Here is a 72,089-nt window from a genome sequence, read left to right on the forward strand (position 1 = left end):
AAGTAAAGTCAGTGTCACGCTATCTGGGAACATGTTGATAAGGGTCAATACAAGTTCCTGAGCCTAATCTAACTTGTTTGCATTTAGTAACAGCAGTGCACGATTACAGTAAATTGCTTCCTTTTGTCTAGCAGAAAGCTTATACTCAAGGCTATCAGCAAGTTGTAATCCTTGAACTCCACCACTCTTGTCAATTAATTTGTCAAACTTCTTTAATCCATCAAACACATCCTTGGCACCCTTCAGTGCGATGAGATTATTTGTTGCAACTGCAATTGATGGAGCATCAGCTAGCTTCTATTTTAGAATATTGTTATAGGTTGTCATTGCATCCCCGTCATTCCCTAAAGCTTGTTGCACATATGAAAGATGAACAGAAATGGGAGCTAGTTCATTCTCTATTTCCACCTCAGTATATTCATCTTATATTAGCATATCTTTCCCTATCCTGCGTGCAAGAAGTAAGAGCTCTTGAGCTTGTACAAAATTGCTTTTCTCAATAAGAGCACATGCTACATTATATGCCATCTCAAAGCTACTATTCCAAAAGTAGTTAGAAGTTTCATGAAGGCCTAGATCAACAATGACTGTCCCATTTATATGATTATTGAGAGAAGATTGTTTTCTTTGAAGAAAGTGACAAGTTCAGAGAATATTTGTTCGTATCCTAGTCAAAAGATTTATATATATGAGTATTCAAGTCCTGTCCATGACACGGTGTGATAGTTGTTGAAGTTTTGATAGCCATCATTTCTACTTTGAAAGTGAATATGACGGAAGATTTTTGGGAATGACAAAGTTCAATTTTCATAAGCATTGGGGGATTTTTATGTTCTTTAAAGTTGCGGCTATTTGGCATTGGGTGAGATATCCATGCAACATTAGCATGAAATGGAGCAAATTGATGATGCATTATAGTTATTGAATAGTATATTCTATTCCACTTTTGATGGGATGGTAAAAGTCAATGAGGAAACTATTTTTAACATTCAAACTTGCTTGAAAAATGTACAAGACAAAATTGATTTTTTGCAGCTTGAATCATAGCTACAACAAAAAGAGCTACATCAAAATAGACATCATTTTGAACCTATTTTTATTCAGAACATTGAGACAACCACTAATCAGCAACAAGTTAATATTGTTGAAGTTCATTCAAATTTAGTACCCAATGAAGCAACAGTTGTACATGCAGATGCAGTAGTTCAGTTTGCACTTCCCAAGCCCATCATCAAACCTTAGGAAGACCCTATCCACAATAAGAAAAAAACAAGTCTTGGATATGATAAGGAGGTTTCCTTTCGTATTCTAGATTACTCAATGCCCATTAAGTTTCAGAGTGTTGGATTCCTTCATGACAGTTCACCTTTAGCTATTTTAGATTTTTCCCCTCTTCCACAACAACAACAACAGATTGTGAAATGCCAACATTGTGACTGAGTTGGCCACATTGAAGATCACTATTTTGATCTTAATCCATGTAAGCACTGTCATAAAACCAGTCATTCTACAAATAGATGCTCCAGAAACAAACCTCCTGCAAGAACAAAGATTCATCTTGGATGGATCACTTCTCGGCAATGGGCATCAACAGCCAAGAAGATATTTTAGTCATATGTCTAAACTTGTTCTAGAGTATTGAACAGTCTTGCAGCTGAGTTTTCTCCATCATCTCACCTTGTATTTGACAGGGGGGAAATGATCGTCATCTACAAGCTTCAAAGTCACTTCAAGCGAGCCTGAGCCACAACCTGCCATACCAAGTTTAGGGTTGTAGCTAGAGACAAATATGCCCCTAAGCATGCCTTCAGTTGGTGATGCCTCTTCAAATAATTGAGGACACTTCCTCTAATAGAAGACTTTAACTTCTTACTAGTTTTGGAAGAGTTCCAAGAATTCCATTAACCATTCTAGAGTTAGTGGTAATCTTTAAACCATCACAGGTTGAGACCTCCGTTTATTGGTTGAAGGTTTCCCTCTTCAAAACATCATGAGAACTTCCTCTAGAACATGACCTGAGCTTCATGCTAGAATTGGAAGAGTTCTTGGAACTGCATTAAGAATTCTAGTGTTGGTGGTCATCCTTAAACCACCTCCCTTATACCAACATTTCAGAGAGCACATTTTGCCTAGTGCCGCCATGCATTTTTTGCACGTTTTGTATTATAGCTCTCTTCTTGGACTGATACATAACCCTTCGGATTAAGGTGGGGAATGTTGGACACCTAATCCTCTAAGGGTTGGTGTGGAAGATGAATAGTCTAAGGAAGTCCAAGAGACCTTGGAATACAAAACCAAAGGTCATATGAATGTACTATAAATGTATATCATTTGTTAATAATAGATACACTCTCATGTTTATCATTCATCTTCTGCTCTTGCCACGTATGTGTTTAACAGGTTTATCCCATGAGATCCCACATTCATGCTTAGAATATGGCACAGGGGTGATTGGTTGGAAGAAACATATGGTTCAACCAATCTATGGTCAGGTGGAATGTAGAATTCCTGAACCTGGTTGGTAATTTCCTATGGTTAATAAAAGCTAAGTTTATGTTTATTTTGGTAAGGAAATTTATTGGCTATTATGTGGCTTTAATGGTTGTTCTCTTATGGTTATTCATCTCATTATAAGCTGATTATAAGCACCATTTTATGAAAGATCTCAGTCATGGCTCTTTTCATGTTTTCAATTATAACTGAATAAGTAATGAATTCAAGACCTAATTGATGTTATGAGAGATAATGTGAGAAGGTAGAGACCCTTCTTGTTAAACCTAAAAAAAAATTCAGTCCCTTATGTTCAAAATTGCATTCATGACCTATAGGTGGCATATCTACCAAGTGTTTGACAAAATGTTAGTCCCAATTGGGGATGGTCAGTTAAAGTCTAGGTTCCAGTTTTGGTTTACAAGCATTCTCTTAATGTGTTTTATGAGTTGTGGACGTTTCCTGGATTTCTGGGTAGAGGCTTAGCCCCAAACTTGGAAAGTATCCTTAATTGTCACAGATGCTGGCACAACATGGCCAAAAAAATGCCACATTCGCACCCATGAAGGCATATGGGAGCGACTGGGAACCCATAGTCAGATGGAGTCCATGGAAAGGGAGTGACTGAGACTCAAATGTAGGGAAAAGGTGAGTTTTCTCAGGGATTGGACACCTATAGGGTTTGGGTTACTCCTGGAGGTCTTGTGGCACCTAAGAGAAGTCTGTAAGGTCTTTTTGTGACGACTCCATTTCCTTCAGGTCATGTACGAGGTTGAGTCATAATGTAGTAACCCCTCATCTCATGATTACCTTGGGTGATTTGATGAAAGTGGGTAGGTGTGAGAGGGTGAGATGTTACAGGGTGGTATTAGAGTGGGTTGCACTCTTTTGGGGTCATATATGATACCATAGGATGGTATGAGAGCATGGTTTCACTCTCTTTGGGTAAGTCTGACATTATCAAGGTTATGGTTTTCATGCATGTGATCAGGGTATAGAGTTGGTATGATCATGCATGATGTTGTTTTGATGTTATATTATTACATGGATATGTTTATGATTATACATGTGTATGCTAATGTGGACTAATATTGCATATGAGATAAGCCTCCCTTGAACATCACAAAGGTATGTATTCAATTTTGGTGTCTATTTGGCTTATCTAACATGGTACACTTGTAGGAAGAATATAATTCAAGATGACAAGAAAAATTGTAGACTACAGTTCCTGTTGGCCGCGGGATCCCTCAAGGGTAGTTTTGGGGCTAAAAGACCATATTTCGGTCAAATTTTGTAATCCAAGTGTAAAGACTCCACATTTCTTGGTCGCAAAGCACATAGGTGTTAAGGAGTTGTAGGGTTTTCTGCCCTTATTTTGGAAATGTAATGTCATCTGTAAAAGATCTACTCATGGTCCGCGGACCATGGGATTGTATAAATAGAGCTAAGCTCTAAGTAGTTAGAATCAAGGAAGGAAGAAATCAAGAAGAATGAAGATATGTTGTATGAGAGATAGATCTGATGTAGAAGTCTAAGTTCAGGTCGTAGCGTAGGTAGAGGCTTTGCAGCTGAGTGTGCAGAGGACTAGAAGTCTGCAGCTAAGTGCGCAGGGAGGATCGAGTCTGTAATTGTCTAGAATTATCAATCAAGAGAAGTATTCTACAATTTCAGTGTCTTTCTTTCCTGTCTATGCATCTTGTTATGTTGGGTATGAATTTCACTTATAATGCTTATATGATGTGCGAACATATGTAAATGTGTTGGTTAAGTGAATGCAAGTAAGAATATCTACTTATGCAAAGCTAACTAAGATCGGTTAATAAGATAATTAAAACACATAGCCTAGTTTGGGAGATATCGTAGCTCAATGCCCTAGCAGCGCGAAAGTCCTTGAGCCATAGGTTAGAGCTTCATGAAAGCCAATTGTACCCTTTTTTGAAGGTACTTAGGGGTGGAACAAAGGGCTAAGTGACCTATATGGAGGCAGGCATAGTCGGAATAAACTGACATCACAATCATCTCAAGGATGCAGAAATTTGGTTCTAGCATCCCCCCATACTACTTCGGGTGAGTCTTCAGTCTGTGCTCCACGAGCTGATGCCGAAAGGGCCAATGTGTAGGGATTTGTTTGACTAACTAACGTTGAACCTGGGTCAGGCCCCCTCAAGCCAACAAATGGTTTTATTAATGGGACCAGAATCTGCATAAGAGATGTGCGATGTCATATCACTAGAATCCAACTTAGAAAGAAATCTAAGGCTGGTTGGATAGAAGGATTCACGAGTTCTCGGCACAAGAAAATAGAAACCCGAGACTGTCAAAAGAAGAGTGGTTGGATTGATACCTGTATATAGAGATGCATGAAATATTTTTCACCTCCTTTCTTACTGAGCTATACAAGTGGATCACGAAGCTAGTAGATATCTAAGGAAGATGGAAACTTGACGGTCCTATTGTGTGCACCCCAGAACTAGTGCGAAGGTTGGAATCATCAAAGGATAAGATCGGACGCGCTGTCGGTCATTGGCTTGATTGCATAATAGGAGGATTTGTTACTGAGTTCACGGTCGGCACCTTAGTCAGCTATAGTGAGGTTGAGTGATGCTTTTTCAATGGACTGTGAGGTAAGTACATAAAATATTTGAATACTTGGATTAAAATGCTGTTGTGCAAAAAACGGGTTATACAACTACCTTGATGTTCAGGACTACGCGAAGTGGAAAATTTTACAGAAACAAAGGAAATAAGGGTCTAGAGCATTACCCCTTGATTTCACCTCCGTGAAGGGACGAAGAAGAGATAGAGAAGGTCCCTCCACAACATGCTATTCAGTTGATAAGACAAGGATTCTCGCGAATACCACCTCCACCCACAGCACCTCCAACTTCACCGCCATCACCTCCATCATCACCCATACCACCTCCACCTCCACCATGATTCAGTATGGTGAATATAATCAAGTTTCCTTTGTTCAAAGCCTTGGGAAATGAGGACTCGGACTAATTCTAGTTCATTGTGATGGTTGTATGGGAAGCTCAAGGTGTTACAGATGATCATATAAAGAAAGTGACACTAGTTAGAACCTTGCAAGATCGCGTGCTAACTTGCTACATTAAGTACTCCAACGATAACCCGAATGCTAGAGTAGCGGACATCCAAGAAGCACTAAATAGGGAATTTAGCGAGCCTAAATCTGAGGCACAGTCAATTGTGGGATTCAAAGAGATCGCGATGCAACCAGGCGAGATGCCTTGGGAACTAGATTAGAGGCCAAAATGTATGATCTACGAAGGAAACATGAACTTGATAGAGGGACAACACCGCGAGTGATTTGTGGCTTTGCTACTACCACACTTAAGGAGTGCGCTGTCGCAGCAAAATATAACAACTCAGGCAGAGGCCTTGGAGATTTCCATGAGACTACATGAGACTTCGATGCAAGATCCTAATCTACGAGTCCAGTAGATCCATGTGCAGCTAAAGAATCTGTGGCTTGAGATGCAAAGTCTGAAGCAAGACAGGACGGTTCTACTAGAGGTACATGAGGAGGTATGGTGCTTGAAATGCAAGAGTCAGGGTCATGACAAAGACCATTGCCTGGTCTTCGCTAATTACCTTGCAGGAGGAGGACCGATGCCCTTATGGTCGGAGCTCAAGTAGGACCTAGCACGGTGCCTGCCTTATGGTGCACTATCTTTCCAGTAGCCGGAAAACATGCCTCAGATAACTACCACTTGTTATAAGAGTATGTACAAGCACTGCAATAGTTGTTCTACAACTTTTGTAGGTCGATAGCACATGATGAAATTAATTGCAGGAGCTATTAACTGATGATGGATAAAACTCCCTCCTATAGGGCCTAGGCTAAAATGCAGCCCCTTGACCAGAATGCAGGGATGGCACAGATAGGATTTCAAGGGCACGGATGAGGCCAAGGCGGACGAGGACCTGGTAGAGGTCGAGGAAAGTTGATTTGCTACAATTGCGAAGGACCAAGGCACTATGCCTGCGATTGCACTAATCCAATGCGTCTGTCGTGCAAGTATTGCAGGCTATTTGACCATGAAATAGAAGATTGTCCTACGCTGATAGCTAGGATACGTGACAAAGGAGTGTTACCACTTCCGCTGACTTAGAACCTGCAGATGATGAGGTCTGAGGTACGTGAGGAAGATCCGAACGTAAATATAGTGCTCTAGAGTGGAATCATGATGGGAGATGATAAAGGAAAACAACCAGATGACAGTACACGGGTTCACAAAGCCCCAGCGAAAGAGGTTGAGTTCGATTTGGAGCGTGCTCATGCAAAATTCATGGAAGCTTAGAAGAGCTTCGTTGAGGCCTCTACCTCAGGAAGCAAGTCTAAGCCTAAGCTGGAGATGGACCCCTCTATGCTCACAACTTTCTTTGGAACGTGTATGAAGTTACTACGTGACAGTAAGGCCATGAAAGGGCTACAAGAACTCATCAATATATGCACTGGAACCATGCCAGGCGAACCACGCATAGTACGAAACATTGAAAAGTATAAGACAAGGACAAGGTGTGAAATGAGACTCATAGTGCAGATTAGAGAATACAAAATGGATCAAGTCATTCTGGATTTGGGGTCAGATGCAAATTTCCTACCGAAGTAGACTTGGGAGCAAATGGGGAGACCTGTGCTACAATGGTCTCCGATTCAGCTAAGGATGGCGAATCAACAGAAAATTATACCCATGGGGCGATGCAGGGGGTGACCATGGATATTGAGGGAGCGAGTGCACTGGGAGATTTTGAAGTAATAGAGAGAGTAGATGATAGCAATCCCTACCCTGAGCTCCTGGGAATTGACTGGGCTACTAATATGAATGGGGTAATCAATCTGAAGAAGCGAAAGATGATCTTTGAGAAGAAATCACTGTGCGTAAGAATACCCCTATATCCTGCTAAAGGATCGTGCTATACGGAACCAGTCCACGATTATGAGAGTGATGACGATCTGGACTGCATCTATAAGATAACAACATGAGACCACGACAGGGTGAATCCCACCACGGATGAACGGATTACATGGGATCATGAGAGTTCCTACACCTCAGACTGCAACGAAGAAATTGAATGCTGACAGAATCAATTACATGAAGTAACTACACTGAATTGCAACATGATGACCCGGTCGCTACACTGTGTGTCGTCATAGGTAAGAAATATGCCTATTTATGATGGTCTAAATGAGGTAGATACCTTTTTATATGCTTTTGAAATGGAGGTGCCAAAAAAGCAACTCTTCCAGGCCTTTGACTAGGCACTGCGCACTACGCCCATAATATGGTGGGGTACGCACAAGTGAAGCTTCGATGATTGGTGCGAATGTAGGGGGACGATGCAACCATGATTTGGGAATCCTAAGATGCGATTGACAGACAAGTACGATGGACAGAATGATCCCCGCGTGCATCTGGCCAAATGGATGCAGGCTTATGTAGAAAAGCCACAACCTAAATGGGTGTACATGTTCTATCATACCCTGGATGTTATCCCAATGAATTGGTATCTAGAAATAGAGCTCCACCATGGGACAGGTGAATGGGATATCCTGTACGAGGAATTCATGATGACATTTAGTTTTGCGGATGGGTTTGAAAATATTGACGAAGCACTACAAGAGGTGAAAGCAACCATATTTAGGATACCACAGGTTCCTTTGGACCTGATTCAACCTAAATGTGCTACTTAGCTGAGTCGCGCGCTAGAGTGTTATAATGTAACTACTAAAGAGGAGGATGAGGATCCGTGGAAGATTAACATTCCAGAAAAAGAAGGCCACCGAAGGTTCAAGGACCACAGATTGAGAACCTTGATATAAAAACGCTGGTGAAAACTAAACAAGTGAACATTGGTATGGAGGCAGAACCCAAATTCGTGAAGATTGGAGACTACTGGGACGATGCGATGATGGATAATGTCAATGAATTACTCTGCAAATATCAGGATGTATTCCCTACCAAGTCTACAGATTTTAAAGGAATAATTGGAGATGTAGGAGAGATGAAGATCATGTTAAAGCCCGACACGAAGCCAGTTAAGCAGAGGCTTGCCGCCTAAATACAAAATACAAGGAGAAGGTCTGCTTAGAGCTAGACAAAATGCTAGTAGCAGGTATCATTGAGTTTGTGGAAGAATCTGATTCAGTAAGCCTAATGGTGGTGCAAGAGAAAAAGCAGAAGGATGAGATAAGGATATGCGTGGATCTCAGAAAACTAAATGACACTTGTGTGCATGATCCTTTCCTGACTCCATTCATGGATGAAGTGTTGGAAAATGTAGGTGGCCAAGAAGCGTATTCCTTCAGTGATGGGTTCTCTAGATACCACCAAATCAAAATTGCACCCGAGGACAGGAGAGAGACAACCTTCATGACTGAATGGGGTTGTTTTTAATACAATGTAATGTCGTTTGGGTTGAAGAATGCGTCTGCTATCTTTTGGTGCGTGGTTGTCACAACATTCAAGGAATATATTCATATGTTCCTGGAGGTCTATTTTGATGACTAGACTGTATTTGGGCTAGTTAAGTGCCATGTAGCGAGCTTGCGCTTGATGCTAGATAACTGTTGAAGATACCAGATCATGCTCAACCTCAAGAAGTGTCTATTTTGCATTCCTTTTGGGAACCTATTGGGGCATGTGGTTTGCAGACAAGGGCTGATGGTAGACGCCATGAATATTGTGGTGATTCTGAACTTGGAAGCACCGTTGAATGTGAAACAAATGCGCGGTACTCTGGGACATATGGGATATTACAAGAATTTTATCAAAAGCTATGCCCAGATCACTGCACCGATGGAGAAACTATTGAATAAGGATGTCACATTATGCTGGAACGATGAGTGTAAGAAAAACCTGGATATATTGAAAGAAAAGATGGTTACTGTGTCGATTCTAGTCTTCTCGAACTCGAAGAAAGAGTTTCATGTACATGCTGACACGTCATGTATAGCACTGGGGGAAGTACTAACACAGGATGGTAGAGAAGGCTTGGACCACCCTATTGCATTCACAAGCCTCAAATTATCCAAACTAGAAAGGAACTACTCTACCACTGAACGTGAGGGGCTAGCTATGGTGTATGTGCCCCAGACGTACTGACACTACCTGCTAAGAGGCCACTTTAAGATGTGCATAGATCACTCCGCGCTGAAGTACCTAGTTAGTAAGCTTGTGTTGGGGGGTGAATCTGCAGATGGTTCTTATTGTTCCAAGAATACGATTTTGAAGTTGTTGTGAATCCTGGAAGATTGAACGTGGGACCAGATCATTTATCACGCATCGAAACAGGGAGGAACCTACTAACTTAGAAGAAGGATTACCTGATGTGTGGCTCTTTTTTGTGCGCATCACAGATGGTCATTTCGAGGATATAATACACTTCCTAACAACAAGAAATGCACCAGAAGGATACTCTATCCAACAAAAGAAAGAATTAGTGGTGTGCACGGTAGATTTCTCTGTCATTGCTGGAAATCTATACAAGATGAGGACTGACGAGATATAACAAAGGTATGTACCTGAGTTTGAACAAAGTAGCCTCCTTGCAGACGCTCATGGGGGCGCCACGGGAGTACATTATGTAGGAAGAGCAACCATGTAGAAGATTCTACATGCCGGGTTGTGGTGGCCAACCCTTCATTAGGATTCAAAAGCATAGTACAAGGCATGTGATGTATGTCAAAGAACAGGCAGGCCATCAAGGAGGGATGAAATGCCTTTGAATCGACAAATGACATTGCAACCCTTCAAAAAGTGGGCAATAGATTTTGTAGGACCCATTCAACCACAAGGGAAGACAGGCGTGAGGTACATTATCACTGTGACAGAGTACTTGACTCGTTCGGCAGAAGCGGAATGGGTAAAGGATTGCACGGGCACGATGACCGTGAAGTTGATATTTGAGCATGTACTAACGTGATTTGGATGTCCAAGGATATTGATGAGTGAGCATGGTAGGCACTTCCTGAATGAGATGATCAATGCACTAACAGAGGAATTTTAGGTGTATCACCAAAAGAGCACACCTTATCACCCACAGGCTAATGGGGTAGTGGACATGTTCAATAAAGTGCTTCAAAATGTGATGACCAAGGTTTTCAATGCTCCGTGAAGTGATTGGGACCTATGCATACCTGCAGTATTGTGGGCTTATCGAACAACATGCAAAAAATTGACGGAACAAACCCCTTTTAGGATTGTCTATGGTGTGGAAGTCGTAATTCCTATGGAATACATCGTGCATAGTTTGCGCATAGCAGTGCTTACAGGTATGATAGATTGCGGAGCTATTGAAGAGAGGCTCGCGTAGTGGGATGAGCTTGAAGAAGAGAGATTTTTGGCTAGATTTCATCAACAGGTCCAAAAGCAGCATGAAAAAACATGGCATGATTGACACATCAAGCTGTGCACCCTTAAGTTGAATGACTTGGTGTTGTTGTATGATAGTAAGTTCGATAATTTTCCTAGGAAATTTAGAATGCATTGGTTGGGGCCCTATGTTATTAAGGAGATTACCTATAGTGGTGATGAGCCCCATAAATGGGTAATTATATGGGCTCATTTTGCCTCCTAACTTAGCTTAATCCACCATTCTCATTAGGTTATTGCATGTTTTTTATTATATTTATGCTAATAGAGTGAGTTCGGTTGGTCATTATGCCTTGAAGTCTAATGTGTGCTTAATGCAGATTTTTGGTCACTTTTGGAGACAAATTCAAAGATTTAATGAACATTTGGCAGCAAATATTCGAAGAAAATAAGGGAGAGGATTTATAGGAGGGTTTCCCCCTCATTTATAACTCCCTACTTTGAATTCTCCTTCAAAAAGCTCGGACCACAAGCAGCCACATCAATGCACCAAAGAGGTTGCCGAGCAAGTGAAGGATAACTGCTGTCTATCTCAAGTTTTGGGAGCCAAGCCTCCCTGATTTTAAGGTAGCTATTGGGAGCTCTAGTTGTATAAGTAGAAAGGCCTAGGGCCTCATTAGGTTGTTGGATGTTAGTCAAAGTTTCACACTTTTGTTGCAGCTTTTCTCTACTCAACTTCGAGCTTACTTTTGTAGACAGTTTCATGTAATCTTACTGTTATTTTGATAATGAAGATGAGATTGTTTCTGAGCTAGCACTGAGTTACCTCAGAGGGCCGAAGCTCTTGGGTTAGGGCCCAATCCAAGCAGCCAAGCACCTTTTGTTTAGTATTTATATACTTTGTTTCAGTTTATGAATGAGTTGCTATTAGATAGATTTCTTTTTTAGTTAAGAATAGGTTACTTTTGGTAATTTAAAAGGTTGTTTCCATTTTAGTTTTCTGTAGCAGGTTGAATAGTGATAGAAGAAGATACAAAAAGGCCATCAATAGAGCCTTGGCCTCCTTTCTCCATTTTGGGACCATGAACTGAGGCCAAGACCCTCTTGCTGCCACAAAAAACACAGATTTGCCTTTGCCATAGGATTTCTAGTGTTGCAGCTTGTTAGAAGGTTAATTCTTTGCTATAGATCTATTTCATCATGCTCATTTTTTTCTATGAAATAAATTTCCTCCCTTGTTTTCTTTCCATATAGCATTTTTCAGGATTTACTTTCCTAGATCAGAACTTAGACTAGCTTGATCAACAGTTCTGTTATTTTAGTGTAGCTAGTTTCTGTGATTGCTTAGTCTCAGTGTTTGATTTTTAGTTATCTTGTAGTACATCTCTGCTCACAATAAGTCAACCAATCAGCCATCACCATATCTCTTTGATCCATGTTCCACAGGTCATCCAAATTCCCTCACAAATCTTCCGTAATTTTCTACACTTTTCTCATGAACTTCCCTCTCTTTCCTTGAACAAGTCCAACCATGGTTCTCTTCTCTAATCCTCCTTGATGACCCTTAGACACATTAACACATCCTCCTATCCATAAGATACCCTTTCCACCCATTTTCCCACCTTTAAAACCTCTAAAAATAGCTCTTAGCATCCTCTCGTAGACCTCCTGTAGATCCCCTATAGCCTCCTGTAGATTTTCCTGTAGGTGTCTTTTTGAAGTCCAATTGCAGGGACAGTTTGCAGAAGGCCACCTAGGACCTCCTAGGACCCCTGTACACCTTCCTACACCTGTGAAAACTCCAAAGTCACCCTCCATCACCACCTTATCACTGCCACATTCACAAACAAATAAATTACATGCATGACAATTTCACCTAAAAATATATAAAATCCAAAAGGATGTTTTTTTCTCATTTCCTTGTAGAAATAGCTTGAGTAGATGATGTTTACTTCCTAAGTAGGTAATGGAATTCATTTCATGGTTTTTCATCTCTCTTTCTGCAAAATTAGGGTTAGTTGGTTAATTAGGGTTTGCTAAGTTTACTTCACATTTCAGTCTTCTTTCTCTTTCTGCAAGTAGAGTAGCCTCTGTAGAGTAAGATTTCCTTTCTTTCATCACATATAAAGCTTCTTCTGGAATTCACAAAAGTTGGCTTGAGCTCCTAGTGATCTTGCGCCAGCTGACCAAGTGACAGCCTGTAGTAAGAACTAGTACTTGTGCATACAACATCGTTGCTTCCAAGTTTGTTACGAACTACCGGATTGATAAAAGTAAAGTAGGAAGCCCGAGAGTTGCAACATTATTGCTGCAATACTGGTGCTCAGCACTTTTTGGCACCGTTGTCGAGGAAGCGTCAGAGTATTGTGTGATTACTACTTTTATTCTATTTCCTACTACAACATTCTGCTAAGTAGTTTATTTCAGCAAAAGTAGAGTAGTTGTTTCTTTCAATTCCTGCATTTCCTTGCATTCATTTCAATTCTGCAATTTCCTTTCCAGCAAAAGTAGATTAGTCATTTCCTTTATGAATTTTATTTGCTTTCCTTTTTTAGTTTTGCAGTTTCATTTTAGTCAATTGCAATTTGTTTGTTCAATCAATTTCAGTTTTGCAGGTACAAGCAGTGAAAAAAAAAACAAAAACCAACCAAAAAAAATATTTCCTTTCATGCCTCGTAGGAACAAAGATAATTCAAGAAAATTCTTACCCAACTCCCCCACCACATCACATAACCACCCTTATCTCTTCTTCGGTGGCAGTGATCAAGAAGAACCTTTAGGTGAAAAACCAGAGATATTTGAAGAACCTATAGGGGAAGAAGAATAAGAAAACATCCCTCCTGAGACAATGGTTGAAAACATAAATGCTAGGGGGAATGGAGAAAGAGTAGAGGGTACCTTTCCCATCTGAGAGACCAATGGGGACACTAAAATGAAAAACATAAGCCCTTCAGCCCTACCTTATTTCCATGGATTGACTACAAAAGATCCTGACACCTTCTTGTTTGAGTTTGTTGTTATCTATTGAACCTATGACTATGCAAAAGATGAGAAAAAGTTGAAACTATTCCCTTCTACCCTAAAGGATGCAGTATTGTGTTGGTTCATGGGGTTACCTGGCAATAGCATCACAACTTGGGCTTAGATGCAACAAGCCTTGGATAAAAAATATCAAGACTACAGTAGGTCAAAAGACACCAAGGAAGAAATCTTCCAAATGACATGGGAAGTGATGAATCATTGGAAGATTATGAAGAGAGGTTCTAGCTTAGTTATAAAAGGGCCAGGTGCACACTTGACCTCGAATTCTTGAAGTTGGTCCTGCTCAGGGGCATTACGGAAGACCTTCTAGACACCCTCCATCTGCTAGCTAGGGGAGACATCTAAAAACTACCTTATGAAGACGTAAAGACTGTTTTTAGAAACCATTCTAGGGCAGCCAGAAAGAAAGGTAGGGGGAGTCAACCCATAGCCAGTACCTCCTCATCCAGTTCATCCATAAAAGGTGAACTTGGACACATGCTAGAAGACTTCAAGAGTGAGATGCTGCAGACTCTTGCCATGAAAATGGATACCTTGCGTATCAAAAGGAAACAAGAGGAAGCAGAGAGGGCTTTGGCCATTTTCTGTCTTAGGTGCACCAAAAGGCATCCTAGGAACGAATGTCGATTGAACTCTATAGAGGTTTGTTCGGTATGTGAAGAAGATCATTCTACAAATAAGTGCCCTTCCTTGCTCGGACTTAAAGTTGTATACCAAGGGGCTAGAGGAGCCGCTGAACCACTCTATTTCGTGAACCGAAGGAGACCACATGGACCTAGGCCATACCACTAGGGGATACAAGTGACATTTTAGACATACTACAACCCCAACCAAGCCACTTCCATACCTTCTTGGGGCCCTCATGCATTTCAACCCTATGCTTAGCCACAACCTCAGTGGAATGGATCTCATCAGGGGTGGAGGCCCCAGTACAACTCTCCTCCTGCTCTTTTGCCTCCACCACCTACTCAACCGTAACCATTGCCTCCTACTCCACCAAGGCAACCCCAAATTCCTACTCAACCAAACCTGAAACCGAACAACAGACAGGCTTAGCAAGTATATAGTGGGGAACCATCATGCCCAACCTATGTTGTGGAGATTCATGAGATTAACCTACAATATGGGAAGGTTCTCCCAGATAGCTAGGCCCCCACTCAGAAGGTTGAGGAAGATAAAGAGGAAAGTGAACCAAAAGTAATTCCACCCTTTCCTGAGAGACTATCCGGGACAACATAACCCACCACAGAAGTAACTGAACTTCTAGGAGAATTGAAACAGTTATGTGTAAAGATACCACTTCTCCAAGCCATAAATGATGTGCTTATATACAATAATATGATCAAAGAGAAGTGCTTCAGGCATCCAGGCAAGCAGAAAAGAGATGCCCCAACCATCAATGTCATAGGACAACTATCCGACCTGATGCTGGGGCAGGTAATCTGTCCTAAATATCTAGACCCTGGAAGCCCAGTAGTTGATGTCCACATCAATGGCACCATGATCCCATATACCTTGAATGATCTGGGAGTTGCCATTAATGTGATGACAAGGGACACCATGCTCAAGCTCAAACTCCAGGGCTCCTTGAGAAAGACCACGATAGTGTTGCAGCTAGCAGACTGCTCCACCATGACCCCTGAAAGGATTGTGGAGGATGTGATGGTCTCCATTGATTCTTGGGAGTACCCTGCTGATTTCTTGGTTCTCCAGCCAAATGCAAAGCTCACTAGGTATCCTCTCATCCTAGGAAGACCCTAGTTGGGCACTGTTGATGCTTACATCAGTAGTCAGGCTGAGAACATGACTATCAAGAATGGGCATATGTCAAAGTAGCTAATCCTATACCCTCCTGCCTAACCCCTGCTAGAACATGATCTACCTCTTTGGTTGGAGGAGGAGGATGAGGATGGAGTCTATTCTGCACCACTATGTGCAGTAGAAACTGTCATGGGGGGGAATCGCAAAATGAGGATGATATCATTGGAAATTTAATTCAGAATCCACCCCCTAGTATTTTTCCATTAGAATATTTAGTAAAATAAACCCAAGACAATCCCCTAACTGATCTCTGTGTGTTCGACCTGACCTCTCTCCACGTTAAGAATATAGAGTTTGGACCAGAAAGAACCTTGAAAATCAACTCATCCCTATCTTCCTCCCAGGAGAAGGAACTGTGCAACTTATTAAGAAAACATTTAGATGCCTTCACCTCGAGTTATAAGGAGATGAAGGGAGTGCACCCTTCAGCTTGTACTCATCACATATACATTAAGGAAGATTGCAAACCAATCAGGAAGCCTCAAAGGAGGATGAATCCAGCCCTTAAAGACATTGTTAAGGAAGAATTGCAAAAGCTACTTGATGCAGGATTCATCTACCCCATCTCTGACAGTGAATGGGTCTCTCCTTTGGTGCTAGTGCCAAAGAAAAATGGTAAGTGGAGAATCTGTGTTGATTATTGGGAACTAAACAAGGCCACTAAAAAGGACCATTTTCCTTTTCCTTTCATAGATCAAGTGTTGGATGGTCTGGCGGGGAAAACGTTTTTCTCCTTCCTAGATGGGTTTAGCGGGTACAATTAGATCCAAATCAGCCTGAAAGACCAAGATAAGACCACTTTCACTTGTCCTTGGGATACCTTTGCATACCAAATCCTTCCTTTTGGGTTTTGCAATGATCCAGCCACTTTCCAGAGAGCAGTATTGAGTATATTTTTTGAACTAGTTCATGATGTGGTGGAAATATATATGGATGATTTTACTCCTTATGCTTCTAACTTTCAAGAAGCTTTATCGAACCTAGGGAAAGTTTTGGACAAGTGTATTGAAATGAACCTATCCCTCAGTCCGGGAAAATGTGAATTTTTAATGACTGAAGGGACCGTGCTAGGTCATGCAATATCTCAACAAGGATTGCAGGTGGACCCCAACAAAATTGCCATCATCCAAAGGGTCCCACCTCCTCAAAAGGTGAGAGATGTCTAAAGTTTCCTAGGCTTAGCGGGATATTACAGAAGATTCATTAAATATTTCAGTAAGTTAGCCTCTTCATTGTTTGGTCTTTTGGGAAAAGATGTCGAGTTCATATGGACTGAAAACTATCAAGAAGCCCTAGATACCTTGAAAAGAAAACTTATGACTGCCCGAATTTTGAGAGGCCCAAACTAGGCCCTACCTTTCCACATTCACACAGATGCCTCGAACAAAGCAATAGGAGCAGCCTTGGGACAAATTGATGAAAAGTTACCTTATGCCATATACTTTATAAGTAAAAATTTGTCAAAGGCAGAGTTAAACTACACGGTCACCGAGACATTACATCACAGGCTATCAAACATTTGTACACATTCATCATGTTGCAATTAAGTATTTAACGAATAAACCAGATGTAAATGCTTGCATTATTAGATGGTTGCTTTTACTGTAGCAGTTTGATTTAACCATTGTTGATAAGATTGGTAAAGAAAATGTTGTTGCTGACTTTTTGTCTAGAGTAAATTTGCCTGAAAGTGAGGAAGGAATGGTGGATGATCAAATGCCAGATGAGCACCTATTTTCTATCTCAGTGCTCTCTCCATGGTTTGCTGATATAGCATATTACTTGGTTTCAGTGCAGTTCCCACCACACCTGTCCTCAAAAGAGAAGAGAAATATCGTGAGGAAAAGCGCCCCTTTCACATGGATTAGGGGAAATCTCTTCAAACTTGGCCCAGATCAGATCTTGAGAAGATGTGTCAGGGAGGAGGAAGTTTTTGACATTCTCCTAACCTGTCATGACAGACCTTGTGGAGGCCATTTTGCAGCAAAAAGGACTGCCTTCAAAATCTTGCAAGCAGGTTACTATTGGCCCACTCTTCATCAAGATGTGAAGAGATATACCAGCCAATGCGATTGGTGCCAAAGGATGGGGAAGCCTACTCCAAAGGGTGAGATTTCCATGCAACCTCAAGTGACTTTTGAGCCATTTGAGAAGTGGGGCATGGACTTTTTGGGTCCTATCAACCCTCCTTAAAAACAAAGGAAATAAATCATTGTGTGTACTAATTATTTGACAAAATGGGCAGAGACAAAAGTAATTAAGGCAGCAACAGAGGAAAAAGTAGCTGAGTTTTTAAGAGATAACATATTTTATAAGTTCAGGTATCCAAGAGAACTGGTTACAGATCAAGGCAGTTAGTTCACTTCCAATTTGATTGAAGACCTACTCACACATAATAAAATCAAGCACAGGACTTCCACCCCTTACCATCCAGAAGCCAATGGGCAGGTGGAAGTCACTAATAGAGCTTTGGAAGGAATACCAACCAAGGTAGTGAGTAGCAGCAGAAAATATTGGGCGAATAGACTAGTTGAAGCCACCCGGGCCTACAACACAACATGGAAGACCACCACAGGGTTCACACCCTATGAACTGATCTATGAGAAGAAGGCTTTATTGTCAATTGAATTTGAATACAATACACTAAGGATGGTAGCTCAACTAGACCTAGACCTCAGCCATGCACAGAGGGAAAGGCTACTCCAGCTCAATGGATTGGATGAACAAAGATTGCAGGCCCTTCTCCACACAGAGGTAGTCCAGCTTCAAAGGAAAATATTGCATGATCAAAATATCAGGGGGAAGCAATTCCAAGAGGGATATTGGGCTCTGCTCTATGACTCAAGATATAAAGACTTCAAAGGCAGGCTGAGGACAAGACCGCTGGGACCCTACATTGTGGAAAAATGCAATGACAATGGTTCAGTTCAGATCAGAACCATTGATGAGGAAGCCATCCCCATGCTTGTCGATGGACATAGGTTGAAAATTTACAAGAAGCCCATCTCTAAGCAAGAGTTCATTGAATATCAGAATAAGATAGTCTTGGTAGTGGATCAGGTCTCAGCCTCGACTCCACCCACTTACTAAAGAATCAGAAAAATAATAATAATAATAATAATAAGGGCTCAAGTGAAAACCTCCATGAGGCGCCTGAGTCCCATCATTGGGTTGAAAACCTCTTTTGAGGCGGTCCAGTGAAGAAAAAAACAAAAAATGGAGAGAATAAGATCCCTGGGTGAAAACCTCCCTTGGAGGCGCCTAGGGCAGGCAATTAGGGTGAAAACCTCCTTGAGGCGCCCTAGTTCTCTTAAAAAAAAAAAACAGAAAAAAACAGAGAAAAGAAGGAAGAGGAAATTGACTTTTAAAATGCATTTCAAGTTACAGGTGGACCACAGGAAGCAAGAGAATATTGCCACAAAGCCTATTTCACCTCCTTCATACTCTTCTCAATCATTTTTGGCCTTTATTCCACCTCACTGTGTGATTTTTCCAAACACTGTGTATCCTACGGGAGGCCCTGTGTGTTCTACAAAAGGCTCCTGTAGAAAACACAGAGAGCTCGAAATGGATTTTAAAAATAGTTTGAGGAGTTGGGAAGTTTCACGAAGAGCATGTAGGCCCTCCTACATCTATCCACCCTCTTGGCCATCCATCCCACACTTGAACTACCTCATTATCATGGATTCCTTTCCTTCCTGCTACAAAAAACACAGAAACCAGTTTTTAGAAAAAAACAAAGAAATAAAAAGAACAACACCTCCCAAGCTCACTTGTAGCTTACCAAATACCTCTCCATCACCATCGACATCTCTGGTAACATCCTCATAGCTCCCCACACATGAATCAGCTAAAAATTTTAAAGGGAGAAGCAACTAGAGGAGCTCCTATAGGATTTCCTGTAGCAGCAGATCCCCTTAAAATCAAGCCACAACAGGGAAATAGGTGCAACCATAGGATTGAAGAGGATGTCTGAAGCTAGATCCAGCAAAAGGGTACCTGTACATAGCAAACCAGCCACACATCAGGGAGTAGAAAGCATACAACAGAGGAGATATAGGCATGCAGCAGTAAAGGAACTAAGATGCACCACAGCACAAACATTCGACTTGTAGGTAAGTGTCTAACCGTCTCCTCTGTTGCATCTGTGTAATTCAAAAATACACATAAGTGAATGAGATGGTTAGGATTGAACAAGAAAAGGTGGCCAATTAACTGGCCACCCTCATCCAGTTGACTGCGCTCATCCGAAGATGCCAGCACACGTGTGCCTAGTCAACTCACAAAAAATCCAAGGGACAGGTAGTGGAGGTTATACAAACTCCGATGAACTCCGATGCAATGATTGGAAGTGATTGTGGGAAAGATCATGAAGAGCCATGATGACAGAGTAGTGGGGACCAACGGTCCAAATCTCACAACGTACCCTTTTGCCAGCTCACCCCATTAGTGAAAATATCTCAAAGAAGACATAAGTATTTCTCCTCAAAACTCATTCACCACCTTTTCTTCCATTTCGTCCTCATACACTTAGCTACAACAAGATCTATACTACCTCCATAGCCTCAAAAACATCATTCTCTATCGATTTCAGCCATCCTTCTACTATCGGAGTCCTACAGGAGCAGTAACAGGTTCTACAAGAGCACCTATAGCCAATTCTACAAGAGGGGCAGTAAGCAGTTTTAAGGAGGAAACACGAGGTTTTTGCTCAAATTCTGGCTTGAAGAGGTAGGTTCTATACAGACCCACCTTGAATATTAATATGTGTAGGAAATGATACAATTTTAATGGGGAATTAAGCCTGTAGAAGGAGAGGAATTCCATGAAAACATTTCTGCCTGTTTTCTTAAAGAACACAGTTTTTCTCTGTTTCTTGCGTCTTCAAAGTTTTTTGTCTCCATCTCTACCTGGGGTGTTCCAAAAGAATATAAGAAAAATGACAGGGGGATTCATGAGGAAGGAACCCACAAATTTAGTCAGGCTCCATGAACATCCTGAGGTGGTAGCTATTTTCACCAAAGCAAATTGGATGCCATCTTTCGAAAAATTTCGAGGTTTGATGAAGAAGTGGCTCAGGAGTTTTCCCTTGCTTTAGTACCTCACTCAAAGACCCATGCCATTGTTACTTTCAGAGGTCTCATCATGGAAATCACCCCAGAATTTATCAGTAGAGTTACTAGCCTTCCCCTTGGATTACCTTGGAGCAAACATGAAAACCCAATGGGACAAGTTGCCAAGAAAACCTTCTTTCAACCAAATGAACATCCTGTAGAAGACAAAAATGGCATTAGAAGAACAAGGATACCTTACCCTTGGGATGAGGTCAGTTACCAAATCATCAAGTATATTTCCTGTGAAGGGAGGTATACATAGTTTATGGCTACCATTTTAGACTTCTCCATGAGCTGAGATATGGCATGGAGATCCCACACCCCAGAAACTCAGCATCCCCTATTTTCTCCTGAAGTCCCTTATAGACTCCAACATTAAGTTAAAGGCAGCAAGTCCAGGTCAGTTGGCTCACCATGGGTTAATTAAACTATTAGTGGAAGATGCCCTCCACACCTTCACAATCCCCATAACATGCGAAATCTTCAGAAATATGACAAGAGAAGATGATATAAAGGCCCTCACATATGACCACAGTCCTTCTGAAAGTGAGGGGGAAGAATAGCAAGGAGAAGAAGGGGAGGAAACTGAGGATGAAATAGAGGAGGAAGACACCAAAAAATAGGAGGAAACTAAACCAGAGGAGGAAGAAACCAAAATAGAGAAAGAGGAAACAAAACTAGCAGAGACAGAGAAGACAAAAAGAGAGGAACAAGGGGCAGAAAATTTAGAAGTGTCTCCTAAGAACCTAGAAAGGGAGGCAGCAGCTGCTCTTACTGCTCTTAGTACCCCTGTTAAACCCAAACAAAAGAGGAAGAGGCGAACATCAATGTACTTCAGGGCTCAGAAAAGCATAAGGATAAAAATATGAAAACCACAGCCATCTTCAACAATGCCTATGGTAATTGAAGATTCACCCACTGTCAAAGGGGGAGAATCTCCATCTAAAACCCACCATGACATATGAAAGAGGAAGTCCCAAATCTTCAACCTGGAAGGAAAGAGTGCAACTACAGGACTCAAAAACAGCTCTACAGGAAGCACAGACTATTCTACAGGAGACCCTAACTAAGCTAAGGGAGACTGAAAAACTAGAGAAAAGGGTAGAAGAAGAGCCAAAGGGGAAGGAGGAAACAATAGAGACCCAAGAACCTGACCCCCAGCCTAGTTTGGGCTCTTATTACAATATTCTTGAGGGGCGAAATTGATTCCACGGAAATTTGCAATCCCACTTTTCTTTGAGCTGGAGAAAGAAAGAATAAGGAGCCATAGATGAATGCAAATTTCCAAATCCAAGGGGTTAGAGGATATTGGCCACATGGAGAACCATCTTAGAGAGATGGGCAAGGAATTAAGTGATGTAAGACATAGAGAGGAAATCAGGAGAACTCACTTGGAAATAGAAAATGAGTTTCTAAGAAGACAATTGTAAGAAAAGGAGACACAATTGGCATGCATGGCCAGCTGGTCTATGGAGGCACTATAGTGCAGAACACCAACAAAATCATATGGAGTATAGTTCAAAGACCAATGGCTGCAGTTTCAGATCAAGACTTTGGCACAGAGAGGCACCCATGCCTTTCCAATATTATAAACAGTTTACAGACCTATGTGACCAAAGTTCAGCAGAAGACAAGGCAGAGATAGCAGAGTTCTATTTGCATAACATGGCCCTCACTGATATGAACTTATGGAACCCCAATGCTAGGCTAGGGGAATTGCAACTGATGGCCATGGCATCATGGATGAATCATGAGGAGAAAAGGGCAACATAAATAAAAAAGTTGATGGTAAAAGAGAAAACTGAACCCTTAATGATCAGAGCTGAGCCATCACACCCCATGGCTCTCATCAATGTCCAACAGCTCCTTGCAAATAATCATCAAAGTGCCCCTAAGTATATCAGTGAGTAAGCTTAGGGCATTGCACATTTTGAGGACATGGAAAGATTACTTGGGGAAGATTGTATTCATGCTTGTATGAGGAGGTGGAACACTCTACCACATAGTTTGCAAATTAGGGAGTATCACTCCCCAACAAGGATGAAAGAAGCATTAAGGAGAGTGCCGCTGTACAAGCGCTCTTTGCAAAGTTTGAAGGCCAATTGGATTGGCCTCAAATTGAGTCCCCCACTACTAATAGGCCTACTAGAAGGTGGAAAAGAGGAAGAAGAAAAACAGCAGTGGGAAGAGGTGGACAGAAAGGCAAGATTCCATGACAAAGAAGAGGATCTCACATTAGAAGCATGGGATGTCACAGAGACCATCAGGGCCATCAAGGATGAGGAGATTGACTAGTTGCTCAGAGGATGAGCAACACATTCAGTAGGGGGGTGATGATGAGCCCCATAAATGGGTAATTATATGGGCTCATTTTGCCTCCTAACTTAGCTTAATCCACCATTCTCATTATTTTATTGCATGTTTTTTATTATATTTATGCTAATAGAGTGAGTTGGGTTGATCATTATGCCTTGAAGTCTAATGTGTGCTTAATGCAGATTTTTGGTCAATTTTGGAGACAAAGTCAAAGATTTAATGAAAATTTGGCAGCAAATATTCAAAGAAAACAAGGGAGAGGATTTATAGGAGGGTTTCACCCTCATTTATGATTCCCTAGTTTGAATTCTCCTTCAGAAATCTCGGAGCACAAAAAGCCACATCAATGCACCAAAGAGGCAGCCGAGCAAGTGAAGGTTAAGTGTTGTCTATCTCAAGCTTTGGGAGCCAAACCTCCTTGATTTTAAGGAAGCTATTGGGAACTCCAGTTGTATAAGTAGAGAGGCCTAGGGCCTCATTAGGTTGTTGGATGTTAGTCAAATTTTTGTACTTTTGTTGCAACTTTGCTTTGCTCAACTTCGAGCTTACTTTTGTAGATAGTTTCATGTAATCTTACTGTTATTTTGATAATGAAGATGAGATTGTTCCTGAGCTAGCACTGAGTTACCTTATAGGGCTAAATCTCTTGGGTTAGGGCCCAATCCAAGCAGCCAAGGACATCTTGTTTTGTATTTATATGCTTTGTTTCAGTTTATGAATGAGTTGCTGTTAGATAGATTCCTTTCTTAGTTAAGAATAGGTTACTTTTGGTAATTTAAAAGGTTGTTTCCCTTATAGTTTGTTGTAGTAGGTTAAATAGTGATAGAATAAGATACAAAAAGGCCATCAACAAAGCCTTGGCATCATTTCTCCCGTTTGGGACCATGAACTGAGGCCAAGACCTTCTTGCTGCCACAAAAAACACAAATTTGCCTTTGCCATAGGATTTCTAGTGTTTCAGCTTGTTAGAAGGTTAATGCTTTGTTGTAAATCTATTTCATCATGCTCATTTCTTTCTATGCAATAAATTTCCTCCCATTTTTTCTTTCCATATAGCATTGTTCGGCATTTACTTTCCTAGATCAGAACTTAGACTAGCTTGATGAACAGTTCTGTTTTTTTAGTGTAGCTAGTTTCTTTGCTTGCTTAGTCTCAGTGTTTGATTTTCAGTTCTCTTGCAATACATCTCTGCTCACAATAATTCAACCAATCATCCATCACCATCTCTCTTTGATCCATGTTCCACAGGTCATCCAAAGTCCCTCACAAATCTGCCTTAATTTTCTACACTTTTCTCATGAACTTCCCTCTCTTTCCTTAAACAAGTTCAACCATCGTTCTCTTCCCTAATCCTCCTTGATGACCCTTAGACACCTTAACACATCCTCCTATCCATAAGCTACCATTTCCACCCATTTTCCCACCTTTAAAACCTCTAAAAATAGCTCTTAGAATCCTCCCGTAGACCTCCTGTAGATCCCCTACAGCCTCCTGTAGATTTTCCTGTAGGTGTCTTTTTAAAGTCCGATTGCAGGGAAAGCCTCTAGAAGACCACCTGGGACCTCCTAGGACCCGTCCACACCTTCCTACACCTCTGCAAACTCCAAAGTCAGCCTCCATCGCCACCTAATCGCTGCCACATTCACAAACAAATAAATTACATGCATGACAATTTCACCTAAAAATACATAAAAATCCAAAAAGATGTTTTTTTTTCTCATTTCCTTGTAGAAATAGCTTGATTAGATGATGTTTACTTCCTAAGTAGGTAATGGCATTCATTTCATGGTTTTTCATCTCTCTTTATGCAAAAGTAGGGTTAGTTGGTCAATTAGGGTTTGCTAGGTTTACTTCACATTTCAGTCTTCTTTCTCTTTCTACAAGTAGAGTAGCCTCTATAGAGTAAGCTTTCCTTTCTTTCATCACATATAAATTTTCTTATGGAATTAATAGAAGTTGGCTTGAGATCCTAGTGATCTTGCACCAGTTGACCAAGTGACAGCCTGCAGAATGAACAAGTACTTGTGAATACAGCACCGTCGCTTCCAAGTTTGTTACGAACTACTGGGTTGATAAAAGTGAAGTAGGAAGCCCAAGAGTTGCAACATTATTACTGCAATACTGGTGCTCACCAGGTGGCATGGTCCAGTTGGTTAAGTTGAATGGATATCACTTCCCAGCAAAGGTGAATGGAAGTCGATTGAAGACATACAGAGGTGGCACGACCATATGACTATGCGATAGAAGCATAGTCTTAGCACTCCAGGCAGCTGAAAGGAGGTGCAGGATTGTAAACTACACTGCCCGAGTTGGGGAGCTACACAATTTCAGGACTGTGTGAAGTAGCGAAGTGTCACAGGGTCCACGACAGCGAGAAGGCAGCTGCGTTATTCTTGGAAATAGCACGCAGGTCGACCGAAAAGTGACCGTTAAAGTCACTGTTCATGATTTGATGGTTTGATTATTCCCAAATGGAGCGAGCAGTAGGAATTTAAGGCAAACTTTATGGATTAGATTCTCGAAAATATGGCGCAAATCTAGTATTAATGGACCAAATGTGGGGGAAATGGTTGGATTTGAATTCAAAAAGCCGTATAAATCATAGGTGGCTATCCAGCAAAAAACTCTTGGCATTTTGAAAATTGAGTTGTTGCGATATCAGGTGTGTATGGACCTTAGGAATTTTGAGGACCTCCTGAACAGGACCTCCTGAACAGAATGATGTCAACACCTGAGGGAGCTGCACAGGAAATTGTGGTAGTAGAAGCCCCAGGGAGTGCTGGAGTGATAGTTGAAATCCCTACATCACCCAGAACACCGCGACCAAAGAAGGATAAACAAATTATGATCCCGGTGCATGTCTCACCAAGAAATCCGCAGAGGACCAAGCTCACTTTGCAGGAAAAGGGGAAGGCCATTATTCTGGAGGCCGACGAGGAAGAACCTAAAGAAATGCTGGTGGATGAGGAGGACGTGGGAATGGAAGTTGAAACCCAGGGTGCAGACCCTATTACCAAGGTACTTGAACATGTTCCACCGCGCAAGCGCAAATCCAAGGTGTCGAAGGACATAGACGAGAGAAAGAGCTCCCTGCAAGCTCTGTTACTCCCGAATGACACTTTTTTGAGGGGCCGCACTTAGGGTGAGTTCTTGTACCAAAGTTTGAAGATTGGGACATCGTAGATCATGAGAAATTCCCGCATTTAGCAACTAAGTAACTAATGCACCGATGAATTGACGCAACTACTGGAAATATTTAATTGGAGCTACGGACATGGCTCAAGGGTGTAGAGAAAATTGAGTTGCTCAACCTGCTATAGGTTCTGCATTACCACCGCACCCTAATGACCATCTTCATCATCAGGCAGCTACTCTGCTTGGTCCATGATGGGTGTTTGTGGCTGGAGGATCCCATTCCCATCACAGACCACTTGATCCATCGGATCACATGACTACCTTACTCAGGGGAGGATCCAGCCAATATATTAGAAGGAAATGGTGGTGATTTCGCCCTCGCGGAAGCTATGAAGAAGAAATTTAAGTTGGAGAAGAAGAAGTGGGAATATGCCATATCCAGCATTAAGAACCCTGCATTTAAGGTAGCAAACAAATATTACTGGGGAAGGTGATGCTAAAGTGTTGAGCAGATGAGGTGCCTGTGCCTATGATTGAACTAGCGGCCCAATGTGCTGAAGGAGTCTAGTTCAACTGGGTGAATTATCTATGCGGCGAGTTCCTTGTGAACTATCGCGAGGCACACGAGAAGGGAAAGACGTTTCACTGCACATGGCTCCTACTGTCGATCGTACTGGTGGCATGGAAGTTGCCAGAAGATAGCCAATTCCTTTCAGTCATGCCATACCTTCCAGAGACAGCAAATTATGCTTCGCTGTGGGCGACCAAGGATGCGCAACACCTAAAAGAAAGCAAGATCATTTGGATCTTGATGGAGATTGCACATCCAGATGGGGATCAATCACAAGCCATGGTTGTCACCTATAGTATATGCTAGTTTGTAGAGCTTTGCAAAGTTCAAAGCATATTTCCACCAGGTCCTTATAAGGGTGCAGAAGGACCCCATGAGGACATGGCGTAACTTACTATATATGGCAATTGATGATGTTATTTTTGTAGTCCTCGACTCTTGGCCTACAGAGTGGCGCACTCTAGCAAGATCCAGAGTGGAAATGGACAAGTATAACACGCAACGTAAGAAGGAAGAAACAAAGATCCAAATGGCACAATTGGCTGAGAAGCGAAGAAAGGAGAAAGCAGAAGCTAAGCCCCAGGAAGCGCGTGATGTCGCAAAATTGGTGGAATAGCAGGAGACAGGAGGAGAAGAGCACGAAGGACAGAAGCAACCTTGACATAAGGCTGAGACAGAAATAAAGGAGTCAACATAAAAAGGTGGCACGGACCCACAGACAACATCCACCCAACTCAAGCGTCAATGCCCGCAAGAGATGGAAGTGTTGTGGAAGAAAACCAAGGCTTCAAAGACATCCTTGGACCCAATCACCCTCACTAAGGGGGATTTGCATGATATTAGAGAAACGGTGAGTGATGTCATCGCAGAGGCCCTCCAACAATTTGAAGAGTAGCAAAAATTGGTATTCGGGGCTCTTTGAACAAATCTACAGGAGTTACAAGTTCATACTCCACAATCTGGCATAGTGTCCACCGGCCTCATGATCAGATCTTTAGTTGCTGAGTAGATGTTCCGCACAAGGGTGACCAACACGATACTGCTAGCAAATGGTGCACTTACTACAGAAAATGAGGCCGATAGGTCCATGGTTAGCAATCTAAAAGGGGTGGAATTGAATATGGTCACACTCCCTCAGGAGGCGCTCCACCTCTTGGAGGAACGAGTCACTGTGGAACTTAGGGCTCAAGAGCATTGCACTTTGTAGGTGATAAGCAAGTAGTGCATCAATATTGAGCAGTTGGTCCTGCAGTGCAATGAGGTAGTAGAATAGAACAAGTAACTCATGAAGTTTGTGGAGGAAGCCTTCCAAATGGTCCCAGAGTTGGACATTCAGGCACAAGAACTGGTTGAGGCACGCATCGGCAAGTTGGACACAGGAGTGCTCGACGCTCGGATAGAGATGGCTAGGATTCAACTAGAGCTGAACCTGGAAATTGCAAAATTGCAGTTGAGGGTTCAACCTTCAACTCTCCCAAAAGTTAGGGAAAAGAGTACCACTACTGTTACAACAACAATAGTGAAGGTTGAGAGTGCAGTAGCAGACTGCATGTGACTTTTTGAATAATCATTCGAGGTCCTGACCACCCTGGAGGAGGACCCAAATGTAGAGCGCCTGGAGACAAAGGTGCATGAGCTACAAAAAAGATATGACAAGGTCAAAGCGATTGCGCCGAAGATCGCCCTTACACAGACTCTCGCATGGATGTTGGAGGAAAAGGCGCTTAAGGAATAGGTGGATGATGCTCAGCACAAAGAAGCGGTCCTAAAAGTGCACCAATAGCCATGGATAGATGAGGCATATATGATCACAGCTTCCATTGAAGGAAAGCTCGCGACACTCAAGGCAACTCAGCAGAAGATTCAGGGCACCAGTTTAGTCACAGTCACTGAGCAAAGAGTGGAAGAAGTCGAGCACGTGGCTACTGAGTGTGCTGCCGAGGTTGCGGTTATCCAAACGGAGATGGGTGGTCTTCACGCTAAGATCTCTGTGCCTGCAGAGTGACTCGAGGGTGAGTCACGCTGTTTGTGTTGGGGGCCTATTGGGCACGGGATCCCCTAAGGGTAGTTTTGGGGATAAAAGCCCATATTTTGGTCAAATTTTGTAATCCAAGTGTAAAGACTCCGCATTTTGTGGTCGCAGAGCATGTAGGTGTTAAGGAGTCATTTGGGTTTTCCGCCCTTATCTTGGAAATGTAATGTTAGCTGTAAAAGATCTACCCATGGTCCGCGGACCATGGGATTGTATAAATAGAGCTAAGCTCTAAGTAGTTAGAATCAAGGAAGGAAGAAATCAAGAAGAATGAGGATATGATGTATGAGAGATAGCTCTAAAGTACAAGTCTAGGTTTTGGTCGTAGCGTAGGTAGAGGCTCTGCAGTTGAGTGCGTAGAGGACTAGAAGTCCGCAGCTGAGTGCGCGGACCCCTGCAGCTGAGTGCACAGGGTGGGTCAAGTCTGTAATTCTCTGGAATTATCAATAAATAAAAGTATTCTACAATTTTTGCATCTTTCTTTCCTGTTTATGCATCTTGTTATGTTGGGTATGAATTTGAATTATAATTCTTAAATGATGCACAAACATATGTAAATGTGTTGGTTAAGTGAATGCAAGCAAGAACATCTGCTTACGTGAAGCTAAATAAGATTAGTTAATGAGATAAGTAAAACACTTAGCCTAGTTCGGGAGATATTACAGTTCGTTGCCCGAGCAGCGCGAAAGTTGCTGAGTTGTAGGTTACGATTGTGTGAAAGCCAATTGTACCCTTTCACGAAGGTACTAAGGGGTGGAATACAGGGCTAAGTGCCCTACACGAAAGCCGGCATAGCCGGAATAAACCAACATCACAACCATCTCAAGGGTGCGGAAACTTGGTTCCAACATCTCCCCATACTGCTTTGGGTGAGACTTTAGTCCGCGCCCTATGGGTTGGTGCTGAAAGGGCCAATAGTGTAGGGATTTGTTTGGCTAACTAACGCTAAACCTAGGTTAGGCCACCTCAAGCTAATAGTTCCCATGACTCTCCCTACAAATCATTTGGGTGACAAGGAGAAGAGTATTCTCCTACTATAGCAGATACATTAAGGAGCTTGAGGGCAAGGATAAGAAGTTGCAAAGTAGAAAATGGCCAGTTGGTTGAGGCCGAGGAAATACTTGCAATGGGTTAGGAGAAGCACTTGGAGGTTAATACAGCAATCCTTTAGAGCTTTTCTCAGTTACAGAGATAGGGACAGTTGAGGATTAATCAACATTAGTAAGAGAAAACTAATGGAGACTATGGTAGAATGTATCGGTATGGATATAGGTTGGATAGAGGGGACACATTCAGAGCTGGAAGATAATTGGATACAATTGATAGGAGGACTGGTATGTATGCACATCATTCTAGTTCCTCGTCCATTAGACATCATTACAGTCATCAACATCATCATCCTTATAGGAGGAGGGAGTATTTACCTGAGTAGTTTAAGAAAGTGAATCCTCCTACATTTGATGGAGAGATGAAGAAGCCGAAAGATGAAGAGGCATAGTTTCTTTAGATGAAGAAAGTATTAAGATTGCATAGACACTCAAAGAACTTGAAATCCAAGATAGCCACCTTCAGTCTCAAAAGGGCAGAAGACATCTGGTGGGAAGATGTAAATAATGTCAAGGGGATTCAAGAAGAAGACTTGATTTGGGATGAATTTGAGAGGCTCTTCAAGAAGAAGTACTTGTGATAGAGGTACTATGATGGTGGAGCTAAGGAGCTTTATGAGCTACAGATGGGTTCTATGATAGATGATGATTACACTAGAATATTCTTGGAGTTGTTGATGTACGTTTCTATTATAGACATTTTTGGGCACTGCAACCCCAATCATAAATGTCAATAAACTAAGGGCTCTTAAGTCCTTAAAAGTGTTGTTCCGACCCATAAAAGAACAAGGTCAACTGATTACATCTTCTCCTAGAAGTTCTCCATGAAAAACTACTCAGAACTGGTCAAAACTGGACCATTTCACTTGCTACATAGGCAAAGTGCGTTTCATCCCACCTGAATACATATAGTAGGTGTGATTCATGTCAAAAATCCCTTTTTTGGGGTGCGATGGGCGAGAAGGGACAAATGGCAGGGTCAATCCACAAGGTGGAGGAGCATGGAATCTTCCAGAAACTTCTCCTGTGACACTTACCTCTCTGAATTCGACCAGGGATGAGTAAGAGATCATCAATCTCCAAGTGGAATCAAGAACTATCAGAGGGAAGACACTAATCAAATCTCAAAAGCTGACTCACCTCCCTTGTAGACATCTATATATGGATCCCTCATTTTGGTATCTTGTAAGGAAGTGCTGCTAGTTTCTTGGTGCAATATCATAGTGTTGGGTGATCTAAGCTTTTCATGAGGTGAAGAAGGGCTTCTTGCTGAGAGGATGATGCTGGGTCAGAACAATTGGTTGTAATTCTCTTGGCTCTTTCTTGATTATCAATAAAACTATTCAAGTTTTCCTCCACATGTTTGTATGATTAATGTTTTATGCATTTGTGTGGTCAATGTACATCTGATCCTATATTGTTTATGATAATAGATCTATGTTCTTGGATAGTATTATGTTGCTTTGATTCTACAGGTACCCTGTGAAGCTGGGTGGAGAAGGAAGCGAGTAGCAAAAGATCTATCAGAAGGGAGAGGAATCGAACAAGGAACCAAGCGCAAGACAGAGGTTGGTCTCCTTTATTCTTCTCTCATCTATCTCTCATAAAAGAAAACGAAAGTAGTTTTACTTTGTTTGTTTCTAAGGTAGCTACCACCCTTAGTGGGATTAGCAGCTCTGCATAGACACTATTCCCGATAACAAAATGGCGACTCTGCTAGGGAGCGAGTAGATTGTTTGTTCATCTACATTTGTTTACTTTATAAACTTACAGACGGAGCCTGAAGTCAAGCCAGCTAGCCTTCGAACTGCATTTGCTATGCAAGTGCAAAGTAGATCAACGTTGCTTCAGTCAATCTCTGGGTTTTGTTTATGAATTAAACAATTGATTTACAAGCTCTCTAATTGCCCTTGTGGTGGCTCTAGTAACCTCCTTAGATCTACCCCTGTGATTGATTTACTAATTACCACTTGCTCGGGCAAAATCTCTAAACTGAACTGCAAACTGTGACCCGGAACCCAATCAAAGTCTTGTCCCTGGTCCAGCGCACTGTCTGTTCTGTGAACTTCAAATGCAGTGCACTTCCCGAGTGTAGTAGGTGCGTTGCATTTCAGTTTCACTGTGTTACAGGTGCGCTGATCAGACAAGGCCTTGTTCCTAAATTTTGGTTTCTGTGTTCACTCTTTTCAGATCTATTCAGGAGTTTTGCTGCCTGTAGTCAGTACACCTCTGTTTGAAACCCCTTTCCTTGCTGTTATTCTACCTCCATTGTGCAAAGAACTGTAAATGTTTTTATGTATTTTTTGAGTCATTTTCAGTTCTCCTTTACAAATAAGTAGCGTAATTGTACTGTCGTTTCTTGATTTGAAAGTGTCGCAAGTGTCGTTTTCAGTCATAGAAGAGAATCTGATTGTTCTTGATAGTCGATTACACTCTTACTATTGTATTTGATCTGAATTAGTAGTTTTTCTGGTGTCGAAAGAAATTTTTCAATTCCAAATTGGAAAGTGTTGTCATTGTCCTCATTTTGTTTTGAAAAGGAACTTGTTAGTAATTGTCACTTTGAAAATTAATTCAGATTTGCGCTTAGCTTTCTTTTTATCATTTACACATTAAGAAGGCTGAAAACAAATACATGCATGTGCATTTTCATTTAGACTGTTTGTCGGTTTGATTTAGGACAATGCATATAGTGTGTGCTCTTTTCTCTTTGTTGAAAGAACACCATCTCTCTTACCTTAGTAGCTAGGATTTTCATTTGCAAAAATAAGACTAAACGACTGTTTATCATCTTAGATTGCATTTTAGGAATTGTACATCTACATCACGCGGTGAACCTGAAAGGCAAATTTCTTAAGCAAGATCAACTATAAAATAAATTTAATGAATCTAAAAACGCTTTGGAACCTAACGCACAACATCTAGAGGTCTAGGCTAGAGACGTATTCCGCCGTCGTAAAGCCTGGTAACTGTTGTTTTCACTATTGGTTGGGTGATTCCTCCACTTTGAGACGATAAGTGCCAATACAGACTTGTGCTCCCACGTACCGTCGAGTATATTTTGGGAGACCACAATAGGCTTAATCCTTTATCCATAGGAAGTCGTGTCTACCGCCCTATCGATCGCAATGCACTTAACACAGCATTCGGGAAGATTGATTACCGTACCGTAAAAGGTATTCTGCAGTTTTGTGATTGGTTTGGTAATCCCTCTGTCTAGATTTCCAGAGCAGTCCCTTTCGTTCCTTTTCAGACTCCTTAACGGAAAAGGTCCATCTGAGCACTTGTCACTTCAGGCTCATTAAAAATCGAAGGCGACTAGAGTCATCTTTTGTTTTTTCTCGACTCTTAAAAATTGAAAAAACAAGTTGTGTCAAAGCGTCTAAAATTCATCTAATTCGGAAACATACTTCCCCTTGATTTTTAGTTGATCGAGTAATCCTCAATCGTGGAAGAAAGTCAATTGAAACCCCGTCGTTTGTGGAGGCTTACAAGTCAACCGTCTTTGTCTCCAGAATCAAAGCTGTTACGGACAAAGCAAACTTGTTTAACCGGTTCCAAATCCCCTGATAAAGTTAGAACAAGTGTTCCAACACCATCGGAGACTCCGGTTACTCCAAACATTTCTGGTATCCCTGCCTTTACAGAAGAAGTTTAGCAGCCACCAAAGGACTGTAGCACTGATCCTAGTGTGAGGGTAAACGCTTGTATTACTGAACCAGTTCCATCTACAACTAGTTCGGAGGGTGTTATCCCCCAAGCATCTGTTGCTGTAGATTCTATACCTTCTTCGGCACCATAAATATTTTACGGACCAGATGGTCTACCTCTTCCACCTGGCCTGATTGCTATAGAAGAGATTGTGGAGGACCCTCCATCTAGTACTCCATTGCAATTTGGAGTCGGGATCACTCTGTATCCTTCTTCATCAGAAATTAGTCTACCGCCATAGGACGCTCCTGTAGAATCGCTAGGCAATCTTTTGGATAGACTAGAAATGTCTGAACAACCGTCAACATCTAGGACTGTGTCGTCCAACACAGCGATGACAGAACTTCCTGTTGTCACTCCAACAATGTTCGCCGATATACCATCTATCCCAACTACTCTCAATCACTAGAAGGGGCCCACTCAGGGGCTATTTCGACAGTATGGTCCGTTCCTGTTTGTTCATCTAGAATAGTATCCGGAAACTCTTATGTTGAGTCTCAGCAAATTGATCCTTCAGGGTGTTAATTTGGGCAGTCCGGTCCTCAAGGGAAAACAATTCCTTTAAGTACCGGATTACCGCCGTATGGGGGGAAATATACCCTTTCATTGTCTCCTCCGGGAGGACAACCATACAGGAGTTCACAACAAAATTTAGGTTATGCTGGAATTACATCTGGCGGTTGGGTGCCGATACTGCCTCAACAACCAAGAGTTGTATATTCGATGCAACAATGCTTACCTATGTCAAATATACCGACTACGCTAGCTATTGTGACGGTGTTGCAAGTACAAGCGATGCCTGTTGTATGCCAACCTCAGGTTTCTCAGGTGGTAATGCAACAGCCTCTTGTCCCTACGACTCAACCACAATCGCCAACTAGTGGAATGACACAAGCCCAAACAGGTACAATTACCCATCATCTTGGTCAAATAGTCAGTATTGGACAACAACACATGGCTTCACAACCATGGCTAGTGCAATACCAACAACCACAATTCCAACAAGTATACCAAGGATCTGAGCAACAAATCTTTGCAAATAGTGGGCAACTATATATTCAAAACGGTCAAAATCAACCATTCTACAATGGTTATGCCCATCAACCTTACCAAAGTTACCAGCATCAAATGCATTATGCTGGTATGCAGAGACCAACTACTCATGCGATTCCATCTTATCCTAGGTATGCTTCGCCTAACCTGAATCAACAGTTACCCTTCATGGTGACTTTAGAGTTACCAGATCTAAATCGGTTAACAAACGATCCAATTGCTTATGCCCCTTGGTGGCCAGCAATTCTGCATAAACTTCCGTAAGATATTCCTAAATTTAATGGAAATCTGGCTGAAGATCCGTCGAATCATGTGATGACCTTTCATCTGTGGTGTTCATCAAACACCCTAAACGATGATTCGATTAGGCTTCACATTTTTCATAGGATGTTAACATGTCCAATAGCAAAATGGTATATCGAATTACCCAGAGCTTCGTTTGACAACTTCAGTACCCTAGCCACAACCTTTTTAACCCTTTTTCAGTTACCGATAAGGTACGAAACGGGAACGGAACTTCTTACCAATTTCAAACAAACAATGGCCACTCACATATCTGATCATATTCATGAGTGGCGACGTCGTCGTAGAATGGTAAAAATGTATGTTCTTGATCAACTTTTAGCTGAATGGTTTATTAAGTCATTATTGCCTTCCATTACAGAAGATGTGGAAAAAGGAGGAGTCGTCACCGAAGAGCAAATTATTGCTTGTGCGCAATATTTAGACTTGATTTATACTCAGTCTGACACACTCTACGATAAAATACCTGACGCTCCCAGAGCAGAATTTTCAGTCCCCCCTCCTCCTAAATCGAACAATGACTCTCATGCCGGTGATGGCATGATTGGCGCGACAGACACGAAATCGACAAAGGCTACATCTAAAAAGGCCCGTAAGATTTCTGGTCAAAATGCAAATGAGGAACTCCTTGCCTCGAAGGTAAATGCTGTGTCGACCGACAAGGGCAAACAACTGAAGCAACCAGGGGGCAAGAAGAAAAAGAAAGGGAGAAAAAAGAAGCAGGATGAGTCATCTCCTGAAAAACCTTCTGCAAACCCTTCTGGGCAAAGGAAACCCCCTGCGGGGTGTCAGATATGCGATGAGGATCATCAGACGAGAGATTGTCCACATAAAGCTGAAGTTAAGAAACTCTTTAAGAGTTCAAAAACCTCAGCAGTATTGACTGATCCATTTCCAAAGCCGGGAACCAAACTGGTTGCTAATCAAAATGCTTCCCGATCCCAAGTGCTTATGTTTTCGGTTTCGAAAGAGCAAAATGATGCTTTGATAACGACAAGGAATAAAGATTACGGGAATCCATAGCTGTCGAATAACAAGGCTAATGAACAACCTAGTAGTTCGACAACAACTTTGACCGAAGTTGTGCCACCCATCATTCCTGAGCTAACGATACAACCACCAAAGGGAGTAGTACACAAATCGACATTTAATCCTCGTGCCAGAGCAGCACAGCATTATAATATAGTAGGGGACTTGGCCCAGTCGCCATCCGCTATGTCGACACTTGAGGTACTGCAAAATTGCCCCTCCCAAAAGCAAGCTTTATTATCAGCAATAGGTGGGATTGACCCAATGGATTCCAATCTTATGGCCTTTGATCATAAAGGATATGACCCTCAGTTACCAGCTCAACTAGCTTTCCTTATTCAAGTGAAAGCCCTCAACAAAACTACTCATCGAACAATTATTGATGAGGGGGCATTTACATGTATTATGTCGATGAGTTGCTGGAAAAATTTAGGCTCACCACCCTTGTCGCGATCATCAACAATGTTAAAAGCATTTGATGGACGATCATACACTCCATATGGGATTTTAAGTAACTTGCACGTTGAACTAGGGGGAAAAACAATAGAAATTGATGTTGAAGTAATCGACGGAAACCTCGATTACAACATCCTACTGGGAAGGCCTTGGATATATGGCATGGCCACAGTTGTGTCGACCTACTTCAGGAAGATTACATTTCCCTTTCAAGGAGGAATTACAATCGTTGACCAACAAACATTTCTCTCCAACAGTTCAGAAGTTAAGGGAAGCATTCCAATGATCCATGGAAGCAATCATTCGCTTCAAAATATAGGAGTAGGTCTCCTAAAAGACCCTGCCTTAATGGGTACTTTTTCCCTACTGCCTCTGAGTAATCTGGCGGAAGTGGCCACAGTGGAAACCTGCAATATGAAATCTTCTATATCTAATGGATTGGGAAGATTCCTAAACATTTTGTCAGCATGGATCATCGCCATTTTAGAAATATTGTAGCAATCAATTTTCTTGGCCTGGGGGGCAAACTCAAATCAATGCTCATCGAGTGTTTGGATAGATAGGTCTAAGGCATATGGTACCTCTTCAGATCCTTGGTCGCATGTACATTCTACAGACAAAGGAATGATTCAGTCAATGATGTTAGGGGAGGCACCATGGGAAGATTACCACCATCGTTCCCATCTCCCAAATTACAACGAAGATTATTCCAATGACCTTAATCATCCATCAGTTTTTTATTTTCTATCAAATACTGTAAATACGGTGGATTCCGAGGATGGTTCTCATCTCGTATCGACCTCGTTAAAAAATGAAACAATGAGTCATGAGGATAGTTCTTTTATTGTGCCAACCTCGTTAAAAAATGAAACAACTCCCTTTCCAAATCGAGTCTTTGATTATGATCTCGTAAAATCCAAGTCGAGTCTTTCAAATATCTCGGAGGTAAACCTTCATTCCAACCACCGCGTTGAATGCAATGAAGCTTGGGGGGAATGTACCTCGATTTGCGTCATTATGCTGGAGGCATGCAAACTTATCATGAGCAATGTTTCCGAAGGGTTCAAGCTCGTTAAAAAATAAACCCTCTTCGAGCAGTTTTAACGCGGAATTCAAGCTCATTAAAAAATAAACATAAGCAATGAGCAAGTGTTTCCCCCAGCATTTAAGCTCATTAAAAAATGAACCATTTTTCTGGTAAATAACCATCGTGAATGTATTATCTTCAGCCTTTAAAGCCTTGGTTGTGTTCTCATCATCACCTCCACTCTGTATTGGCCGATCATTCACCTCCACTTGATCGTTTACCCCTTTTGAGGAACAGCTGTGAAGAGTGATCCTATTAGCCATCCTTGTAACACTACCGTGATTGGAAAATTCCAAAACTTACCTGGAATCAACTGCTACCTAAATTTATCACTCGTTCCTCAAAGGTGAGTCTCCTTTAAGCTCTTTTCAACTAACTCATAAAATATGAAAATATTTCTGAGCCATGGGCCTCTCCAGCTCGTTAAAGTGACCGCGAGTGCTATCCCTCCTTTAGATTTTAATCTTTTTGGACCTGAGGGATTATTACACAAAAATATCGAGCGCTTGTTTTGTTCGGCTCGTTAAAAGTACCGAAAATTCATCCCTTCTGTATTATTTTATACTTTTTCGGACTTAAGGGATTAGATGAAGAAAAAGGATTTTTGGAGTTTCCTTTACGTTCCTTTTCAGACTCTCTAAAATTGAAAAGGACAGAGTTATCTTTGTCGTTAAACTCGTTAAAACCTAATAGCGACAAACTTGTCCATAACAGATAAGAACGAGTTTCACTATCGCTAGGCTCGTTAAAACATAGCGATGGGTTTTCCCGAAGGGCAAATTATAGAACAAGCATATGTTATCCTCCTCAAGATTGACAAAAATAAAGAGGTACTGGTCAACAATGACTGGGGAAAAATTGGGAAGAAAACTTGAAGAAACTTTGTTGGTAGCAAGTTGCTCTTGAACATGACACTTTCACTCCGCATCCAAGTTGGGTTGGGTTGTTCCATTCACTGGTCACATCACCATGGTTCCATCACACCATCCACATCTGGGGTTAATGCTACCGATCCATCATGTCAGTGTCGCCGATATGTTCAAGAGAAGTCGCTCAGAGAATTCAACTGTGTCTCACCCACTGCAATACATTTACGCTCCATTCTTTCATGACCGCCACCCTGAACCTTATATCACCAAATCGTTTTCACCTCCATTAAAATCATTTGCTCCATTCCGTGTCATTGATGTGGGATTCACTAAGGCCCTCCTATTACGGATCGCTTATTGTCGACATCAGCTCATTATCCAAGAAGTCGATCTAGGAACAACCCTTTCAGTACTTTGAAGCTTGCATGCCTCAATGGCAAGTTTCTCACTTCCGGCGACAGGTTTACATCAATGGCCTTCGACCAAAAGATTTTGCGTGGTGTTCGACGCCAAGTCCTTTATTCACACCACGTGAATTGAACTGTAGTACCTTGAGGGTCATCATCATTATCGGTGATTCCTCTCGCGCCTGTTAACGGCTTTCATCATTGGATAGTAATCAGGCGATGTCTTTGCATGTTCGACCCCAGAACATCTCTCACATGGATCAACTTGTACTTTGAGTGAAGATCGAACGAGATTGAAGACCCCGGATCTAGTTTCATCCATCCGGGCAGTGATATATATTCAGGAAAATAAAGACATCAAATGTACATCATTGTTGCACAGATAATCATCCAATCTAAGGGATGATGGCTCTACCAGAATCATCAGTCTACACTCAGACGATTGTCTGTCTCATGTACATGAAAATGAATTTATAAAGATGAGCATGTGAATGCCCGCCTCAGCTAGACCATGAAAATATTATGAAGATAATGTATTGTATTGTATCTTATTACAGGTCTCCTTCCAGCTTGAAAGAACTTCAGATCCTCATGATAAAGCATTTCACCCGACATCGACAAATTAACGACCTCATGCTTTAGGGGGCAACTGTTATAGACATTTTTGGGCACTGCAACCCCAATCATAAATGTCAATAAACCAAGGGCTCTTAAGTCCCTAAAAGTGTTGTTCCGACCCCTAAAAGAACAAGGTCAACTGATTACATCTTCACCCAGAAGTTCTCCATGAAAAACTACTTAGAACTGGTCAAAACTAGACCATTTCACCTGCTCCATAGGTAAAGTGCGTTGCATCCCACCTAAATACACACAGTAGGTGCGATGCATGTCAAAAATCCCTTCTGTGGGGTGCAATGGGTGAGAAGGGACAAATGGCAGGGTCAATCCGCAAGGTGGAGGAGCATGGAATCTTCCAGAAACTTCTCCTGTGACACTTGCCTCCCTGAATTCAACCAGGGATGAGTAAGAGATCATCAATCTCTAAGTGGAATCAAGAACTATCAGAGGGAAGACACTAATCAAATCTCAAAAGATGACTCACCTCCCTTGTAGACATCTATATATGGATCCCTCATCCCAGAGATCCAGAGGCTGGAATTTGGTATCTTGTAAGGAAGTGCTGCTAGTTTCTTGGTGCAATATCATAGTGTTGGGTGATCTAAGCTTTTCATGAGGTGAAGAAGGGCTTCTTGCTGAGAGGATGATGTTGGGTCAGAACAATTGGTTGTAATTCTCTTGGCTCTTTCTTGATTATCAATAAAGCTATTCAAGTTTTCCTCCACATGTTTGTATGATTAATGTTTTATGCATTTGTGTGGTCAATGTACATCTGATCCTATATTGTTTATGATAATAGATCTATGTTCTTGGATAGTATTATGCTGCTTTGATTCTACAGGTACCCTATGAAGCTGGGTGGACAAGGAAGCGAGTAGCAAAAGATATATCAGAAGGGAGAGGAATCGAACAAGGAACCAAGCGCAAGACAGACGTTGGTCTCCTTTATTCTTCTCTCATCTATCTCTCATAAAAGAAAATGAAATTAGTTTTAGTTTGTTTGTTTCTAAGGTAGCTACCAGCCTTAGTGGGATTAGTAGCTCTGCATAGACACTATTCCCGGTAACAGTTTCATATCTCAAGGAGGAGAATGCTAATATTCAGAGATTCATCAGTGGATTGCTAACATCATATAAAGAACGGATTGAGTTTGATGAACCTAGATTGTTAGAGGAAGACATTTGTAAGTTGATGCATTGTTATGAGAATTTTATTAAAATTATGCAACTATGGTGAAATTCCACTTTGGACAACTTATATGATGAAGATAATAATTTCAATATATTCCTCTTTTCAAGAGGACTAAAAGCAACCTAAATATCACCTTATCTGGACAAAAAATAGGTGTTTTTTGAATTTATTTATTTACTCAGGTATATTGGATTAGGTCGGCCCTAAGCACATGTACAATTAGATAGGTCAGATTCAATATCAAGTGGAACCTCATGAAAGAATATATATCGAAGATACCTCAAGATCATTTGGAGATAATCCTCAAGCACTCTCTTCTGTCTTCTATTGTTTGGTTTGCATAGGTGTTATAGACATTTTTGGGCACTACAACCCCAAGCATGAAATGTCCATAAACCAAGGGCTCCTAAGTCCCTAAAAGTGTTGTTCTAACCCCTAAAGGAACAAGGTCAACAGATTACAGCTTCTCCCAGAAGTTCTCCATGAAAAACTGCTCAGAATTGGTCAAAACGGGATCATTTCAGTTGCTCCACTGGCCAAGTGCGTTGCATCTCACCTAAATACACTGTGTGGGTGAATTTAATTTCAAAAATCCCTTCTATGTGGTGCGATGGGTGAGAAATGACAAATGGCAGTGTCATTCCGCAAGGTGGAGAGGCAATGGAAGCTTCCAGAGTCTTCTCTTGTGACACTTGCCTCTCTGAATTCGACCAAGGATGAGTATGAGATCATCAATCTCCAAGTGGAAGAAAGAACTATCAGAGGGAAGACACTAATCAAATCATAAGCTGACTCATCTCCATTACAGATATCTATATATGGATCCCTCATCCCAGAGATCCAGAGGCTGGAATTTTTCATATTGTAAGGAATTGATGTTGGTTTCTTGAGACAAGCATCAGATTGTTGGGTGATCTAAGCTTTGTATGAGGTGAAGAGGGGCTTCCTTGCTGAGAGGTTGATGCTAGGTCAGAACAACTGGTTGTAACTCCTCTTGGCTCTTTCTTGTTTATCAATAAAAGCTCTTCAAGTTTTCCTCCATGCTCTTGTGTCATTGTTGTTTGCTACATTTGTATGATCAATTTACATCTGATCCTAGATTGTTTATGATTATAGATCCATGTCTTTGTATAGTGCTATGCTACTGTGATCTTACAGGTACTTTCTGAAGCTGGGCGTGCAAGGGAGCAAGTAGCTAAAGACTATCAACGAAGAGAGGAATCAAATCAGGAGATTAGCGCAAGACAGAGGTTGGTCTTTCTGTTCCTCTCTATCTATAATTCATAAAGGAAAAACGAAAGTAGCTTTTCTCTGTTTGTTTCTAAGGCAGCTATCACACCTTAGTGGGATAGAGCAGTTCTATATAGACACTTTTTCCTGTAACAAAATGGTGACTCCACTGGGGAAGAATTAGTTTGTTTGTTTATCATTATTTGTTGTCTATTTCATAAACTTACAGGTACCATTCGAACTGCATTTGCCATAACAAATGCAATGTAGATAAATGCTATTTCAATCCATCTACTGGATCTGTTTATGATTTAAACAACTGATTCACAAACTATCTGATTGCCCTTGTGATAGCTCTTAGATCCTCCTTAGATCTACCCCTGATTGTTGCATTACTGATTGCTTTTTGCTCAGCCAAAACCCAAGAATTGAACTGAAAACTGTGAACTGGAACCCAAATAGAATCTCGTTTCTAGCCCAGCGCAGGTACTGTTCAGAGAATCTGAACTTCAGCGCACTTCCTGAGTGGACAAGGTGTGCTGCATTTCAAATTCTCTGTGTTACAGGTGCGCTGATCAGACTAGGCTCTTTGCAGTTTTGGTTTCTGTGATTCATTCTTTCAGTTATATTCCTGAATTTTGCTGCCCGTGATCAGTATATGTCTGTTTGAAACCCGTTTTCCTTTCTGTTATTCCGCCTCCTTTGTACAAAAGAACTGTAGATGTTTTTGTGTGTTTGTTAAGTCATTCTCAATTCTCCTTTGTAAAAGTAGCATAATCGTATTGTCGTCGTTTGATTTGAAACTGTCGCAAGTGTCGATTTCAATCATAAGAAAGAGTTTGATTGCTGTTGATGGTCGATTATCCTGTTACTATTGTTTTTGGTCTGAATTTGTAATTTTCTAGTGTCAATAACAAGTATTCATTTCAAAATCGTAAGGTGTTGTGATCGTCTCCATTTTTTATTTCGAAAGGAAACTTGTTGATATTTGTCGCTTGAAAAGAAATTCAGATTTGTGCATCAACTTTATTTTTAGCATTCATATACTAAGAAAGTCGAAAACAAATACATGCATGTGCATTTGCATATAGACAGTCTGATTGGTTTGATTTAGGAAAGTGAATTTAGAGTGTGCTCTTTGCTCTTTGTGAAAAGATTTTGTCTTTCTTTCCTTAGTAGCTAGGATTTTCATTGCACAAAGAAGATAAAATTTTTTTTTATCATCTTAGATTGCATTTTAGGAATTACATCTACATCTCGCGGTGAACCTGAAAGGAAAACTTCATAAACAAGATCAACTATAAAATAAATTCAATGAATCTAACAACGCTTTGGAACTTAACGCACAACATTTAGAAGTCTAGGCTAGAGACGTATTCCGGCGTCGTAAATCCTGGTAACTGTTGTTCTCACTGATGGTTGGGTGATTCCTCCACTTTGAGGCGATAAGTGCCAGTACGGACTTGTGCTCCCACATACCGTCGAGTATATTTTGGGAGACCCCAATAGGCTTAATCCTTTATCCATAGGAAGTCGTGTCTGCGACCCTATCGATCGCAATGCACTGAACACAGCATTCGGGAAGATTGACTGCCGTACCGTAAAAAGTATTCTGCAGTTTTGCGATTGGTTTGGTAATCCCTCTACCTAGATTTCTAGAGCAGTCCCTTTCGTTCCTTTTCAAACTCCTTAACAGAAAAGGTCCATCTGAGCACTTGTCATTTCAGGCTCATTAAAAATCGAAGGAGACTAGAGTCATCTTTTGTTTTTTCTTGACTCTTAAAAATTGAAAAAACAAGTTGTGTGAAAGCGTCTAAAATTTATTTTAAACGGAATACTCATTACCCTTTCCTACGTTGATCTTGGGTTGAGAAAATGGAATCCACCAACCAAGGAATTCCCCTTGGAGGAAATCCTAGTCCCTTCTCCTCTTGGGGAGATGTTGGTGCACCCCATATGGCCACATTGTCGCTTCCAGGACTGACAATCGGCTTGCCTGTATGGCTCTTCTCAACCTCTGTCATTCAGAACACCGCAATTCCTGAATAATCGAATCAGCAACTAGACGAGTCCAGAGTTACCCACCAACCTTCTACTTCCTCTAATTCTTCCTTTCCTCCTTCCTCTTTGCTTGATGGGGCTGGTAAAGCCAAAATTCAAGTACCCGAGAAGAAGAAGGAAAAGAAGAAGAAAGAGAAGAGAAGAAGGAGCCAAAAGCGAATGGGGGCAAACGAGTGTCGTCTAGCGAAAATCCACACACTGCACCGACCTGGCCTAAATCGCCATGTGTCATTTGCAAAGGAGACCACTATCATAGAGATTGTCCTTGTATCCCTGGGATCTTAAGGGACTGGTCTCCTTGTTTGCACAACCCGGTGTCGTCAACCTCTGATGATCATGTTGAAAACACACCATCAACTAGTGAAAGTGAAGCCCCGGGACAAAAAGGAAAATATAGATTTCCTTGTAAATTGTGCAAAGGCGATCATGCCGTCCACCGTTGTCCCTTCTTAGACGAGGCTAAAAGAGTTTTGGACGATCATCCTATTTCACCATTACGACTTCCTCCTGGATATAAAAAACTCTTGCTGAGTCCGTCACTAGTTGAAAATCCAGCTGGCCCGCTCAAGTGGTCAGCTGAAGCATCTATCATTGAAGACAAACCATCTGAACCCATACCAGATGAAAGTCAAAAGGTCAAGGCGGCAGTTGACCCGGTCTTGCCTTCAGAGGTTCCATCTTTAGATGATACAGTCACCGAAAAGAACAAGGATGACACCGTCCAAATTCTTTTCATAAGCACAGACTCCAACGAACATGGGGGCAATTACCCGTTCCTTTACCGCAGGAAGGAAGTTCGTGAGAGTCATACCCGACCGTCTATTCGGTCCCACCTCCAAGTAACCTAGTTGTCTCCTTCGACTAAAATCAACTAGGCAGACCCCATTTACCAGCTAGTATACCATTCTGAATCATTGTTCAAATATATAGAATGGTTATGGCCGGTACCATCATAGATGAAGGGGCTTCTGTGAGTATCCTTTCCTCAACTGCTTGGAAAGCGCTTGGTTCACCATCGCTTTTGCCTGAGATGAGAAATATAACAGGCTTTGATAAAGGAACCAGTCGACCGTTAGGGATCCTTCCCAATGTGCCCATAACATTGAGAGGGAAAAATATTCACATGAACGTAATGGTAGTTCAAGGACCCCAAGATTACAATCTACTCCTTGGACGAGACTATATTTATTGCATGGGAGCAATTGTCTCCTCACTCTTTAGATTAATGTGTTTTCCGCACGAAGGAAGAGTGATCAAGATCGTAGACCAGCTTTCATTCCCCGGTTCACGCATAGCAAATAGTCATATACCATCTCTAAATGGTCTTTTCACGTAAAAAATGTCTCAATCCCCAGTCCACCCACCCGATGAGCGCGAGTGATTCAGGGGACATGACTGAAACCCAGGGGGCATGCACACTGGTCTACTTCGGCAGGAAAACTTCTGGTATAGGGTAGGTTTCCGCGAGAGTATATGACCTCCGTACTCCTGTCCGTGATTGGAAGAGGGAGTTGGACTGGAATAAGATCCTCTTGTCAAAGTTATGTGAGTTGGCGGGCATCGCTGCTCACCTTTGTTTATCTCGGTAGACATCGCCGAAGAGGTGTTTTGTTTACGCCGTAAATAGAACAATCTTTGGTAACCTATAAGAGGTAGGCCTCTCTCGGTAAAATAAATGTTTTAACGGAAGAAAGAAGGGGTAACCTTGAAACTCTATTTTATACCTGTGGGCATGCAAACCTTTTGGAATGCAAGCAAAGAGTGATCATTTATCTGTTTTTTGGATTGGTCGTTTCCTAACTTGCATAAATAAAGGATGTGGGGAAAAGCTCTAAAAGTTGTCATTTTTATATGAGACATTCTTATCAAACGACTGGAGTAATTGAGCAGTTTTAGCACATAGTTCAAGCTCGTTAAAAAATAAACATAAGACATGAGCAAATGTTTCCCCCCGTGTTTAAGCTCATTAAAAAATGAACTATTCACCGATAAATAACCATCGTGAATGTAGTACTTCAGCCATTAAAGCCTTGGTCGTGTTTTCACCATCACCTCCACTTTTGCATTAGCCGATCATTCACCTCCATTTGATTGTTTACCCATTTTGAGGAACAGCTACGAAGAGTGATTTCACTAGCCATCCTTGTAATACTGCCGTGATTGGAAAATTCCAAACCTTACCTGGAATCAGTTGCTATCCATTTTATCACTCGTTCCTCAAAAGACAAGTCTCCTTTAAGCTCTTTTCAACTGACTCGTAAAATATGAAAAGATTGCAAAGCCATTGGCCTCTCCAGCTCGTTAAAGGGACCGGAAGTGCTATTAGATTCTCGAAAATATGGCGCAAATCTAGTATTAATGGACCAAATGTGGGGGAAATGGTTGGATTTGAATTCAAAAAGCCGTATAAATCATAGGTGGCTGTCCAGCAAAAAACTCTTGGCATTTTGAAAATTGAGTTGTTGCGATATCAGGTGTGTATGGACCTTAGGAATTTTGAGGCTTTGAGAGCAAGTTCAATATTTGATAGATTACGGAAAGAAACACAGGACCTCCTGAACAGAATGATGTCAACACCAGAGGGAGTTGCACAGGAAATTGCGGTAGTAGAAGCCCCAGGGAGTGCTGGAGTGATAGTTGAAATCCCTACATCACCCAGAACACCGCGACCAAAGAAGGATAAACAAACTATGATCCCGGTGCATGTCTCACCAAGAAATCCGTAGAGGACCAAGCTAACTTTGCAGGAAAAGGGGAAGGCCATTATTCTGGAGGCCGACGAGGAAGAACCTAAAGAAATGCTGGTGGATGAGGAGGACGTGGGAATGGAAGTTGAAACCCAGGGTGCAGACCCTATTACCAAGGTACTTGAACATGTTCCACCGCGCAAGCGCAAATCCAAGGTGTCGAAGGACATAGACGAGAGAAAGAGCTCCCTGCAAGCTCTGTTACTCAAGCTCTGTTACTCCCGAATGACACTTTTTTGAGGGGCCGCACTTAGGGTGAGTTCCTGTACTAAAGTTTGAAGATTGGGACATCGTAGATCATGAGAAATTCCCACATTTAGCAACTAAGTAACTAATGCACCGATGAATTGACACAACTACTGGAAATATTTAATTGGAGCTACAGACATGGCTCAAGGGTGTAGAGAAAATTGAGTTGCTCAACCTGCTATAGGTTCTGCATTACCACCGCACCCTAATGACCATCTTCATCATCAGGCAGCTACTCTGCTTGGTCCATGATGGGTGTTTGTGGCTGGAGGATCCCATTCCCATCACAGACCACTTGATCCATCGGATCACATGACTACCTTACTCAGGGGAGGATCCAGCCAATATATTAGAAGGAAATGGTGGTGATTTCGCCCTCATAGAAGCTATGAAGAAGAAATTTAAGTTGGAGAAGAAGAAGTGGGAATATGCCATATCTAGCATTAAGAACCCTGCATTTAAGGTAGCAAACAAATATTACTGGGGAAGGTGATGCTAAAGTGTTGAGCAGATGAGGTGCCTGTCCCTATGATTCAACTAGCGGCCCAATGTGCTGAAGGAGTCCAGTTCAACTGGGTGAATTATCTATGCGGCGAGTTCCTTGTGAACTATCGCGAGGCACACGAGAAGGGAAAGACGTTTCACTGCACATGGCTCCTACTGTCGATCGTACTGGTGGCATGGAAGTTGCCAGAAGATAGCCAATTCCTTTCAGTCATGCCATACCTTCCAGAGACAGCAAATTATGCTTCGCTGTGGGCGACCAAGGATGCACAACACCTAAAAGAAAGCAAGATCATTTGGATCTTGATGGAGATTGCATATCCAGATGGGGATCAATCACAAGCCATGGTTGTCACCTATAGTATATGCTAGTTTGTAGAGCTTTGCAAAGTTCAAAGCATATTTCCACCAGGTCCTTATAAGGGTGCGGAAGGACCCCATGAGGACATGGCGTAACTTACTATATATGGCAATTGATGATGTTATTTTTGTAGTCCTCGACTCTTGGCCTACAGAGTGGCGCACTCTAGCAAGATCCAGAGTGGAAATGGACAAGTATAACATGCAACGTAAGAAGGAAGAAACAAAGATCCAAATGGCACAATTGGCTGAGAAGCGAAGAAAGGAGAAAGCAGAAGCTAAGCCCCAGGAAGCGCGTGATGTCGCAAAATTGGTGGAATAGCAGGAGACAGGAGGAGAAGAGCACGAAGGACAGAAGCAACCTTGACATAAGGCTGAGACAGAAATAAAGGAGTCAACATAAAAAGGTGGCACGGACCCACAGACAACATCCACCCAACTCAAGCGTCAATGCCCGCAAGAGATGGAAGTGTTGTGGAAGAAAACCAAGGCTTCAAAGACATCCTTGGACCCAATCACCCTCACTAAGGGGGATTTGCATGATATTAGAGAAACGGTGAGTGATTTCATCGCAGAGGCCCTCCAACAATTTGAAGAGTAGCAAAAATTGGTATTCGGGGCTCTTTGAACAAATCTACAGGAGTTACAAGTTCATACTCCACAATCTGGCATAGTGTCCACCGGCCTCATGATCAGATCTTTAGTTGCTGAGTAGATGTTCCGCACAAGGGTGACCAACACGATACTGCTAGCAAATGGTGCACTTACTACAGAAAATGAGGCCGATAGGTCCATGGTTAGCAATCTAAAAGGGGTGGAATTGAATATGGTCACACTCCCTCAGGAGGCGCTCCACCTCTTGGAGGAACGAGTCACCGTGGAACTTAGGGCTCAAGAGCATTGCACTTTGTAGGTGATAAGCAAGTAGTGCATCAATATTGAGCAGTTGGTCCTACAGTGCAATGAGGTAGTAGAATAGAACAAGTAACTCATGAAGTTTGTGGAGGAAGCCTTCCAAATGGTCCCAGAGTTGGACATTCAGGCACAAGAACTGGTTGAGGCACGCATCGGCAAGTTGGACACAGGAGTGCTCGATGCTCGGATAGAGATGGCTAGGATTCAACTAGAGCTGAACCTGGAAATTGCAAAATTGCAGTTGAGGGTTCAACCTTCAACTCTCCCAAAAGTTAGGGAAAAGAGTACCACTACTGTTACAACAACAATAGTGAAGGTTGAGAGTGCAGTAGCAGACTGCATGTGACTTTTTGAATAATCATTCGAGGTCCTGACCACCCTGGAGGAGGACCCAAATGTAGAGTGCCTGGAGACAAAGGTGCATGAGCTACAAAAAAGATATGACAAGGTCAAAGCAATTGCACCGAAGATCGCCCTTACACAGACTCTCGCATGGATGTTGGAGGAAAAGGCGCTTAAGGAATAGGTGGATGATGCTCAGCACAAAGAAGCGGTCCTAAAAGTGCACCAATAGCCATGGATAGATGAGGCATATATGATCACAGCTTCCATTGAAGGAAAGCTCGCGACACTCAAGGCAACTCAGCAGAAGATTCAGGGCACCAGTTTAGTCACAGTCACTGAGCAAAGAGTGGAAGAAGTCGAGCACGTGGCTACTGAGTGTGCTGCCGAGGTTGCGGTTATCCAAACGGAGATGGGTGGTCTTCACGCTAAGATCTCTGTGCCTGCAGAGTGACTCGAGGGTGAGTCACGCTGTTTATGTTGGGGGCCTATTGGGCACGGGATCCCCTAAGGGTAGTTTTGGGGATAAAAGCCCATATTTTGGTCAAATTTTGTAATCCAAGTGTAAAGACTCCGCATTTTGTGGTCGCAGAGCATGTAGGTGTTAAGGAGTCATTTGGGTTTTCCGCCCTTATCTTGGAAATGTAATGTTAGCTGTAAAAGATCTACCCATGGTCCGCGGACCATGGGATTGTATAAATAGAGCTAAGCTCTAAGTAGTTAGAATCAAGGAAGGAAGAAATCAAGAAGAATGAGGATATGATGTATGAGAGATAGCTCTAAAGTACAAGTCTAGGTTTTGGTCGTAGCGTAGGTAGAGGCTCTGCAGTTGAGTGCGTAGAGGACTAGAAGTTCGCAGCTGAGTGCGCGGACCCCTGTAGCTGAGTGCACAGGGTGGGTCAAGTCTGTAATTCTCTGGAATTATCAATAAATAAAAGTATTCTACAATTTTTGCATCTTTCTTTCCTGTTTATGCATCTTGTTATGTTGGGTATGAATTTGAATTATAATTCTTAAATGATGCACAAACATATGCAAATGTGTTGGTTAAGTGAATGCAAGTAAGAACATCTGCTTACGTGAAGCTAAATAAGATTAGTTAATGAGATAAGTAAAACACTTAGCCTAGTTCGGGAGATATTACAGTTCATTGCCCGAGCAGCGCGAAAGTTGCTGAGTTGTAGGTTACGATTGTGTGAAAGCCAATTGTACCCTTTCACGAAGGTACTAAGGGGTGGAATACAGGGCTAAGTGCCCTACACGAAAGCCGGCATAGCCGGAATAAACCAACATCACAACCATCTCAAGGGTGCGGAAACTTGGTTCCAACATCTCCCCATACTGCTTTGGGTGAGACTTTAGTCCGCGCCCTATGGGTTGGTGCTGAAAGGGCCAATAGTGTAGGGATTTGTTTGGCTAACTAACGCTAAACCTAGGTTAGGCCACCTCAAGCTAATAGTTCCCATGACTCTCCCTACAAATCATTTGGGTGACAAGGAGAAGAGTATTCTCCTACTATAGCAGATACATTAAGGAGCTTGAGGGCAGGGATAAGAAGTTGCAAAGTAGAAAATGGCCAGTTGGTTGAGGCCGAGGAAATACTTGCAATGGGTTAGGAGAAGCACTTGGAGGTTAATACAGCAATCCTTTAGAGCTTTTCTCAGTTACAGAGATAGGGATAGTTGAGGATTAATCAACATTAGTAAGAGAAAACTAATGGAGACTATGGTAGAATGTATCGGTATGGATATAGGTTGGATAGAGGGGACACATTCAGAGCTGGAAGATAATTGGATACAATTGATAGGAGGACTGGTATGTATGCACATCATTCTAGTTCCTCGTCCATTAGACATCATTACAGTCATCAACATCATCATCCTTATAGGAGGAGGGAGTATTTACCTGAGTAGTTTAAGAAAGTGAATCCTCCTACATTTGATGGAGAGATGAAGAAGCCGAAAGATGAAGAGGCATAGTTTCTTTAGATGAAGAAAGTATTAAGATTGCATAGACACTCAAAGAACTTGAAATCCAAGATAGCCACCTTCAGTCTCAAAAGGGCAGAAGACATCTGGTGGGAAGATGTAAATAATGTCAAGGGGATTCAAGAAGAAGACTTGATTTGGGATGAATTTGAGAGGCTCTTCAAGAAGAAGTACTTGTGATAGAGGTACTATGATGGTGGAGCTAAGGAGCTTTATGAGCTACAGATGGGTTCTATGATAGATGATGATTACACTAGAATATTCTTGGAGTTGTTGATGTACGTTTCTATTATAGACATTTTTGGGCACTGCAACCCCAATCATAAATGTCAATAAACTAAGGGCTCTTAAGTCCTTAAAAGTGTTGTTCCGACCCATAAAAGAACAAGGTCAACTGATTACATCTTCTCCTAGAAGTTCTCCATGAAAAACTACTCAGAACTGGTCAAAACTGGACCATTTCACTTGCTACATAGGCAAAGTGCGTTTCATCCCACCTGAATACATATAGTAGGTGTGATTCATGTCAAAAATCCCTTTTTTGGGGTGCGATGGGCGAGAAGGGACAAATGGCAGGGTCAATCCACAAGGTGGAGGAGCATGGAATCTTCCAGAAACTTCTCCTGTGACACTTACCTCTCTGAATTCGACCAGGGATGAGTAAGAGATCATCAATCTCCAAGTGGAATCAAGAACTATCAGAGGGAAGACACTAATCAAATCTCAAAAGCTGACTCACCTCCCTTGTAGACATCTATATATGGATCCCTCATTTTGGTATCTTGTAAGGAAGTGCTGCTAGTTTCTTGGTGCAATATCATAGTGTTGGGTGATCTAAGCTTTTCATGAGGTGAAGAAGGGCTTCTTGCTGAGAGGATGATGCTGGGTCAGAACAATTGGTTGTAATTCTCTTGGCTCTTTCTTGATTATCAATAAAACTATTCAAGTTTTCCTCCACATGTTTGTATGATTAATGTTTTATGCATTTGTGTGGTCAATGTACATCTGATCCTATATTGTTTATGATAATAGATCTATGTTCTTGGATAGTATTATGTTGCTTTGATTCTACAGGTACCCTGTGAAGCTGGGTGGAGAAGGAAGCGAGTAGCAAAAGATCTATCAGAAGGGAGAGGAATCGAACAAGGAACCAAGCGCAAGACAGAGGTTGGTCTCCTTTCATCTATCTCTCATAAAAGAAAACGAAAGTAGTTTTACTTTGTTTGTTTCTAAGGTAGCTACCACCCTTAGTGGGATTAGCAGCTCTGCATAGACACTATTCTCGATAACAAAATGGCGACTCTGCTAGGGAGCGAGTAGATTGTTTGTTCATCTACATTTGTTTACTTTATAAACTTACAGACGGAGCCTGAAGTCAAGCCAGCTAGCCTTCGAACTGCATTTGCTATGCAAGTGCAAAGTAGATCAACGTTGCTTCAGTCAATCTCTGGGTTTTGTTTATGAATTAAACAATTGATTTACAAGCTCTCTAATTGCCCTTGTGGTGGCTCTAGTAACCTCCTTAGATCTACCCCTGTGATTGATTTACTAATTACCACTTGCTCGGGCAAAATCTCTAAACTGAACTGCAAACTGTGACCCGGAACCCAATCAAAGTCTTGTCCCTGGTCCAGCGCACTGTCTGTTCTGTGAACTTCAAATGCAGTGCACTTCCCGAGTGTAGTAGGTGCGTTGCATTTCAATTTCACTGTGTTACAGGTGCGCTGATCAGACAAGGCCTTGTTCCTAAATTTTGGTTTCTGTGTTCACTCTTTTCAGATCTATTCAGGAGTTTTGCTGCCTGTAGTCAGTACACCTCTGTTTGAAACCCCTTTCCTTGCTGTTATTCTACCTCCATTGTGCAAAGAACTGTAAATGTTTTTATGTATTTTTTGAGTCATTTTCAGTTCTCCTTTACAAATAAGTAGCGTAATTGTACTGTCGTTTCTTGATTTGAAAGTGTCGCAAGTGTCGTTTTCAGTCATAGAAGAGAATCTGATTGTTCTTGATAGTCGATTACACTCTTACTATTGTATTTGATCTGAATTAGTAGTTTTTCTGGTGTCGAAAGAAATTTTTCAATTCCAAATTGGAAAGTGTTGTCATTGTCCTCATTTTGTTTTGAAAAGGAACTTGTTAGTAATTGTCACTTTGAAAATTAATTCAGATTTGCGCTTAGCTTTCTTTTTATCATTTACACATTAAGAAGGCTGAAAACAAATACATGCATGTGCATTTTCATTTAGACTGTTTGTCGGTTTGATTTAGGACAATGCATATAGTGTGTGCTCTTTTCTCTTTGTTGAAAGAACACCATCTCTCTTACCTTAGTAGCTAGGATTTTCATTTGCAAAAATAAGACTAAACGATTGTTTATCATCTTAGATTGCATTTTAGGAATTGTACATCTACATCACGCGGTGAACCTGAAAGGCAAATTTCTTAAGCAAGATCAACTATAAAATAAATTTAATGAATCTAAAAACGCTTTGGAACCTAACGCACAACATCTAGAGGTCTAGGCTAGAGACGTATTCCGCCGTCGTAAAGCCTGGTAACTGTTGTTTTCACTATTGGTTGGGTGATTCCTCCACTTTGAGACGATAAGTGCCAATATAGACTTGTGCTCCCACGTACCGTCGAGTATATTTTGGGAGACCACAATAGGCTTAATCCTTTATCCATAGGAAGTCGTGTCTACCGCCCTATCGATCGCAATGCACTTAACACAGCATTCGGGAAGATTGATTACCGTACCGTAAAAGGTATTCTGCAGTTTTGTGATTGGTTTGGTAATCCCTCTGTCTAGATTTCCAGAGCAGTCCCTTTCGTTCCTTTTCAGACTCCTTAACGGAAAAGGTCCATCTGAGCACTTGTCACTTCAGGCTCATTAAAAATCGAAGGCGACTAGAGTCATCTTTTGTTTTTTCTCGACTCTTAAAAATTGAAAAAACAAGTTGTGTCAAAGCGTCTAAAATTCATCTAATTCGGAAACATACTTCCCCTTGATTTTTAGTTGATCGAGTAATCCTCAATCGTGGAAGAAAGTCAATTGAAACCCCGTCGTTTGTGGAGGCTTACAAGTCAACCGTCTTTGTCTCCAGAATCAAAGCTGTTACGGACAAAGCAAACTTGTTTAACCGGTTCCAAATCCCCTGGTAAAGTTAGAACAAGTGTTCCAACACCATCGGAGACTCCGGTTACTCCAAACATTTCTGGTATCCCTGCCTTTACAGAAGAAGTTTAGCAGCCACCGAAGGACTGTAGCACTGATCCTAGTGTGAGGGTAAACGCTTGTATTACTGAACCAGTTCCATCTACAACTAGTTCGGAGGGTGTTATCCCCCAAGCATCTGTTGCTGTAGATTCTATACCTTCTTCGGCACCATAAATATTTTACGGACCAGATGGTCTACCTCTTCCACCTGGCCTGATTGCTATAGAAGAGATTGTGGAGGACCCTCCATCTAGTACTCCATTGCAATTTGGAGTCGGGATCACTCTGTATCCTTCTTCATCAGAAATTAGTCTACCGCCATAGGACGCTCCTGTAGAATCGCTAGGCAATCTTTTGGATAGACTAGAAATGTATGAACAACCGTCAACATCTAGGACTGTGTCGTCCAACACAGCGATGACAGAACTTCCTGTTGTCACTCCAACAATGTTCGCCGATATACCATCTATCCCAACTACTCTCAATCACTAGAAGGGGCCCACTCAGGGGCTATTTCGACAGTATGGTCCGTTCCTATTTGTTCATCTAGAATAGTATCCGGAAACTCTTATGTTGAGTCTCAGCAAATTGATCCTTCAGGGTGTCAATTTGGGCAGTCCGGTCCTCAAGGGAAAACAATTCCTTTAAGTACCGGATTATCGCCGTATGGGGGGAAATATACCCTTTCATTGTCTCCTCCGGGAGGACAACCATACAGGAGTTCACAACAAAATTTAGGTTATGCTGGAATTACATCTGGTGGTTGGGTGCCGATACTGCCTCAACAACCAAGAGTTGTATATTCGATGCAACAATGCTTACCTATGTCAAATATACCGACTACGCTAGCTATTGTGACGGTGTTGCAAGTACAAGCGATTCCTGTTGTATGCCAACCTCAGGTTTCTCAGGTGGTAATGCAACAGCCTCTTGTCCCTACGACTCAACCACAATCGCCAACTAGTGGAATGACACAAGCCCAAACAGGTACAATTACCCATCATCTTGGTCAAATAGTCAGTATTGGACAACAACACATGGCTTCACAACCATGGCTAGTGCAATACCAACAACCACAATTCCAACAAGTATACCAAGGATCTGAGCAACAAATCTTTGCAAATAGTGGGCAACTGTATATTCAAAACGGTCAAAATCAACCATTCTACAATGGTTATGCCCATCAACCTTACCAAAGTTACCAGCATCAAATGCATTATGCTGGTATGCAGAGACCAACTACTCATGCGATTCCATCTTATCCTAGGTATGCTTCGCCTAACCTGAATCAAGAGTTACCCTTCTTGGTGACTTTAGAGTTACCAGATCTAAATCGGTTAACAAACGATCCAATTGCTTATGCCCCTTGGTGGCCAGCAATTCTGCATAAACTTCCGTAAGATATTCCTAAATTTAATGGAAATCTGGCTGAAGATCCGTCGAATCATGTGATGACCTTTCATCTGTGGTGTTCATCAAACACCCTAAACGATGATTCGATTAGGCTTCACATTTTTCATAGGATGTTAACATGTCCAATAGAAAAATGGTATATCGAATTACCCAGAGCTTCGTTTGACAACTTCAGTACCCTAGCCACAACATTTTTAACCCTTTTTCAGTTACCGATAAGGTACGAAACGGGAACAGAACTTCTTACCAATTTCAAACAAACAATGGCCACTCACATATCTGATCATATTCATGAGTGGCGACGTCGTCGTAGAATGGTAAAAATGTATGTTCTTGATCAACTTTTAGCTGAATGGTTTATTAAGTCATCATTGCCTTCCATTACAGAAGATGTGGAAAAAGGAGGAGTCGTCATCGAAGAGCAAATTATTGCTTGTGCGCAATATTTAGACTTGATTTATACTCAGTCTGACACACTCTACGATAAAATACCTGACGCTCCCAGAGCAGAATTTTCAGTCCCCCCTCCTCCTAAATCGAACAATGACTCTCATGCCGGTGATGGCATGATTGGCACGACAGATACGAAATCGACAAAGGCTACATCTAAAAAGGCCCGTAAGATTTCTGGTCAAAATGCAAATGAGGAACTCCTTGCCTCGAAGGTAAATGCCGTGTCGACCGAAAAGGGCAAACAACTGAAGCAACCAGGGGGCAAGAAGAAAAAGAAAGGGAGAAAAAAGAAGCAGGATGAGTCATCTCCTGAAAAACCTTCTGCAAACCCTTCTGGGCAAAGGAAACCCCCTGCGGGGTGTCAGATATGCGATGAGGATCATCAGACGAGAGATTGTCCACATAAAGCTGAAGTTAAGAAACTCTTTAAGAGTTCAAATACCTCAGCAGTATTGACTGATCCATTTCCAAAGCCGGGAACCAAACTGGTTGCTAATCAAAATGCTTCCCGATCCCAAGTGCTTATGTTTTTGGTTTCGAAAGAGCAAAATGATGCTTTGATAACAACAAGGAATAAAGATTACGGGAATCCATAGCTGTCGAATAACAAGGCTAATGAACAACCTAGTAGTTCGACAACAACTTTCACCGAAGTTGTGCCACCCATCATTCCTGAGCTAACGATACAACCACCAAAGGGAGTAGTACACAAATCGACATTTAATCCTCGTGCCAGAGTAGCACAGCATTATAATATAGTAGGGGACTTGGCCCAGTCGCCATCCGCTATGTCGACACTTGAGGTACTGCAAAATTGCCCCTCCCAAAAGCAAGCTTTATTATCAGCAATAGGTGGGATTGACCAAATGGATTCCAATCTTATGGCCTTTGATCATAAAGGATATGACCCTCAGTTACCAGCTCAACTAGCTTTCCTTATTCAAGTGAAAGCCCTCAACAAAACTACTCATCGAACAATTATTGATGAGGGGGCATTTACATGTATTATGTCGATGAGTTGCTGGAAAAATTTAGGCTCACCACCCTTGTCGCGATCATCAACAATGTTAAAAGCATTTGATGGACGATCATACACTCCATATGGGATTTTAAGTAACTTGCACGTTGAACTAGGGGGAAAAACAATAGAAATTGATGTTGAAGTAATCGACGGAAACCTCGATTACAACATCCTACTGGGAAGGCCTTGGATATATGGCATGGCCACAGTTGTGTCGACCTACTTCAGGAAGATTACATTTCCCTTTCAAGGAGGAATTACAATCGTTGACCAACAAACATTTCTCTCCAACAGTTCAGAAGTTAAGGGAAGCATTCCAATGATCCATGGAAGCAATCATTCGCTTCAAAATATAGGAGTAGGTCTCCTAAAAGACCCTGCCTTAATGGGTACTTTTTCCCTACTGCCTCTGAGTAATCTGGCGGAAGTGGCCACAGTGGAAACCTGCAATATGAAATCTTCTATATCTAATGGATTCGGAAGATTCCTAAACATTTTGTCAGCATGGATCATCGCCATTTTAGAAATATTGTAGCAATCAATTTTCTTGGCCTGGGGGGCAAACTCAAATCAATGCTCATCGAGTGTTTGGATAGATAGGTCTAAGGCATATGGTACCTCTTCAGATCCTTGGTCGCATGTACATTCTACAGACAAAGGAATGATTCAGTCAATGATGTTAGGGGAGGCACCATGGGAAGATTACCACCATCGTTCCCATCTCCCAAATTACAACGAAGATTATTCCAATGACCTTAATCATCCATCAGTTTTTTATTTTCTATCAAATACTGTAAATACGGTGGATTCCGAGGATGGTTCTCATCTCGTATCGACCTCGTTAAAAAATGAAACAATGAGTCATGAGGATAGTTCTTTTATTGTGCCAACCTCATTAAAAAATGAAACAACTCCCTTTCCAAATCGAGTCTTTGATTATGATCTCGTAAAATCCAAGTCGAGTCTTTCAAATATCTCGGAGGTAAACCTTCATTCCAACCACCGCGTTGAATGCAATGAAGCTTGGGGGGAATGTACCTCGATTTGCGTCATTATGCTGGAGGCATGCAAACTTATCACGAGCAATGTTTCCGAAGGGTTCAAGCTCGTTAAAAAATAAACCCTCTTCGAGCAGTTTTAACGCGGAATTCAAGCTCATTAAAAAATAAACATAAGCAATGAGCAAGTGTTTCCCCCAGCATTTAAGCTCATTAAAAAATGAACCATTTTTCTGGTAAATAACCATCGTGAATGTATTATCTTCAGCGTTTAAAGCCTTGGTTGTGTTCTCATCATCACCTCCACTCTGTATTGGCCGATCATTCACCTCCACTTGATCGTTTACCCCTTTTGAGGAACAGCTGTGAAGAGTGATCCTATTAGCCATCCTTGTAACACTACCGTGATTGGAAAATTCCAAAACTTACCTGGAATCAACTGCTACCTAAATTTATCACTCGTTCCTCAAAGGTGAGTCTCCTTTAAGCTCTTTTCAACTGACTCGTAAAATATGAAAATATTTCTGAGCCATGGGCCTCTCCAGCTCGTTAAAGTGACCGCGAGTGCTATCCCTCCTTTAGATTTTAATCTTTTTGGACCTGAGGGATTATTACACAAAAATATCGAGCGCTTGTTTTGTTCGGCTCGTTAAAAGTACCGAAAATTCATCCCTTCTGTATTATTTTATACTTTTTCGGACTTAAGGGATTAGATGAAGAAAAAGGATTTTTGGAGTTTCCTTTACGTTCCTTTTCAGACTCTCTAAAATTGAAAAGGACAGAGTTATCTTTGTCGTTAAACTCGTTAAAACCTAATAGCGACAAACTTGTCCATAACAGATAAGAACGAGTTTCACTATCGCTAGGCTCGTTAAAACATAGCGATGGGTTTTCTCGAAGGGAAAATTATAGAACAAGCATATGTTATCCTCCTCAAGATTGACAAAAATAAAGAGGTACTGGTCAACAATGACTGGGGAAAAATTGGGAAGAAAACTTGAAGAAACTTTGTTGGTAGCAAGTTGCTCTTGAACATGACACTTTCACTCCGCATCCAAGTTGGGTTGGGTTGTTCCATTCACTGTTCACATCACCATGGTTCCATCACACCATCCACATCTGGCGTTAATGCTACCGATCCATCATGTCAGTGTCGCCGATATGTTCAAGAGAAGTCGCTCAGAGAATTCACCTGTGTCTCACCCACTGCAATACATTTACGCTCCATTCTTTCATGACCGCCACCCTGAACCTTATATCACCAAATCGTTTTCACCTCCATTAAAATCATTTGCTCCATTCCGTGTCATTGATGTGGGATTCACTAAGGCCCTCCTATTACGGATCGCTTATTGTCGACATCAGCTCATTATCCAAGAAGTCGATCTAGGAACAACCCTTTCAGTACTTTGAAGCTTGCATGCCTCAATGGCAAGTTTCTCACTTCCGGCGACAGGTTTACATCAATGGCCTTCGACCAAAAGATTTTGTGTGGTGTTCGACGCCAAGTCCTTTATTCACACCACGTGAATTGAACTGTAGTACCTTGAGGGTCATCATCATTATCGGTGATTCCTCTCGCGCCTGTTAACGGCTTTCATCATTGGATAGTAATCAGGCGATGTCTTTGCATGTTCGACCCCAGAACATCTCTCACATGGATCAACTTGTACTTTGAGTGAAGATCGAACGAGATTGAAGACCCCGGATCTAGTTTCATCCATCCGGGCAGTGATATATATTCAGGAAAATAAAGACATCAAATGTACATCATTGTTGCACAGATAATCATCCAATCTAAGGGATGATGGCTCTACCAGAATCATCAGTCTACACTCAGACGATTGTCTGTCTCATGTACATGAAAATGAATTTATAAAGATGAGCATGTGAATGCCCGCCTCAGCTAGACCATTAAAATATTATGAAGATAATGTATTGTATTGTATCTTATTACAGGTCTCCTTCCAGCTTGAAAGAACTTCAGATCCTCATGATAAAGCATTTCACCCGACATCGACAAATTAACGACCTCATGCTTTAGGGGGCAACTGTTATAGACATTTTTGGGCACTGCAACCCCAATCATAAATGTCAATAAACCAAGGGCTCTTAAGTCCCTAAAAGTGTTGTTCTGACCCCTAAAAGAACAAGGTCAACTGATTACATCTTCACCCAGAAGTTCTCCATGAAAAACTACTTAGAACTGGTCAAAACTAGACCATTTCACCTGCTCCATAGGTAAAGTGCGTTGCATCCCACCTAAATACACACAGTAGGTGCGATGCATGTCAAAAATCCCTTCTGTGGGGTGCAATGGGTGAGAAGGGACAAATGGCAGGGTCAATCCGCAAGGTGGAGGAGCATGGAATCTTCCAGAAACTTCTCCTGTGACACTTGCCTCCCTGAATTCAACCAGGGATGAGTAAGAGATCATCAATCTCTAAGTGGAATCAAGAACTATCAGAGGGAAGACACTAATCAAATCTCAAAAGATGACTCACCTCCCTTGTAGACATCTATATATGGATCCCTCATCCCAGAGATCCAGAGGCTGGAATTTGGTATCTTGTAAGGAAGTGCTGCTAGTTTCTTGGTGCAATATCATAGTGTTGGGTGATCTAAGCTTTTCATGAGGTGAATAAGGGCTTCTTGCTGAGAGGATGATGTTGGGTCAGAACAATTGGTTGTAATTCTCTTGGCTCTTTCTTGATTATCAATAAAGCTATTCAAGTTTTCCTCCACATGTTTGTATGATTAATGTTTTATGCATTTGTGTGGTCAATGTACATCTGATCCTATATTGTTTATGATAATAGATCTATGTTCTTGGATAGTATTATGCTGCTTTGATTCTACAGGTACCCTGTGAAGCTGGGTGGACAAGGAAGCGAGTAGCAAAAGATATATTAGAAGGGAGAGGAATCGAACAAGGAACCAAGCGCAAGACAGACGTTGGTCTCCTTTATTCTTCTCTCATCTATCTCTCATAAAAGAAAATGAAATTAGTTTTAGTTTGTTTGTTTCTAAGGTAGCTACCAGCCTTAGTGGGATTAGTAGCTCTGCATAGACACTATTCCCGGTAACAGTTTCATATCTCAAGGAGGAGAATGCTAATATTCAGAGATTCATCAGTGGATTGCTAACATCATATAAAGAACGGATTGAGTTTGATGAACCTAGATTGTTAGAGGAAGACATTTGTAAGTTGATGCATTGTTATGAGAAATTTATTAAAATTATGCAACTATGGTGAAATTCCACTTTGGAAAACTTATATGATGAAGATAATAATTTCAATATATTCCTCTTTTCAAGAGGACTAAAAGCAACCTAAATATCACCTTATCTGGACAAAAAAAAGGTGTTTTTTGAATTTATTTATTTACTCAGGTATATTGGATTAGGTCGGCCCTAAGCACATGTACAATTAGATAGGTCAGATTCAATATCAAGTGGAACCTCATGAAAGAATATATATCGAATATACCTCAAGATCATTTGGAGATAATCCTCAAGCACTCTCTTCTGTCTTCTATTGTTTGGTTTGCATAGGTGTTATAGACATTTTTGGGCACTACAACCCCAAGCATGAAATGTCCATAAACCAAGGGCTCCTAAGTCCCTAAAAGTGTTGTTCTAACCCTTAAAGGAACAAGGTCAACAGATTACAGCTTCTCCCAGAAGTTCTCCATGAAAAACTGCTCAGAATTGGTCAAAACGGGATCATTTCAGTTGCTCCACTGGCCAAGTACGTTGCATCTCACCTAAATACACTGTGTGGGTGCATTTCATTTCAAAAATCCCTTCTATGTGGTGCGATGGGTGAGAAATGACAAATGGCAGTGTCATTCCGCAAGGTGGAGAGGCAATGGAAGCTTCCAGAGTCTTCTCTTGTGACACTTGCCTCTCTGAATTCGACCAAGGATGAGTATGAGATCATCAATCTCCAAGTGGAAGAAAGAACTATCAGAGGGAAGACACTAATCAAATCATAAGCTGACTCATCTCCATTACAGATATCTATATATGGATCCCTCATCCCAGAGATCCAGAGGCTGGAATTTTTCATATTGTAAGGAATTGATGTTGGTTTCTTGAGACAAGCATCAGATTGTTGGGTGATCTAAGCTTTGTATGAGGTGAAGAGGGGCTTCCTTGCTGAGAGGTTGATGCTAGGTCAGAACAACTGGTTGTAACTCCTCTTGGCTCTTTCTTGTTTATCAATAAAAGCTCTTCAAGTTTTCCTCCATGCTCTTGTGTCATTGTTGTTTGCTACATTTGTATGATCAATTTACATCTGATCCTAGATTGTTTATGATTATAGATCCATGTCTTTGTATAGTGCTATGCTACTGTGATCTTACAGGTACTTTCTGAAGCTGGGCGTGCAAGGGAGCAGGTAGCTAAAGACTATCAAAGAAGAGAGGAATCAAATCAGGAGATTAGCGCAAGACAGAGGTTGGTCTTTCTGTTCCTCTCTATCTATAATTCATAAAGGAAAAACGAAAGTAGCTTTTCTTTGTTTGTTTCTAAGGAAGCTATCACACCTTAGTGGGATAGAGCAGTTCTATATAGACACTTTTTCCTGTAACAAAATGGCGACTCCACTGGGGAAGAATTAGTTTGTTTGTTTATCATTATTTGTTGTCTATTTCATAAACTTACAGGTACCATTCGAACTGCATTTGCCATAACAAATGCAAAGTAGATAAATGCTATTTCAATCCATCTACTGGATCTGTTTATGATTTAAACAACTGATTCACAAACTATCTGATTGCCCTTGTGATAGCTCTTAGATCCTCCTTAGATCTACCCCTGATTGTTGCATTACTGATTGCTTTTTGCTCAGCCAAAACCCAAGAATTGAACTGAAAACTGTGACCTGGAACCCAAATAGAATCTCGTTTCTAGCCCAGCGCAGGTACTGTTCAGAGAATCTGAACTTCAGCGCACTTCCTGAGTGGACAAGGTGTGCTGCATTTCAAATTCTCTGTGTTACAGGTGCGCTGATCAGACTAGGCTCTTTGCAGTTTTGGTTTCTGTGATTCATTCTTTCAGTTATATTCCTGAATTTTGCTGCCCGTGATCAGTATATGTCTGTTTGAAACCCGTTTTCCTTTCTGTTATTCCGCCTCCTTTGTACAAAAGAACTGTAGATGTTTTTGTGTGTTTGTTAAGTCATTCTCAATTCTCCTTTGTAAAAGTAGCATAATCGTATTGTCGTCGTTTGATTTGAAACTGTCGCAAGTGTCGATTTCAATCATAAGAAAGAGTTTGATTGCTGTTGATGGTCGATTATCCTGTTACTATTGTTTTTGGTCTGAATTTGTAATTTTCTAGTGTCAATAACAAGTATTCATTTCAAAATCGTAAGGTGTTGTGATCGTCTCCATTTTTTATTTCGAAAGGAAACTTGTTGATATTTGTCGCTTGAAAAGAAATTCAGATTTGTGCATCAACTTTATTTTTAGCATTCATATACTAAGAAAGTCGAAAAAAAATACATGCATGTGCATTTGCATATAGACAGTCTGATTGGTTTGATTTAGGAAAGTGAATTTAGAGTGTGCTCTTTGCTCTTTGTGAAAAGATTTTGTCTTTCTTTCCTTAGTAGCTAGGATTTTCATTGCACAAAGAAGATAAAAATTTTGTTTATCATCTTAGATTGCATTTTAGGAATTACATCTACATCTCGCGGTGAACCTGAAAGGCAAACTTCATAAACAAGATCAACTATAAAATAAATTCAATGAATCTAACAACGCTTTGGAACTTAACGCACAACATTTAGAAGTCTAGGCTAGAGACGTATTCCGGCGTCGTAAATCCTGGTAACTGTTGTTCTCACTGATGGTTGGGTGATTCCTCCACTTTGAGGCGATAAGTGCCAGTACGGACTTGTGCTCCCACATACCGTCGAGTATATTTTGGGAGACCCCAATAGGCTTAATCCTTTATCCATAGGAAGTCGTGTCTGCGACCCTATCGATCGCAATGCACTGAACACAGCATTCGGGAAGATTGACTGCCGTACCGTAAAAAGTATTCTGCAGTTTTGCGATTGGTTTGGTAATCCCTCTACCTAGATTTCTAGAGCAGTCCCTTTCGTTCCTTTTCAAACTCCTTAACAGAAAAGGTCCATCTGAGCACTTGTCATTTCAGGCTCATTAAAAATCGAAGGAGACTAGAGTCATCTTTTGTTTTTTCTTGACTCTTAAAAATTGAAAAAACAAGTTGTGTGAAAGCGTCTAAAATTTATTTTAAACGGAATACTCATTACCCTTTCCTACGTTGATCTTGGGTTGAGAAAATGGAATCCACCAACCAAGGAATTCCCCTTGGAGGAAATCCTAGTCCCTTCTCCTCTTGGGGAGATGTTGGTGCACCCCATATGGCCACATTGTCGCTTCCAGGACTGACAATCGGCTTGCCTGTATGGCTCTTCTCAACCTCTGTCATTCAGAACACCGCAATTCCTGAATAATCGAATCAGCAACTAGACGAGTCCAGAGTTACCCACCAACCTTCTACTTCCTCTAATTCTTCCTTTCCTCCTTCCTCTTTGCTTGATGGGGCTGGTAAAGCCAAAATTCAAGTACCCGAGAAGAAGAAGGAAAAGAAGAAGAAAGAGAAGAAGAAGAAGGAGCCAAAAGCGAATGGGGGCAAACGAGTGTCGTCTAGCGAAAATCCACACACTGCACCGACCTGGCCTAAATCGCCATGTGTCATTTGCAAAGGAGACCACTATCATAGAGATTGTCCTTGTATCCCTGGGATCTTAAGGGACTGGTCTCCTCGTTTGCACAACCCGGTGTCGTCAACCTCTGATGATCATGTTGAAAACACACCATCAACTAGTGAAAGTGAAGCCCCGGGACAAAAAGGAAAATATAGATTTCCTTGTAAATTGTGCAAAGGCGATCATGCCGTCCACCGTTGTCCCTTCTTAGACGAGGCTAAAAGAGTTTTGGATGATCATCCTATTTCACCGTTACGACTTCCTCCTGGATATAAAAGCTCTTGCTGAGTCCGTCACTAGTTGAAAATCCAGCTAGCCCGCTCAAGTGGTCAGCTGAAGCATCTATCATTGAAGACAAACCATCTGAACCCATACCAGATGAAATTCAAAAGGTCAAGGCGGCAGTTGACCCGGTCTTGCCTTCAGAGGTTCCATCTTTAGATGATACAATCACCGAAAAGAACAAGGATGACACCGTCCAAATTCTTTTCATAAGCACAGACTCCAACGAACATGGGGGCAATTTACCCGTTCCTTTACCGCAGGAAGGAAGTTCGTGAGAGTCATACCCGACTGTCTATTCGGTCCCACCTCCAAGTAACCTAGTTGTCTCCTTCAACTAAAATCAACTAGGCAGACCCCATTTACCAGCTAGTATACCATTCTGAATCATTGTTCAAATATATAGAATGGTTATGGCCGGTACCATCATAGATTAAGGGGCTTCTGTGAGTATCCTTTCCTCAACTGCTTGGAAAGCGCTTGGTTCACCATCGCTTTTGCCTGAGATGAGAAATATAACAGGCTTTGATAAAGGAACCAGTCGACCGTTAGGGATCCTTCCCAATGTGCCCATAACATTGAGAGGGAAAAATATTCACATGAACGTAATGGTAGTTCAAGGACCCCAAGATTACAATCTACTCCTTGGACGAGACTATATTTATTGCATGGGAGCAATTGTCTCCTCACTCTTTAGATTAATGTGTTTTCCGCACGAAGGAAGAGTGATCAAGATCGTAGACCAGCTTTCATTCCCCGGTTCACGCATAGCAAATAGTCATATACCATCTCTAAATGGTCTTTTCACGCAAAAAATGTCTCAATCCCCAGTCCACCCACCCGACGAGCGCGAGTGATTCAGGGGACATGACTGAAACCCAGGGGGCATGCACACTGGTCTACTTCGGCAGGAAAACTTCGGGTATAGGGTAGGTTTCCGCGAGAGTATATGACCTCCATACTCCTGTCCGTGATTGGAAGAGGGAGTTGGACTGGAATAAGATCCTCTTGTCAAAGTTATGTGAGTTGGCGGGCATCGCTGCTCACCTTTGTTTATCTCGGTAGACATCGCCGAAGAGGTGTTTTGTTTACGCCGTAAATAGAACAATCTTTGGTAACCTATAAGAGGTAGGCCTCTCTCGGTAAAATAAATGTTTTAACGGAAGAAAGAAGGGGTAACCTTGAAACTCTATTTTATACCTGGGGGCATGCAAACCTTTTGGAATGCAAGCAAAGAGTGATCATTTATCTGTTTTTTGGATTGGTCGTTTCCTAACTTGCATAAATAAAGGATGTGGGGAAAAGCTCTAAAAGTTGTCATTTTTATATGAGACATTCTTATCAAACGACTGGAGTAATCGAGCAGTTTTAGCACATAGTTCAAGCTCGTTAAAAAATAAACATAAGACATGAGCAAATGTTTCCCCCCGCGTTTAAGCTCATTAAAAAATGAACTATTCACCGGTAAATAACCATCGTGAATGTAGTACTTCAGCCATTAAAGCCTTGGTCGTGTTTGCACCATCACCTCCACTTTTGCATTAGCCGATCATTCACCTCCATTTGATTGTTTACCCATTTTGAGGAACAGCTGCGAAGAGTGATTTCACTAGCCATCCTTGTAATACTGCCGTGATTGGAAAATTCCAAACCTTACCTGGAATCAGTTGCTATCCATTTTATCACTCGTTCCTCAAAAGACAAGTCTCCTTTAAGCTCTTTTCAACTGACTCGTAAAATATGAACAGATTGCAAAGCGATTGGCCTCTCCAGCTCGTTAAAGGGACCGGAAGTGCTATCTCTCCTCTAAATTTTAATCTTTTTGGACTTGAGAGATTATTACACAAAAAGATCGAGCGCATTTTTTGTTCGGCTCGTTAGAAGTATCGAAAATTCATCCCTTTTGTATTGTTTTATACTTTTTCGGACTTAAGGGATTAGATGACGAAAAAGGAATTTTGGAGTTACCTTTACGTTCCTTTTCAGACTCTCTAAAATTGAAAAGGACCCATTTATCTTTGTCGTTAAACTCGTTAAAAGTTTAATAGCGACAAACTTGTCTATAGACGAGAACGAGTTTCACTATCGCTAGGCTCGTTAAAACATAGCGATGGGTTTGCTCGAAGGGAAAATTATAAAACACGCATATGTTATCCTCCTCAAGCTTGACAAAAATAAAGAGTTACTGGTCAGCAATGACTAGGGAAAATGGGGAACAAAACTTGAAGAAACTTTGTTGGTAGCAAGTCGCTCTTGAACATGACACTTCCACTCCGCGTCTGAGTCAGGTTGGGTTGTTTCATTCACCGTCACATCACCATGGTCCCATCATACCATCCAAATTTGGGGTTAATGCTACCAATCCATCACATTAGTGTCGCCGATATGTTCAAGAGAAGTCATTCAGAGAATTCACCTGTGTCTCACCCACTACCATACATTTATACTCCATTCTTTCATGACCACCACCCTGAACCTTATATCACCAGATCATTTTCACCTCCATTAAAATCATTTGCTCCGTTCCGTGTCATTGATGTGGGATTCATTAAGGCCCTCCTGTGATAGATCGCTTCTTGTCGACATCAGCTCATTATCCAAGAAGTTGATCTAGGAACACCCCATTCAGTACTTTGAAGCTTGCATGCCTCAATGGCAAGTTTCTCACTTCCGGCGACAGGTTTACATCAATGGCCTTCGACTGAAATATTTTGCGTGGTGTTCGACGCTAAGTCCTTTATTCACACCACGTGAATTGTACTGCAGTACCTTGAGGGTCATTATCCTTATCGGTGATTCCTCTCATGCATGTTAACATCTTACATCATTGGCTGGTAATCAGGCGATGTCTTTCCATGTTCGACTCCAAAACAACTTTCACATGGCTCGACTTGTACTTCGAGTGAAGATTGAACGAGATTGAAGGCCCATTGTCTATCCTATGTACATGAAAATGAATTTGTAAAGCTGAGCATGGGGATGCCTGCCTCAACTAGATCATGAAAATATTATGAAGATAATGTATTGTATTGTATCTTATTACAGGTCTCCTCCTAGCTTGAAAGAACTTCGGATCCTCATAATAAATCATTTCACCCGACATCAAAAGATTAACGACCTCATGCTTTAGGGGGCAACTGTTATAGACATTTTTGGGCACTACAACCCCAAGCATGAAATTTCCATAAACCAAGGGCTCCTAAGTCCCTAAAAGCATTGTTCTAACCCCTAAAGGAACAATGTCAACAGATTATAGCTTCTCCCATAAGTTCTCCATGAAAAACTGCTCAGAATTGGTCAAAACAGGATCATTTCAGCTGCTCCACTGGCCAAGTGCGTTGCATCCCACCTAAATACACTGTGTGGGTGCGCTTCATTTCAAAAAGCCGTTCTATGGGGTGCGATGGGTAAGAAATGACAAATGGCGATGTCATTCCGCGAGGTGGAGAGGCAATGGAAGCTTCCAGAATCTTCTCTTGTGACACTTGCCTCTCTGAATTTGACCAAGGATGAGTAAGAGATCATCAATTTCCAAGTGGAAGCAAGAACTATCAGAGGGAAGACACTAATCAAATCATAAGCTGACTCATCTCCATTACAGATATCTATATATGAATCCCTCATCCCAGAGATCTAGAGGCTGGAATTTTGCATATTGTAAGGAATTGTTATTGGTTTCTTGAGACAAACATCAGATTGTTGGGTAATCTAAGCTTTGTATGAGGTGAATAGGGGTTTCCTTGCTGAGAGGTTGATGCTGGGTCAAAGCAACTGGTTGTAACTCCTCTTGGCTCTTTCTTGTTTATCAATAAAAGATATTCAAGTTTTCCTCCATGCTCTTGTGTCATTGATGTTTGCTACATTTGTATGGTCAATTTACATCTGATCCTAGATTGTTTATGATCATAGATCCATGTCTTTGTATAGTGCTATGCTACTATGATCTTACAGGTACTTTGTGAAGCTGGGCGTGCAAGGGAGCAGGTAGCTAAAGACTATCAAAGAAGAGAGGAATCAAATCAGGAGATTAGCGCAAGACCGAGGTTTGTCTTTCTATTCCTCTCTATCTATAGTTCATAAAGGAAAAATGAAAGTAGCTTTTCTCTGTTTGTTTCTAAGGCAGCTATCACACCTTAGTGGGATAGAGCAGTTCTATATAGACACTTTTCCCTGTAACAATAGGTCTGATAGAGGAAATCTCGTGTAAAGGGTTTGAAACTACAAGGTCAAGGATTGCACATGTGTAGGGTATTTGAGTCTAGGATGCTTGCACATAAATAAAGTTTTTAAACCCTATACATTGGCACAGTATGGTCATGAGACCATCCGAGAATTCTCAGACGCTCCTACACAATCTCTAAGGGAGCGTCTGGGAGGCTAGGGCTTCTGTAGTTCTATTTGTTCCCTAGATGCTCACATCCAATTATCCAGAGAGCGTCGAGATTAGTCTCTGATTTTTGCACAAGGTGTCTAACGAAGCGTCTAGGAGGCTAGGGTTTTTGCAGTGCAATTCAACCCTAGACACCCGCATGCAGTTCTCCTAGGAGTGTCTAGATTTGTCCCAGACACACTCATCCAGTTCTTTAGAGAGCGTCCATATATGCCTTAGATGCTTTCACACAATATCTCTACACGCATCTAGAACCAAACTATGAGTTATCAATATGCATCAGTGTTCAACAATGTTCAACATAGTGACAACAGTATCCAATAGTTGACTATAGTTATTAATAATGCATTAGAGTCCTCAGAATCATGATCTTTGATTATAAGTATGTTTAAGGTCATGTTATGGATGTTTTGGTTGTCTTTTTGCATTGATGAACATATGGATCATTGTAATCTCTTTCTTTGATTCATTTGATGATGATCTAAGAAGAAGAAGAATTTGCAAGGGTTTCCCCCTAGTGGGTTTTTCCTTGGTCTCTGACCAATCCTGGTGTCTCTATGTGTGCATTCTTTTCTTCTATTATTCCTTTTTGTTGCATTGATGATGATGATATTTTTCTTTATATATAGTTGCATATGCTGATGAATAATGATGTAGATCTGGATAATTTTATAATGTTGTGGGGTGAACTTAATGTGTTAATGAAGAAATACAATTATCAAAGAAAATAACAATGTATCCCTATGAAAAATTAACATGGGATGAAAGCTTTCCTAAACAAAAGCCATGGATATCACCCCAATGATGACACCATTGATAGAAGAAATAAGAGGATGGTGGATACCTAAAAGAATTCTAGGGTTTGAAGAAAACCATAGGCAACTTTATTATTATGGTTTGATGGATTCTATGAGGTTAGGGTTGGAAAGAAAACCATGGTTTATGTAAAAGATATGAGATATAGCATGCACTTGTGAAATATTTGATAAAGCCCTAGATGGGATAATCCTTAGTAGGCATGGTTGGCTGATCGAAGGTAACAATATTAAGTGGACTATGGATGGTGATGGTTGGTTCTAGAGGGGGCGGATCACCTCTCATTGAAGATAAGTATTTCTTGACTTATGATTCCTCTTACTTTTATTTATACTTATGGATCTGATTATTATGTTTATTGTTTATACTTCTTTCATATGTATTTGGGTATATGGATGTTTCTAGCCTCCTAGTTGAGATGTGATGAGTGAATCCTTATTAAGGATCATTTGAAATGTAGAAAGGATGTCTAGAGCTGGATAAGGTAAAGAGGCACTATATGAAAATATGATAAAGTACTTAAAGCTACCTATGTCTAATGAAAAGGAGCATAGGTATTTGAATACCACAAGGTATGCATGGTATGATGGATTTCAGTAGTAACATTGATGACTACATAAGCCCTAAGACATGATGAGAATGTATACTTCTTTAATGGCTCACACATATGGAAGCGACTTGGATCTATGTTTCCTATGATGAAATGGTTCACTTGGTGTTGACCATTTTGATCTTCTCGAATTATATGAGGCTATCTAATGTTGATACGTTGATATACTTGATGTTTGGCTAATATCTATCTATTGGATATCTTGATCCTATAAATAAGGCTAACACTTTAACACAATCTTTTCTTCAGCTCATTAAATATGTCAAAGTAGGTGATTAGTTTTTATTTGAAGATCATGCAGAAATTAGATTATATGGAGTAGAAGTTGCCCCCTATAGACTCCCCATATTTGTGCCTTTTAGATTATTTTGATTAGAATTCATCAGGAATAGTTTGAATTTAGATCAAGTAAATTTTTTTCTAGAAAAGAAAGGGAATTTATTTAAATTTCCAAGGATGGTTGAACCTTTTATAGTAAACAATACGAAATCGATAGGAGAAGTACAAAAAATTCTTAAAGGTATAAATTTGCAGCTGGATGAGAAATGGGCATATGACCATCACCGTATTATTTCAAACAAAAGAGTGGATAAAGCCTATGCTCCCTATCTACATGAGCCTAGACTAGATGTTGAGAAGCTAAAAAATGGAGGAAAAACCAGTTTGTTAGGAGGGATGGAGGTTGAAGCTTCCCATCCAAGTGAAAATAATTTGAAAAGAGGTTGTGAAGATGTCATTAATTTGTATGAAGGAATAGATAAAGGCTCTAAGAGGATTAAGTTATCTAAAGGGGGAATTTCTTCGGCAGTAGTAGGTTTTCAATTGTTGTTGGGGGAAGTTATTTGAACACCTTATTCCCCTATTCCAGAAGACGCTTCTCAAAGTTCTATTCCAATTATAAAACAATTATATTCTTAGATTGAAGAAAGGAACATAAAATTCAAAGAAAGCATGGAGTCCCAATTATAATCTCAGTCCATCTCCGATTACCAAACTAGATTTATTTCAACGATGGACCTAGAGAGGAATAAGATAAAGATATCTTTCTCTCACTCATC

General features: G+C 41.3%; 1 protein-coding gene across 1 annotated transcript in view; it reads right to left on the bottom strand.

Annotated features, from left to right (window-relative positions):
* LOC149172805 (uncharacterized) overlaps positions 1–33 on the bottom strand; it is a 408-nt gene extending 375 nt beyond the window's left edge. Inside the window, exon 1 of the mRNA XM_089426472.1 lies at positions 1–33. This exon is cut by the window's left edge and continues 375 nt beyond it. Within this exon, the coding sequence (XP_089282598.1) occupies positions 1–33 (33 nt within the window).
* Positions 34–72,089: the final 72,056 nt, after the last annotated feature.

Source organism: Pinus tabuliformis, chromosome 4_2, assembly GCF_031772625.1.
Source record: "Pinus tabuliformis cultivar Carrire ecotype Pingquan chromosome 4_2, CPIR1, whole genome shotgun sequence".
Taxonomy (NCBI): domain Eukaryota; kingdom Viridiplantae; phylum Streptophyta; class Pinopsida; order Pinales; family Pinaceae; genus Pinus; species Pinus tabuliformis.